The 72,089-nt window shown below is 40.2% G+C and overlaps 1 protein-coding gene across 1 annotated transcript; it reads left to right on the top strand.

The window, feature by feature from the left end:
* The first annotated feature begins 48,530 nt into the window (after positions 1-48,530).
* LOC118484230 (extensin-like) lies at positions 48,531-49,739 on the top strand. Its single transcript, XM_035980231.1, has one exon. The coding sequence runs from the start codon at positions 48,531-48,533 to the stop codon at positions 49,737-49,739; it is 1,209 nt and encodes a 402-aa protein (XP_035836124.1).
* The last annotated feature ends 22,350 nt before the right edge of the window (positions 49,740-72,089 follow it).

Below are 72,089 nucleotides of genomic sequence, written 5' to 3' on the forward strand. Positions count from 1 at the left end.
GAAAAAGACACTATTTTTGGATTTTTATATTTTTCTGAAAACAAATAAATACAAAAGCAATAAACACTCTATTTTTGTGAGAATCACTGGTAAGAAGATCATATCAGCACAATCAAACTGTTTCACACAATTAGATAATTCTTTATTTAATGTTCAGTGAAAAGATGTTCAAGACGATTACCAGTATGTTTGTCCACTTAAACAAAATGCATGAACATTTCAAGTACCATTACCGTATGATATGTTAAGGTAATTTTATTATACTGAAATATTAGCGTGTCCCACAACAGGATATACCCCCACGATCAAGGTATGCACAAAGATTCATCGTAGTAGGTGAGTATACTGAAGTCATACTATAAGATATTCTTACTGTGTCTGCATATAATATGTTTTATCATGTTTTGATTGCTTAACAATGAACACCCAAATAAAGAATAATCAAATCCTGGAAATATAAACAGCACACTCTATCATGCAAGTATCTTCCCTACCACATATTTCACAAGTCCAATCCTGAGTTCTGAAATCTTAACTGGGAATAGGTTGAGAAAAGAACAGAATAGATCTTTAGCAGAGATGATATAATATACAAATCAAATGAGATTTTCTCAGTTTGATATAGGTTTATTGGGTTTCTTTTGGGCACTTGAGGGCCTCTTTCGGGTGTAATAGATCTATAGCGCGACAACGTACAGCTAGGTCAGCATGTATCTGGATGCAGCAGAAGCTGTCGTTGCCTAGCACCTCCAGGTCAGCATATATCTGGATGCAGCAGAGGAGGTACACGACTTTTTTCAGAGAAGATTTCAGGATCGGATCAAAATTGTGTGTATCAGGAAATATACAGACATTCAAATAGAAATGAGCTAATTCCAAGTGACTTTCTTTCCTGAGGTCATGTACAATTTTAGTTCTAACAGACAGACAGTCAAGATATCCCTAGATGAAATAAGAGTATAAAGACCCAAAACTTCAGATTTTGGCAATCTATCAACGCAAGAATTAAGGTCATTAAACCATACACCACTAATGTGTTCCCCACTCATATTCAGTTCATTTAAGTTTATATCACATTGGTAAGTTGATTATTTCATGCTTTTTGCCTACTGGTACATCATATGATGAAGCTGCTATCACACTTAAGCAATTTTGGTTCAATTTTAGTGTGACAGTCTAACTTGCTGATGTACTATCATTTCTTCTTTTCACACAGTGATAACTCATTTTTGTTTTTTCAATTTTTTTATGTTTTTGATTTTTCAATTTTTTTTTATTTTTGATTTTTAAGAAAAACAGTAAACTATTTACAAAAATTCTTATGAAAAACCAGTTATTCAGGATTCCTCATCCCGTTGAGTTCAACTAAGTGTTCAAAGCGAGCCCTGTCAAATGCTTTAGTATAAAGATCTGCCAGGTTATCTTCTGTGTCGACTAAGCACTTTGAACTTCAATTTAAATCATTTAATATACATATCAACAATCTCACATCCCCCGTCCTGTGCCTAGAGCAGCCACTATCAACCTAAGTTGATAATCCTCCTTAGCAGCTCCTGCACACACTAACTTAAGAAATTAGTTAGATTGAGGGACCCAAGCCTTAATGGTCTTGGGTCATCCAAATTCACCAACTACCGGAACATCCATCCAATATCCATTACTCCTAACTGGAGTCTTGGATCTCAGACCTGTTGGAATTTGATTTTGATTTCCACTAGGCCTTTGGTCCTGAGGGTTCCTATATACATTTGGACAATTTGACCTTTGAAAATTTTGATTTTGATTCCAAGAAGCATTATAGTTATAATTTCTAAAGCCATTGTTATAAAAATATCGACCACCATTATTTTGGTATCGATTTTGATATTGACCTTGACTTCTGAAATTATTTGTGTTTTGATTGTTCATTCTTGGTGAACTGCTTCTAGGTCTCTCAAATCTGCCTGGTGGAGATCTAGGCTGAAATCTAGGTTGATTTCTTTGAAAACGAGGAACTTGTGGAATTCCTTTTTCAGCCTTATCCTCACCAACAGCAACTGTCTCTGGTTGCATAGGGGCAGATTTCTTTGGAGAGTTGGACTCTCTCTCCTGCTTATCACCATTCTTCTCTGGTGACTTCTCTCTCTTCCTCTCATTCACCTGTGCTTCATTCGTTTTGTTAGGACAGCAACTAGCTACATGTCCCTTAGTGTGACATTTGAAGCACGATCTCTTTTTCGAAAACTTCTTATTGGAAGTCTTTGAACTAGATTCAGATTTCTTTGTCTGACAACTTGATTTCACATTATTGCTTGACCCAACGTGATTCCCGTCTATAGCTTCGTCAACTTTTTGCTTACCTTTCTTCAAAGGACAACAACTCGCCACGTGCCCTTTGTTGTGACATTTAAAACAGGATATTTTCTCTTTGTTTGATCCCTTTTTAAATGTGTTGGTCTTTGTGTCTTCAGTATCCTCATCCATTTTATGAGGTGTACTGTTAGACCCAACAGATTCTTTCAAAGAAACTGGACTACTTGGCAAGTCCACAGCTATCGGATCCACTACATGTGCAGTGGTTACAAAATCAGTTAGCTCATCTTCATTTGGCAAAAATGAGTAGTCTTCATTTTCAGAAGATGAAGCTTTAGTAAACCCCACCCCTGTTTTATCATTACTCTTTTTTAAGCCTTTTTGAATTTGAGTTCTGACTAACGAAGAATTTCCAAAATTATGTAACTTCCCCTGAAGTTCTACAATTTTGGCTTGTGCATCAGCCAATTCTGTGCACTTTTTTGAAAGCTCGTTAGTCTTTTCTTTCACAGTTTCACGAGCCAAATCAATGACCTGTAACAGTTCATTGACTTTGCTTGTTAAACTGCTAATTTCCTGTTCATTTGATTTGAGTTTTTCTAAACAGTCTGACTCTCTTTTAATCACAAGAACATTTAACTCTTTTCGGTTTTCCAAATCAGCTAACAGAATGTTGTTTTGCTCCGATAGTCTGTCAACTTCGCCCTGTAGTTCAGTGCAATTATGACACGTATGACTTACAGGTTCTGGTGTTACCTTCACTTCTGTTGTAAGCTCATTCACACCATTCATGCACTTTGAAACTTCTGCAGCCTTATTCTCAACCTTCTGTTCAAGAGCTTTCTTCTTCTCTTCTGTCACAGCAACTGCATCTTCATCTTCATCTAACGCACGATCTCCTACACTCTGTCTTGATGAATTCTGATAACGTTTTCGTAAAGCTTCCCACAGATCATAAGAAGTCCCATAGTGCTTGATGGTATGTTTAATTCCCTCAGGCAGGGACATCTTTATCACTGCTAAAGCTTTCTTCTCAGCATCAACCATCAGTTTTTCAGATTCATCCATCTTGTCATAAGAAATCACTTTTGTCCTTCCTTCAACACGACGTGTAGGAGCAATGTATCCATCTATAATACAATACCACATTCTGGTATCTTCGCTCTTCACAGCCAATTCAAACTCCTCCTTCCAGACAGCATATTCGTTTACATTTGTAAGCTTTGGCCACTTCTCGACATTGTCCACTTTAATCATCTTTAAACACGTTTAACAGTAACCGTACTGATAAAACCGTACAAAAGTCGTCCGAAAACAGTGGTTACCAAATTATACCGTTAGAATCGTCTCGAAAAGACGAATCCAATGATATATAATGTCAAAAACTGAATTCGGGATTCTCCAGAGTCTTTTTTTTTTGTCCTAAAAATCACACGAATTCAACGGTCCAAACGGTTCTGTTAAACGAGCTACGGATCGATTTCTATTCTCAAAACACTGAAATTTTTTCGACGCTAGCCAACAAAAGTTCCACCCCTTAAATCGTCTCCTAATTTCGCTGGATTTAGCTTAATTTCGCTTGTGACAACTCAAATTTCCAAGATTTCTAATTCGCATTTATTGCACGTTCAAGTGTTGTGTAGCTGTTTAATTGCACAATTGGTTACTGTAGAATTGTTTACGTTTTGGTATAATGAAGTGTATTGTGTGATTGTGCATGACTATGTGTTAATTATGATAAACTTGTCAAATGTGTAAACTTGGTGGTGAAATTGTGTAATTAATTGGAATGGTGCACTATTGTAAAATATAATACTTGAGGATGTAGAGGATAATTAGTGAAATTCTAGTAACACTTAACCCTAATCCCCTCCCTAATCATTCACTAATCACTTTCACCAAAACCAAAGCACGTACTCTCATTTCTTGGGCTCTAGCAATCATCACCATCATCATCACCAAGATAATCATCACGAGTTTGATCACTCTACTCATCTAGAATCATTCAAGGTAATTGTTAATAATTGCTTGTTGATTATTTGATTGATATCGGTTCATGATTTTTGCAATACTTGTAAACCCTAGTTCTTCACATGCTAATCCTGTAATTGATGATTTGATTTGGATTGTGGTGATAATGTTGTTGATATGTCCTACAATCGTTCATCTGATGATTTAGATTCATGGTATGTTAATTGTTGAATTGATTCTGCTATGAATGAATAAGGTAGGGTTTGATCAAGAACGTAACTGTTGAAATCGTTTCAATGTAATTGAATCTTCATGATTTATGTTAAGTCCGAGGTTTATAATGATGCCTGATGACCGAGTTTATTTGTTTGAGTATTTGTCTGAGTTTAATTGGATCCTCTAGTCCGAATATAAGAAGCATGGTTGGTCCGAGTATAAATTGTGTATTGGTCCGAATATAAATCACATATGGTCCGAATATAATACCCTTAAGCCCGAGTTTAATTGTGTTTGTCAATTGGTCCGAACTTAAAGTCTTTCACCTTGGTCCGAGTTTAATTGATTGACATTGTCCGAGTTTAATATGCCTTCAATGGGTCCGAGTTTAATGTGATCACTCAAATGGTCCGAGTATAATTTTTAGATGAAGGTCCGAGTTTAATCCTCAATGTTGGTCCGAACTTAATTGATTGATAATTGGTCCGAACTTAATTGATTGATAATTGGTCCGAACTTAATTGAGTTGTAATTGGACCGAACTTAATTGATTTGTAATTGGTCCGAACTTAACTGATTGATAATTGGTCCGAACTTAATTGAATTGTTTTTGGGCCGAGTTTATTGAGTTTGATTTGGTCTGAGGTTAATATGATCAACCATGCCCGAATTTATGTGCTGATTATTTGTCTGAGGTTGTATGAGTGCTGAACAGGGGAGACCCCCCCCCCCATACTTGCCTGAGTTATTGTGAGATGCATGATCCTGTATATGTTCATATAAATTACGTGAATTGTATGAATGGGTTAACTGTTACGTGATACATGATCGATACATGATATTGGCTGTCAAGCACTATACGACATTAGATTACATGCGTATCATTGCGAACATGAACTGATTTGTTATACGTGCATACAATAGGACTTGATTAATTACTTGTGAGTGCATAACCTAGCATACCGAGCAAACCAAGGTGAGTTCACACTCCTACTAAGGCATGGGATTCCCGGGTCGTGGGAATGGGTTAAAGGTTTCAATTGACTTATAACGTACAAACGTTTTTCCTAGACTATCACCTATCATGGTCCTCGGATGTCAGGACGGTTCCGTAGGTTGGGATAACACCTACGTGGTTCCGTAGGTTGGATAACACCTACGTGGTCATATGCCATTACTGCCTCGGATGTCAGGCACGCACGTAAAACCTACGTGTACGCATTACTTACTTCTATCCTCGGTACAAAGGATACGTACGTGAAACCCACGTACACCCCATACGCGCTACTGTTCTCGGACGAAGAACAGGGATGATACGAATAGTCTAGTGGTCACATAACATGGGAAGCCCCCACCTGTATAACTTGCTATTGGCCCTGTAGAGCCACCCGTTACTTACTATTACGCATTTACTTACTGTGAACTCGCTCAACTAGTTTGTTGATCATTCTGTTACATGCCTTGCAGATCGTTAGGTACTTGGAGCTTGCACTGGAGAAGCGGGTCGTTGTGGGCAAGGATCGTGGTTTCTACGTTGAACTATTATGACATTTAAAACTATTAACTATTGTTGGTTTATTTACTATGCTTCCGCTACACTTTAAAACTATGGTTATGTTTTGAACACCTATCGTATTGAATGGATGGTTTACATTTATTTTACTTAATATTAATTACATGTTCAATATGATTGGTGGCTTGATCCTGGTCAGTCACGCTCCCAAGCGGTGATACTCCGCGTGTGGATTTTGGGGGTGTGAAAGATTGGTATCAGAGCCATTGGTTATAGAGAACTTGGTTTTAATATGGAAAAACGTTTTTATTAAAACCAGACTATAACCAGAACAGTGCTCTCAACGATCCACAACGACGCTTCGCTCCACGTGCAAGACTCAACTTCCTAGGTAATAAGGTTTATGTTTATTGCCTACATGCTAGAATTTGCATAGAACTTTGCTCGTAGTATGCTTACATTACCTTGCTCACAACTTGTCATTGCATGAGAATACTTATGTGCTTACACTCTTCTGTCATCGCACTATTCGCGAACCTTTCTCACTTATGTTGCCTTTGATGTGAAGATCAATGGCCGCACGAATTAACATGACTCAAGCCCAGCTAGAGGCTCTCGTTGCTGCGGCAGTTGCAGCCGCCCAAGCAGGTAGTATACCCTGCAGTATAGACACTAGGATCTTTAGATCCTACATTAATTCTCGTACTTAACTTTGCCCTATTCGTACACAATAGGTCAACCCGCTCAGCAACAACCTGGGTGCACCTTCAAGAATTTCATGGATTGTCGTCCTAGCTCGTTCAGTGGCACGGAGGGAGCAGTTGGACTCCTCCACTGGTTTGAAAAGCTCGAGTCGGTTTTCGAAATGTGTGAATGCCCTGAGGCTCGCAGGGTGAAGTTCGCCACTGGCACACTTGAAGGGATTGCGCTCACTTGGTGGAACGCACAAGTGCAGATCTTAGGGTTGGCAGCTGCTAACGCCACACCCTGGAATGATTTCAAAGAACCGATCAAGAGGGAATACTGCACTAGAGAAGACATTCACAAGTTGGAGGACGAGTTGTATAACTTGAAAATGGTTGGTTCGGAAATCGAAGCTTACACCAAGAGATCAAATGAGTTGGCTGTGTTATGTCCAACTATGGTGGACCCTCCATACAAGCGAATTGAGTTGTATCTCAAAGGTTTGGCACCAGAAATACAGAGCCACGTTACCTCGGCTAACCTCAACAACATCCAGGAAATCCAGCGTCTCGCTCATCGCATCACCGATCAGGCAGTGGATCAGAATAAACTGCCTAAGCGTATCAGTGCTACTGCTACCGCTACTGCTTCTACTACACTTGCTACTCCCAGTGAAAGTAAGAGAAAATGGGATGGGGATTCTAGCAAGGGATCAGCTTCAGTGCAGTCGCAAGCTCAACAGCGAAAGACAGACAGTTACCAGAGTCCAAGTCAGCACTCCTCAGGCAGCCACAGACAGGGAGGGTATCGAGGAAATCTCCCAAAGTGTAACACCTGCAACAAGCATCACAACGGCCAGTGTAACAAGGGCCGTTGTCAAAGATGCCTCAAGATGGGTCACGAGGCCAAAGACTGTAGAAGCCCTCGTCCTGCGAATCAGGATCAGCAGCAGCCACCGGCACAGCAGAATCGGCAACAGGGCAACAAGGGGTGCTATAATTGTGGTGCTGAAGGTCACATCAAGAGACACTGCCCTCAGCTAAACAGGAACCAGAACAACAACAACAATCAGGGCAACGGGAACAATAACAACAATAACGGGGGAAACAACAACAACAATGGCAACGAAGCTCGGGGTCGTGCTTTTGTGCTAGGTCGGGGTGACGCAGTGAATGATCCCAATGTGGTTATGGGTAAGTTTCTTCTCGACGATATTTATGTTACTGTCTTATTTGATTCGGGTGCTGATACAAGCTATATGTCATTGAAAATGAGTAAATTATTAAAACGTACACCAACACCCCTAGACACCAAACACGTCGTAGAACTAGCCAATGGTAAAAGTGTAGAAGCCGCACAGGTAGTCAAGGGTTGTAGTATTGTTCTAGCGGGTCAGACTTTCTCGATTGATCTCATACCCATAGTTTTGGGTAGTTTCGACGTCGTCATCGGTATGGATTGGTTATCCCAACATCATGCGGAGATCTTATGCAAAGAAAAAGTTATTCGTATTCCTCGCTCCAGTCAAGAACCTCTCGAAGTACAAGGTGACAAGAGTGGTGCTGTGGTTGGCATCATCTCTTTCTTAAAGGCGCAGAAATGTTTACGAAAGGGACATACTGCCATTCTGGCACTTGTCACTGACGCATCAGCAAAGGTAAAGAAGCTGGAGGATATACCAGTTGTGCGTGATTTTCCTCAAGTGTTTCCTGAAGATTTACCTGGTTTACCTCCTCATCGTCAAGTCGAGTTTCAGATTGAGTTAGCTCCTGGAGCAGCACCAATAGCCCGCGCACCGTATCGTTTAGCTCCAACCGAACTGGAAGAACTGTCGAAGCAGCTACAAGAGCTCTTGGAAAAGGGCTTTATTCGTCCAAGCTCTTCGCCTTGGGGAGCTCCAGTGTTATTTGTGAAGAAGAAAGACGGTACGTTCAGAATGTGCATCGATTACCGTGAACTCAATAAGGTGACGGTGAAGAACCGTTATCCTCTTCCGCGCATAGATGACTTATTCGACCAGTTGCAAGGGTCGTGTTATTACTCCAAGATAGACTTGAGGTCAGGTTATCATCAGCTGAGAGTCCGGGATGAGGACGTCTCCAAAACCGCTTTCAGAACTCGCTACGGTCATTACGAGTTTCTGGTCATGCCATTCGGGCTTACGAACGCGCCTGCAGTCTTCATGGATCTTATGAACAGGGTGTGTAAACCCTATCTAGACAAGTTCGTTATCGTATTCATCGACGACATTTTGATTTACTCAAAGAGTCAGGAGGAACACGAGCAGCACTTACGTCTTATCTTGGAACTTCTTCGAAAGGAGCAACTGTACGCAAAGTTTTCAAAATGCGACTTCTGGCTTCATGAAGTCCACTTCTTAGGCCATGTGGTGAATAAGGATGGGATTCATGTCGATCCATCCAAGGTAGATTCGATCAGGAATTGGCCAGCACCGCGAACACCAACAGAAATACGCCAATTCTTGGGTTTGGCGGGTTACTACAGGCGATTTATCAAAGACTTCTCCAAGATCGCGCAGCCACTTACTATGCTAACACAGAAAGGTGTCGTTTACAGATGGGGTAATACGCAAGAGACTGCTTTTCAGTACTTAAAGGATAGGCTTTGCAGCGCACCTATTCTCTCATTGCCAGAGGGCACAGATGACTTCGTGGTTTACTGTGACGCATCGATACAGGGGCTTGGTTGTGTATTGATGCAGCGGGATAAAGTTATTGCCTACGCTTCGCGGCAACTCAAGGTTCATGAACGAAACTACACGACGCACGATTTAGAGCTGGGAGCTGTTGTTTTCGCGCTTAAGATATGGCGACACTACCTGTACGGTACCAGGTGCACGATTTACACCGATCACAGGAGTCTCGAGCATATCCTTAAGCAGAAGGATTTGAACATGCGTCAACGACGATGGGTCGAGTTACTTAACGACTACGAATGCGCTATCAAGTATCATCCAGGCAGAGCCAATGTTGTGGCTGATGCCCTCAGTCGAAAGGACACTTTACCTTGGCGCGTGCGAGCGCTACAGCTTACGATTCAGTCTAGCCTTCCTGCACAGATACGAGCTGCTCAGTTAGAAGCACTGAAACCCGAAAACGTCAAAGCTGAAGCCTTACGCGGCTCAAGGCAACGCATGGAACAAAAGGAAGACGGCGCCTACTATGTAACGGGGCGTATTTGGGTCCCACTTTATGGCGGTTTACGCGAACTTGTAATGGATGAAGCTCACAAGTCTCGCTATTCGGTACATCCAGGATCGGATAAAATGTACCACGACATCAGCACTACTTATTGGTGGCCTAGTATGAAGGCTCACATCGCTACGTACGTTGGAAAATGCTTAACCTGTGCGAGAGTCAAGGTTGAATATCAGAAACCATCAGGCCTACTTCAGCAGCCTAAGATACCGCAATGGAAATGGGAAGAAATTTCCATGGATTTTGTTACAGGTCTACCTAGATCTCAGCGTGGGAACGATACAATATGGGTCATAGTTGATCGACTCACCAAGTCTGCACACTTCCTGCCGATCAAGGAAACGGACAAGTTCTCCACTCTCGCAGACGTCTATCTTAAAGAAGTTGTTTCGAGGCACGGAGTGCCCACCTCTATTATTTCGGATCGCGATGCACGATTCACGTCAGAGCTATGGCAAGCAATGCATAAATCCTTTGGCTCACGTTTAGACATGAGCACAGCATATCATCCTCAGACGGATGGGCAGTCTGAGCGAACGATTCAAACACTTGAAGACATGCTTAGGGCATGCGTTATCGATTTCGGCAACGGCTGGGAAAAACACCTCCCTTTAGTGGAGTTTTCATACAACAACAGTTACCACACCAGCATTCAAGCCGCTCCATTTGAGGCATTGTACGGACGTAAATGCCGGTCACCTCTCTGTTGGGCAGAGGTGGGGGATAGCCAGATTACGGGTCCAGAGATTGTAGTGGACGCCACAGAAAAGATTGCGCAGATACGACAACGCATGGCGGCAGCACGCGACCGTCAGAAAGCCTACGCGGACAAGCGTAGAAAGCCATTGGAATTTGAGGTCGGGGACCGGGTTTTATTGAAAGTTTCACCCTGGAAGGGTGTGGTTCGATTTGGTAAACGAGGCAAACTCAATCCACGGTATGTCGGACCGTTCGAAATCATTGAGAAAATTGGCAAAGTAGCCTACAGATTAAACCTACCAGCCGAACTCGGTGCAGTTCACAATGTATTTCACGTGTCGAATCTGAAGAAATGCCTATCAGATGAGACCCTTATAGTTCCTTTTAAGGAACTCACTATCGACGAGCGGTTGCAGTTCGTCGAGGAACCAGTTGAGATCACGGACCGGGATGTTAAGGTCCTCAAACACAAGAGAATCCCTCTTGTTCGAGTTCGTTGGAACTCCCAGCGTGGCCCAGAGTATACCTGGGAACGTGAAGATCAGATGAAAGAAAAGTACCCCCAGTTATTCGAAACCAATGCAACCACTACTGAGGCTGAAGCTACTACTACTGAATTTCGGGACAAAATTCCAAATCAACGGGGGGATGATGTGACACCCCAGGAAAACCAGTGAACGATGTAACTTACCTAGCTTCCTCAGTGAGTGCGTACCAAATTTCGGGACGAAATTTCTTTTAAGTTGGGGATAATGTGACAACTCAAATTTCCAAGATTTCTAATTCGCATTTATTGCACGTTCAAGTGTTGTGTAGCTGTTTAATTGCACAATTGGTTACTGTAGAATTGTTTACGTTTTGGTATAATGAAGTGTATTGTGTGATTGTGCATGACTATGTGTTAATTATGATAAACTTGTCAAATGTGTAAACTTGGTGGTGAAATTGTGTAATTAATTGGAATGGTGCACTATTGTAAAATATAATACTTGAGGATGTAGAGGACAATTAGTGAAATTCTAGTAACACTTAACCCTAATCCCCTCCCTAATCATTCACTAATCACTTTCACCAAAACCAAAGCACGTACTCTCATTTCTTGGGCTCTAGCAATCATCACCATCATCATCACCAAGATAATCATCACGAGTTTGATCACTCTACTCATCTAGAATCATTCAAGGTAATTGTTAATAATTGCTTGTTGATTATTTGATTGATATCGGTTCATGATTTTTGCAATACTTGTAAACCCTAGTTCTTCACATGCTAATCCTGTAATTGATGATTTGATTTGGATTGTGGTGATAATGTTGTTGATATGTCCTACAATCGTTCATCTGATGATTTAGATTCATGGTATGTTAATTGTTGAATTGATTCTGCTATGAATGAATAAGGTAGGGTTTGATCAAGAACGTAACTGTTGAAATCGTTTCAATGTAATTGAATCTTCATGATTTATGTTAAGTCCGAGGTTTATAATGATGCATGATGACCGAGTTTATTTGTTTGAGTATTTGTCTGAGTTTAATTGGATCCTCTAGTCCGAATATAAGAAGCATGGTTGGTCCGAGTATAAATTGTGTATTGGTCCGAATATAAATCACATATGGTCCGAATATAATACCCTTAAGCCCGAGTTTAATTGTGTTTGTCAATTGGTCCGAACTTAAAGTCTTTCACCTTGGTCCGAGTTTAATTGATTGACATTGTCCGAGTTTAATATGCCTTCAATGGGTCCGAGTTTAATGTGATCACTCAAATGGTCCGAGTATAATTTTTAGATGAAGGTCCGAGTTTAATCCTCAATGTTGGTCCGAACTTAATTGATTGATAATTGGTCCGAACTTAATTGATTGATAATTGGTCCGAACTTAATTGAGTTGTAATTGGACCGAACTTAATTGATTTGTAATTGGTCCGAACTTAACTGATTGATAATTGGTCCGAACTTAATTGAATTGTTTTTGGGCCGAGTTTATTGAGTTTGATTTGGTCTGAGGTTAATATGATCAACCATGCCCGAATTTATGTGCTGATTATTTGTCTGAGGTTGTATGAGTGCTGAACAGGGGAGACCCCCCCCCATACTTGCCTGAGTTATTGTGAGATGCATGATCCTGTATATGTTCATATAAATTACGTGAATTGTATGAATGGGTTAACTGTTACGTGATACATGATCGATACATGATATTGGCTGTCAAGCACTATACGACATTAGATTACATGCGTATCATTGCGAATATGAACTGATTTGTTATACGTGCATACAATAGGACTTGATTAATTACTTGTGAGTGCATAACCTAGCATACCGAGCAAACCAAGGTGAGTTCACACTCCTACTAAGGCATGGGATTCCCGGGTCGTGGGAATGGGTTAAAGGTTTCAATTGACTTATAACGTACAAACGTTTTTCCTAGACTATCACCTATCATGGTCCTCGGATGTCAGGACAGTTCCGTAGGTTGGGATAACACCTACGTGGTTCCGTAGGTTGGATAACACCTACGTGGTCATATGCCATTACTGCCTCGGATGTCAGGCACGCACGTAAAACCTACGTGTACGCATTACTTACTTCTATCCTCGGTACAAAGGATACGTACGTGAAACCCACGTACACCCCATACGCGCTACTGTTCTCGGACGAAGAACAGGGATGATACGAATAGTCTAGTGGTCACATAACATGGGAAGCCCCCACCTGTATAACTTGCTATTGGCCCTGTAGAGCCACCCGTTACTTACTATTACGCATTTACTTACTGTGAACTCGCTCAACTAGTTTGTTGATCATTCTGTTACATGCCTTGCAGATCGTTAGGTACTTGGAGCTTGCACTGGAGAAGCGGGTCGTTGTGGGCAAGGATCGTGGTTTCTACGTTGAACTATTATGACATTTAAAACTATTAACTATTGTTGGTTTATTTACTATGCTTCCGCTACACTTTAAAACTATGGTTATGTTTTGAACACCTATCGTATTGAATGGATGGTTTACATTTATTTTACTTAATATTAATTACATGTTCAATATGATTGGTGGCTTGATCCTGGTCAGTCACGCTCCCAAGCGGTGATACTCCGCGTGTGGATTTTGGGGGTGTGAAATCGCTGGCCACTGTTTAAATTCGCTAATCAGTTTAAATTTGCTGGTTAATTCGCTGAACTGGCTAATTTCGCTGGTTTAATTTCGCTCGTCAAAATCGCCGCTTAATTTTGCTGAAACCGTGATAATTTCGCTGTGGAAAATTATTACGATTACCAAAGTCGCCTTTGGATTTTAAATTCACTTATCAGTTAATTTCGCTGGGACAGATCAACGCAATAGTTAAATTCGCCAGAGTATTTCGCTGGTCAGTTAAATTCGCCAGAGTATTTCGCTGGTCAGTTAAATTCTCTGGTTTCTCAGCAAATTTAACTATCTTGTTCACCAAGCAGCTAATTTCGCCAATCAGTTAATTTCGCAGATCTGCAAATTTTGGAAGGTTAATCTTTTCGAAATTCTGATTATTCTCCAACACAATTCTGCAAAATCAAACAAGCAAATCAGTCAACTTTTGATGAAAATTTTTATGAAATTTATGGAGAACACGAAGAACAGTCTTCGAATCTTCAAGAAATTCAGCCAAAATTCTTCAAAACTATCAACCAAAAACAATCCTGCAAACCCTAAAACCTGCAAAACAGCAATCAAACAAACCAGAATATCAAAACAGCCAACAAATTTTCGAAAATTTTATCAAACCAAACAAAAATTTCGAAAATTGTATAAACCCTAATTTTCAGGTTTCACCAAATTCGAAAATCCTTCTGCCAAGCACAATTCTGAACCGAGCAATCAAGAGCCTAACGCTCTGATACCAATTGTAGGTCCCCTTGATGTTATGGATCTTCACAGAATTGTCTTTCCAATCAAGAGTGCGGAATCCTCTTGATCAGAATCAGCAGAAAACGTGTAGGAAACAGAAACAGCAAATCTATCAAACCGGGTTTTCTATTGATTATCAATCTTCACGAATTACAATCAATCTAAAACCCTAACCAACAAATTTCGTCCAAACCCTAAAGCTCTCACGAAATTCTCTCTAACAACTGTTTTGGCTGATTTTCTGATTAACTGATCAACCTAAACCCTAAAGCCTAACCTTGTTTATATAACACAAGGTTTACTATTTGGGCTAGGGTTTGCAACATGGGCAAAGCCCAATTCGTTCCCCCTTGACCCAAATGGGTTTAGTTTAGCCCAAACTCTATAATCTCACTAATACAAAGCTAAACCCGCTAACCGTTTATCGTATAACTAATTACAAGATATCCAAAGACCAAATCTAAGCTGTTGTCACAAACATGCACCAACAATAGGAAATTAAATAAGTAAGTAGAATAAGTTTGTATAAAAATATATTGTTTGAAAAACAATATTTTGATAAAAAGGCTTATAGTATATATAAAAATATACTTTGATATAAGAAAGTCGAATAAATAATATATGAAAATATATTTCAGTTCAAAAACCGTTAACCCAAGTGTACTAAATAATGCCACGATATGTAATGCGATGAAAAAACACTTATATATAAGAAGTACCAGCGGCGTATCTACCATGTTTTCATCACATTACACCCGCCCTGTTATCTAAACACTAACGAAAAACCAGTCATTAAGTAAAGAGTATATTAACCATACTTTAGTTGGTAAAATAAATAAGTTTTCAGTAGTATATCAAAAGTATACTTTGGATTTATAAATAACATATTAAACTATGTTTTGGTTTGAAAATAACATATTAAAACTATGCTTTGGATTATGAAGATAACATATCAAACTATGTTTTAATGATTAGCAAAATATATGTTGGTTTTTGTACAATATCCCATATGAGAGCATATCAAACTATACTTTTGTGAGTATAACTTAATATACAAAAATAATGTGATTTAAGAATTCATTCAGACCTAGTGTATCAAAATACACCTTTGAGACTATAGAAATACCACAAAGGCAATCCTATTTGGATGGAGCAACAAATTGGTTTCAGATATTCCATGACAACAGGAATGGGGTGTCAAATCCTAGAGCGCTATATCATACTACCAACCGGTCTGGTGAACAAAAATAAGTATTATTCCAACAATTAATTTCATAATCTTTGAAAAATCAGTGTTTAAACCATAGATAGTCATTTAGTTTGTCAAAAGTTAAGTACTAGTATGTATAATGAATTATACTTTTGAAAACGAGAACATAACAAATAGGTACACATGCTTCACCCCAAAACATTGAAAATAGTAAAAGAGGGGACTATGTACTCACTTGAGAGTGCTTAAGAGTCTTGAACAACTACCAAGCAAAGCTAGAGGAGCACGGAATCAAACGGCACCTAATATTGATAACTACATAAATAAACCGGACCTAAATCAGGAGATCGGGTAGTATGAGGTCTCGTAAACCAAATGAGTGTGGGAACTCATATGATATGATTTAACAAGGCCTACATACTAAGATGAAACCTATCCTAAGTGCTTACGACCCATCACGACCCGTTTAGGTAGCTTACGCTACTTTAACGCGTCGTTTGCGTAAAACGCGTTCGGACCGCCTAACTAGTCATATCACAAGTATTATATGCCCTAAACATGTTTAATTATGTTGCATAATTATTTAAATGACAAAAGTTTGGGTTACATATGCTTAAATATCAATTATGCATAAAAAGGGTATTTTGGTAATTTACCTAAGGCATATAAACTACCTATCATACAACTACTTAAACGAAGTGATCATAAGGTATAACCTTGGAAGGTTATTCCCTATACAACTATGGTCACTAAACATGTTTGGTCGGATCCTAATGATCGACCAAACGGGCCGGGTTTGAAAGTATAAGCGATTGTTTAGATCGCTTACTTTACGACCCTACATAAGCACTAATCTAAAAAGTGACGAGCTAAACAAGCTAGAACAAATTTAGTTAAGTTAGAAAACAGGTTTGGTATTAAAACAAACAGTTTTAATACCCTAGAGTAGTTTGGTTACAAAATACGCAAGAAAACGCATTTTGGCCGAAACTACGACTCGTCACTGAGCCTAGATAACGTGGTAATCAGTAGGTATAGTCACTAGGGACTATAACCATCGTGATTACGCTCACGTTATGAAGTTCAAACGAACTTCGCATTGACCATAAACTGGTCAATGCAGAAAGTCAAACGAAGTTTGACTTTAACGATAAAAACGAATGAAAAACGCGAAAGAATACTTACAGAAGGTCCCCGCAAGATTTGAACCCGATTCTCTCTCAGGTATGAAGCATATACTTCCACTTAGAGAGCTTGAATCAGATTCAAATGTGAGGAATGAATGAAAACATGGTGGGTATTTATAGTTAGGATCGTTCATCGTAAAACGAGCTTCGATCTCATCCGTACACATGTGCCCATGGTTTTGTGAAACCATGGGAGCCCATAATTTCATTAAAACCATGTTCAAATGAGGGGAACAGCTGAAAAAAAGCTGGAATTTAGATTTTTCATTTTGGTCCCTTCTTAAGATAACTATGGCAGAATGTTCAATTTTGGTCCCTGAACTTCAGAATCTTGCATTTCGGCTCATTTTTGACACGTTTAAGCCCCGTTAACCTCATTTCAAGGCTCTAAAATGAAGTTAAAGTATAGGGAACTTGAAATGTGCTCAAAAATATCCCAGATGTCGGCTCGTTTGGTCGTACGGTTGCGTTGTTCGGTAAATTACGACGGAAGTCGTAACGAACGCAAAAAACGATCCAAATTAAGCGACGAATGGAATTTTTTCTTGCCAATCACTAAAATAAAGTATTTTAAAGATTACATAATTTTTTGGATGTCCGGATGTATGGAGAACGTAAGATATGCGCGAAAATGCAAACTTATGCACTTTTTGACGCTTTTAGTCCCTGAATGACCAAAAGTTTATTTTTGCACACCAAACACCTCAAATCCTATCTCTAAGCTATGTAAAGGATATTTAGGACATATTTAACTTATGATCAAGTTCCGGAAGGTTCGTTACTATAAAAATCGGTATAGTTTCGCAGTTTGACACAATTAGTCCCTGCGATCGAATAAACTTGATTTCAACACACCAAACCATCCAAAACTTATTTCTAAGTTATGTAAAGGTTATTTAAGGTATTTTAAGCCTATTTCACTATTCCGGAGTGTTTGTTGCGTTAAACTGGTTATATTTACGCATCAGTGCGCGTATAACCTTCCAGAAAGCGATTTAGAGCTTGAAATCGGACAAGAATTTATATGTGCAAACGATACACATATTTTTACAAATCCCAAAATATGAAATACAATATTTCATTGGTTGGGCATTTGTTTGATGGTGGAAGTGACACAGGTGTTACAAATAACACATTGCAGATATTTGCTAATATTCCCATAATCGGGAAACACTCTCCTTGCTGCTTGTTTGACGGTTATGACAATTCCCACATGTGACATTTCCCACGTGTGCAGTGGCGGAACTTGAATGAAAACTTAGAAAAAAAAACAATGGGAACCGAGGCATCCCGGCCCAATAAAGCTCTCCCCTTGCACTTGTGCAAGCATGCTTTGTATGGATGCTTCATGCATGGCACACTTACTTGCCATATTATTGAAAATATTGTAATATTCTGAGATGATATCTATCTTTTGGTGGATTAAAGCAATGAAGGATTTGAGCTAGGCTTTGTGCAAGATTATTAGTTTGAATCCCGAGCCCACTTGGCTTTTTGTTCCACCGTGTGTTACCTCAAAGAAATTTGCTCTTGTGGTGTCACAATGACTGTCAAGCGGTATGGTTTCCTGGGGAACACCCAAGCCAATCTGAACCCAGGGTGGGTCCGGTTAAGACAACATAGTCTAGCCGGAGTGAGGAAATGGGGCTCTTCAAATTGATGAGTGCGGTGGTCAAAACACAAAAAATCGCCGTTTCAAAAAAATCTCTGGCCAGCTTTAACAGTTTTAAATTTCAAGTTGCCATTTTACATTTAGCTAGGGCAACCGTCATGTGCTCAGCAGCTTCATGTCAATCAACTCTAAGAAGTCAATTTGTAGTAGTTGAGGTATCATTATCTCCTCCTTGTAACATGTATTTATACATATTCCTAGCAAGATTTTATACATCACGTAATCAGCTACAATATACGATTAGATATAATATAAATGTATTAGGGTAAATTAATTAGCATAAAATGACACAATGACAAATATGGGTGTGATTTGTTTAGTCAATTTTATCAACAGTTAAAACACTGCATGAATATTTTAAGGGGTTTATATCCCCGTTCTCAACGGTTAAAACATTGCATGAACATTTTAAGGGGTTTATATTTAGGGAAAATTGCGAAAATGTTGATTGACCAAGAGGGTTTTCAATTTTATCACTCTCCTGCGTCCTTGGAAGGACCACTGAGCATGGGATAAGTCGACGTATCATGTTGAAGAGTCCATGTATCATGCTCCTTCGGAAGAGTCCACCGACGTTTTGGAAGAGTCACTGATGCTTTGGAAGAGTCCACCAACGCTTCGGAAGAGTCCACCGACGCTTCGGAAGAGTCCCCCGACGCTTCGGAAGAGTCACCGACTCTTCCCATCACTGACGCTTCGGAGGAGTCCACCGACGCTTCGGAAGAGTCACTGACTCTTCGGAAGAGTCCCCCGACGCTACGGAAGAGTCCACCGACGCTTCAGAAGAGTCAGGAAGAGTCACTGACTCTTCCCATAAACATGTGGGACACGTGTTAGCTTCTAGGGACATGGACACATCAACATAACATGCAGACTCTTCCGAAGCTCATTGGTCCTTCCAAGGATGCAGGAGAGTGACAAAATTGAAAACCCTCTTGCTCAACCAACAATTTTGTAATTTTCCCTTATATTTATATCCCCCATTCTTAACGCTAAAGTCTCCCATGCAAGATGTATTGGCTTTTGTGACCCCTTCACTACAATCACGTGGAGGGCTGGAGGCCCACCATTAATGTAACACCTCGTGTTTCCAAAACTCAAAGTCAAAGTCAAAGTCAAACTTTGACTTCTTTGACCGTAAATAGTCTATTTTATGTTTTAGTTGTATTATGTGTAGTAAATTTGTTAATCAAGAATCGAACTAAGTGAATGTTTTATCGATACGAACCGATTTACGAATGCGAATAGTAAGAAGTAACACTGCGATAAAGGTAATCTATTAATAATCAAGCTAATCGAATCAGCAATCGAACTCGAATCTCGAATTACGCGAATAATAGTTGTGAATTATACGTGTGTGTGTGCCTTACGTGTTACTTGTGCATGCTTACTTTATGCTTTGTGTGGTGATCAATTGAACCGAATCGAATCGAAACTCGAAACTCAATCGAAATCAAGTTGTGAATGGTAGAGAAAAGATTATGCAAGATGTAGATGATTGTATATTAGATATAGTAGTTAGGACTGGAAGTAATTTGATTAGGAAACTCTAATATCGTCAATCGGAACCGAAAAATCAGAAAACGTCGCGCCGAACACTTGAAAAGGGCCACTGATCGAACAGGAGTCTTCTGATCGAACAGCCCGGCCGATCGAACATGCTGTTCGATCGAGCAGAGTGTCCGATCAGGAAGCCTGGCCGATCGGCCAGCACTTTCCTCTTTTGGAGCCTATAAATAGGGCTGTCATTGTCATTCTTTCCACTTTTGGGAACCCTCTGACCGACCAGCTCGTGCTCCTCACCTTTTCTCAGATTTCTTCCAATTCCAGTAAGTTTTCATCCTAAATCTTGTACTTTCTTGATCAATACACACTCCTACACTTTTCTATCTTTCAAATCTTGATTTCTAACCGTGAAATCATCAAGATCTAGGCATTCTAGGATGATGTCATCATGGTGTTCTTCAAGAACTTCATGTTTTGGCCTCATTCCACCAAGAATCACCTAGATCTAACCGATTTCCACATAAATAAACTAAGATTTAACTTAGATTCAAACATTACACGGTGTGAAAGATTGAAAGATGGATTTTTCCAACTTTCTTTCAACTCTTTTACACTCAATGTCTTCAAACTGGTGGAAAACGAAGCTTGCGCCGACCTATCAATCATTCAAAGGTTATGGGGTTCATGTAACACCTCGAAATTTTGTGTCCAATAATGTGTTAACACGTGTCATTAGTTTACACATGGCATTGGTATTAAATAAAGGACTAATGTTGACAAACCTTGAAGGTATATAAATTCGAGGGTTATAAATGTCAAACAAGGGTAAATTACTGTATAGTAACCCTAAATGATGCTCGTACCTTCAAACGAATAAATCATGGATTGTACGGAAGCGAAACGTGAAAGAAAGTGAGGGATTGCAAGCTACAGGGGTTAACTGTGTCAACATGTTTAATTATACCTCCGAGTGACCCTTTAACGCTCCCGAGGCTTTGTAACAGTATTATACGCTCACTAGAATATACTGTATAAATTCCGCGAAGTTCAGTTTTAGAACGAGAAAGTTATGATCGAATTCGTATGAGAAGGGTTAAAAGCGCCAACAATGAAAGTTAAGGCTTTCCGATTAATTAATGAACTAACCGGGGGCTTAACGATACGGGTAAATAGCGCGAGGTCCTTAATTGTAATTAAGCGAGGGCCATATCGCAAAGTTACCCCTTCGAACCCGAAAGGTCAGGTAATTAATTACCAAGATTTTATAATCATTACTAAAAGATTTAAAAAGATCCATTTTTAACCCCTTACGGACCGTAAAGGATATGCCTTACGGACCGTAAGGAGGGGAATGATTGCTGATGATTCCGACTCTGGCTTACGGACCGCAAGGCCGAAGCCATATGGTCCGTAAGCGACGCCCAGCGACAGATTTTTGGCTGTTGGCTGTTTTTAGCGGCAAAACAATGAATGATGGGTTCTTCAGAGGTATGAACGCCCCCTACTCGACCCATAACTCTCTAGGACACATGCCATTCATCCATGATCAATTGTAGAGTGATGTGTGATGATCTTAGAAGCCTTTCTTTACTATAAATAAGCACCTTGTGTGCATAAGTTCACCACAACTCAAATCACACTTCTCTGATCATTCTAAGAGCTCTCAAGTGTTCCTCTTTGTTCTCTAAGCAAGTCTCAACTTCTGTAAGTCGTTTAGATCCCTTATAGTTCAATTTTACTTAGTAGTATAGCTAAAAACCAAACCGTCGTAACTACGTTTGACTTCAAAATAAATCCGTAATGGCTCAGTCTTGTGACGGATCAAAAGTAGCTATGAGTTGGTATTTATTTGGGTAATAAACCTCTAAAAGGGTTCCCTCTGATCACTACTCTAACTAGCTCAAATGTCGAGTCAAACGAATGCTTAAAAAGTCAACATAAAGCTATTTTTGCGATTCTTGCATAATCTGTAAAATAAATGACATGCAACCTGTTTAGACACTCATAAAACATGATATTAAGTATATAAACTTGTTTGCACTCGTTTGAATCGACCATTTGCTATATCGACCGGTTCGGAGCCGAATGTCGCAAAAGTTTGACTTTTGCTTTGACTTCAGTTCTGACCCGTTTTAGTGAGGTATAGATATGCCTTAGGACTCTCTTAGGACCAGGTTACATGATGGTATAACCCTCTGTGACCGGTTCATTGTTCTCCGAGTCTTTTACGCATTTCCGTTAATCGCCTAAAAGTTGACGTAACGGCCTTTTTAAAATAAAACGAGTATTTCGGACTCGTGAACGGGCCATAACCTTGCTTACTAAATTATAAGAATGTCCTTAAAGTTTCACGTCAATCCGAGGTCTAGAATGAGAGTTATGCTAAAAAGCGCAATTAAAGTAAACTTTTGTAATAAACGGCGCAACTAGCATAACGCCTATCTAAACCAAGATTTCGTCACCAAAACTTTTACCCACAGTTGTAAAATAATATTTTTGGAATTTTAAAGATTTTTAATAATTTTTACCTTGCTCATAACCTACGGTTATGGCTACGGTTCGGTAAATACCGAATATGCCCTTTTTGGCCAAAACTTGAGTTCTACAAGGTCTTTTGACCCGATTCCAGTTGCTACTGATTTTAAACAATAAATAAAGTATTTTAGACTTTATAAACTGTGCGGGAAACTCAGATTCCCTGTAGAACTCGAAAAGCTCTTTAAAAGTCTTTAAAATGACCGAAAAACCCCTACGGGACGTATAACAAACTTAATCTTGTTACGGGCATCACGGAAGGTATCCTACTGATACCACAACCTCTTTAAGGCATATTGACCTAGGAAACAAGCGTAGGACTCTCATGGTCAACCGTTTCGCCTATTGCGCGCTCGGTTCGGCTTATGGAACTAGTTTTCATAAATTTGCCGATACGGGTCAAACCATATTATTTTGACCCCAAAATCCAGAGTGTGAACATTAAACCCATATAAAACAAGTCTCTGAACTTGTTGGGTCGGAATCACACTCCATTCTCGGTTTTCGCCTTTTCGCGCGATTAAACCGTATTTATAATTCGGAACCAACCTGTCTAGGCTACGGCTAATATAAAGACCCGTTAGGATTCTAATAGGTTAATTAAAACCTTCGTTCCAGAATAGGAGCCCCAGTAAAAGCTATCTGCGACATAATCCATTAAGGAATATACATGCAAAGGTAAATACTTTTAACTTATTTCCCCTATACGGGCTTGGGATACGGTATATTAATACCGCTTGATTGAGCATCATATCTTCCATCGCTTAGGTGGTTAATTGAATAATGTGATCGGCTCATTTAAACAGTTTTGTTTCTTAAAAGCCTTTGGGGGGTTAATGACCGTTTTCCCGGATATCCTTGGCATCATTTTACGAAATGGCCACGACCTCGACATCCCGGTGTAGGCGTACACCCGGTATATTATGTCGACATTATTATTAAAAGACGTAGCCGTTGGTTTTTATACTACGGTTTTACGCAATGTGGTGTGTCTATTAATCTTTAACCCGGACAGGATCCCGGGCTACTGAACGCATAAAAGAACATGTAATACGTTCACAAGATTATTATAATTTTCCCAAGTTATAAAAGAGTTTGTGCCTTGTGCATTCAAATCAATTTTAATAAACATTTTCAAATGTGTCAGTTGAACGTATTTAGCAGTGTAAACTGACGTATTTTCCCCAAAAGATTAAGTGCAGGTACTATACGTAAATCGGCTGGTAATAGCTCCCTAGCATCCCGAATAGTCTCGCAAGCTCGATGTTGTATCTGACTGAACAATACTTTATATTTATTTTGATCCCCTGTGGATACATTCGACTTCTGTAATACACTTGATATTACAACCAGAGGTTGAATTATATATATACATTTCTTTAAGCTTCCGCTGTGCATTCATATAATTGTGTGGTTTGACTATATTGTTGCCAACTACGTCACGGTAATCCCCCACCGGGCCCACCGGTGAGCTTCCCGAGTGGAAATCGGGGTGTGACAGGTTGGTATCAGAGCCAACATTGAGTGAATTAAACACTAGTCTTTTGTGTTTAATCTCAATGACACAAAATTTGCACATACTTGAGTCTAGACTTAACATAGGAATACTCCCGAATTCTAATCTGAAATTTATTGCTTCCAATTATTTTTATATATTGGATACGTCGCCAAGCGAAGAAGCCGTAATAGGAGTTCCCCACACCCAGGGCCCTGAGATGCTGAGCTTCGTACCGCGGCTAAAATGAAACGAACATCCGAGGAGAAAGCATTCAGAAATAAAATGAAGAAGAAACTCCTTTTACAGAAGATCGTTTCCTTATTAGTCCTTATAAGGGCATAATTATCTTTCAGTCCTTACGAGGCCAACGTTATTCCTTTCAAGTCCCGCTTAGGGCAACTTTATACTTTTACTTTTATAAAATGGAATGATTAAGTTTAGACTTTCATTCTAAATAAGAAATATTAAATAAACGGAAAATAACATTTTCCTTTTTGCAAAATCTACCATTATAATAAAGTGGAAAAATCTAAAAAGGACAAGACCTAGCCACGTGTCATTTTAAGATCGGGCCAAGATGGTAGTTCCATAATTAGATTCAGATCCATATTTAACACCTCAATTCAGAAATTGCTCTGCGATAAATATTAAAAAGAATCTTAAGTGTGAAACCTAGCCAGGTGTCTTTTTAGACCCGGCCAAGATGGTAAGACCTAATTAAAAGATTCAGAATCCCTGTTAACCTCTGTAAGCATGTTAACAATCATGGCAGATGTGATTCGTTAAAATCACACGCGTCATTCTTATACAATAATCCTTCTAAGGATTTCAAAAACCCAACTAAATGATTTATAAAATCATGGGTTAAATCATCAATAAAGGTGATTAAATTATTAAACATCCAATAGTGGTGTAGCGCCTACGGGCCAACCTTATTAAACATCCATTAGAGATGTAGTGCCTACGGGCCAAACTTGTTAAACATCCATTTGCAATGTAATGCCTACGGGCCAAACTTAATAAACATCCATTAGTGGTGTATTGCCTACGGGCCATACTAATTGTCATATAAGACAAAAAGCAGTGGTAGTCTATGACTCCCTGTTAGAAAAAGGTAATGAACTAGGTTCAAACCACGAATGCTTTGATTCTCTGAAATCATAGCATAAAATTTATATATGTCCTTGTGACTAAACCTGTTGTGCTAATATATTTTAAAGGCCTTGATTCTCTGAAATCATGGCTTATGATTTATAAATGTCCATGTGACCAGGCCATTTGGTGCCACAAATAAAACTGTTAATGTTTTATAATTAGGATAAATTATAATAGAAATCCTAAATAAATATGATTAATAAATTAACCAGTTATGGTCTTTGTTTGCCATGGTTAATAAATTTCCCTAAAGGGCAATTCCATAATAAACATTCCTTAGAAGGGACGTGCCTAGGGGCTATAATTGATGTCCTCTGAGACTAAAGACAATGGTAGCCTATAGCTCCCTGTTAGGAAAAGGTAATGAACTTTGATTCAAACCTTACTGCCGCGATTCTTTGGGATCATGGCTTATAAATTAAACTTATCTACGCGACTAGGCCATTTGTGCTAGTATTAACTTTTAAATTAGGATTTATGATAAAAATCGTAAATAAAATAAATATCCTTCCTTCTCTGCCAGTATGCAGTTTAAAAAGAATCTTAAAGGTGAAACCTAGCCTACGCAGGCCAAGATGGTGAAACCTTCTCAAGGGATTCAGATCCTTGTTAACACCTAAGGACGTGTTAGCACTCTTGACAAATGTGATTCGGGAAGATCACGACAGTCATCCTTATATTGGATTCTTCCAATTCCCTTATCTAGCCTAGTGATGTAGAAATCATGGCTTATATCATCCTATGAGATGATCATATTATAAACATCCGTTAGTGATGAAATGCCTGTAAGCTAAACTTATTGCCCAATAAGACAACGACAGTGGTGGTCTTTTGATCTCCGTCTAAAATGTTGGACTAAGTCCAAACATAATAGTCTATAAGATCAATGCGATCATGACTAATATCATCTAATGCGATGATCATATTATTTAAACGCCCTTTAGTGATGTTTCGCCTACGGGCTATAATAAATTGTCTATATGAGACATTGACATTGTGGTCTTTATGATTCCTTGTCTAAAGGTGGTGAGCTATGCTCAAGCCAAATAGTCAATACGATTAATGCAATCCTGACTTGTATCATCTAAAATGATGAATCCATTATAAACATCCTTTAGGGATGTTTCACCTACGGGCCATATTATATTGTCCATTTGTGACACAAACATTATGATCTCTATGATCCCCTGTTTAAGGTAGTGAGCTGTGCTCAAGCCTAATAATCTATATGATCAATGCGATCCTGACTAATATCATCAATATGATGATCATAAATTCGTGATATTGACATCCCTAGTGATGAAATCCCTACGGGCGATACTTTACTCCATTGTCGATAAAACAAAATAGCGGTGATCCTTATGATCCCCTATTCAAAATGGTGGGATGATACCTAAATCTAATAGTCCATGCGACCGATGTGATCATGACTAATATCGGTAGATACGATAATTATAGCTAGACATCCACGAGTGATGATTAATTGGTTTGCCTTTCTATCAAGAGAATCGCCCGTCAAGACGATGACAGTTGTAGTCTATGACTCCCTATCCAAAGGTGAAGAACTATGTTTAAACCTTAAGACTCTTGATCTAATGAGGTTGCAACCTATGAATTGATGTCCTTGTGACAAATCCACAAGTTATATTTCAAATCAACCATAACAAGCCCCGTGCTATAAAGAGTTGTTCGTGACAAGATACTAAATGTTAACATCTCTGGTGACAGGCCTTAGTGCCATGTCCTATGATGTCCTGGAGACGAGGCCATTTGTGTCGCATCTAGATATTATTAAGACAAGGCCTTCGTGCCATATGAGTACTTATGTCCTTCAAAACTGGGCTTATTGCCATATCCTTCTACGTCCCTCGCGACAGGCTTCTGTGCCATTTACGTATATATATATATATATATATATATATATATATATATATATATATATATATATATATATATATATATATATATTACCAAGGTCATGAAAGGATAGCCTTTGAGCTATTTATGATCGTCCTTGTGGCAAAGACAGTTGTGATGTTATGGTCCCCTGTCAAGCAGGTATTGGACACGCTCCAAACCTTGAATGCCATTAATAGTCCTTTGTGACCTAAGCCAAAGTAATAGATATGCATTCAAACAACATTCACTAAGAATGTTCAGAACAGAATAACCCATACGGTTCATGAATGCCGTGGCTAATCTAAGTCAGATCATCAGAATAATGACTAATAATTGCTAAATCTTGGTGATTGGTACCAAGTTTCGAGTATGGAAAACTCGGATGAGGTAGACGACAGTCGCAATACTATTAATGCGAAGGAAGTTAATAAAACTACAAACATAAACCTCAATATTAATGGAGTTAATCTCCTGGCTGTGGTTGACGCAGCAGTGGAAAGGACCATAGAAAGTTCATGAAACTATCCGTGGGCCGAATGCTCCTCGCTCTGAATTCCATTCAAAACTATAATCAATTGCTCGTGAGAAGAGTTTGGTTCACACTCCGTGTATGAAGGACGAACCAAGGGAGGAAGATAACTCCCATAAATCTAAGAAAGAGAGCGAATACAGGCTTAATAAGAAGCAATGAAGGTTCGGTAAGAACCTGTATGTAAGAATTGCTAGCAAAGACATTAGGGGCAGTGTCGAATAGAACCAAAACCCAGGCAGTGTGACATCTGCTAAGGAACGGGTCATCATTTCCCCGGAATGTAGGGACCTGGAGAATACGTTCTATCACGACTGTGATAAGTAAGACCGTATTAGAGATATATACCATAAAGCTGCCCAAGAAGGTGCAGCTAAGCCTGGAAGGGGCTAAAGGAAGAAATGCCTGAACTCACCTAATGAACGCCAAAAAGGCAGTTTACGATGTCATCAAGTATGTTCATCATCCTTTTGCCAATGATAATTTCCGCTAAGTGTCCTGATTTAATACAGGCAATCATAAATCTTCATAAACCATAAGCTTAGCAAACTTTTATATTAGCCGCAAGGTATAATTTACCAAGGGAACCTTAGTAACCAAGTCTTTTCGTATCGGCAAGAAATCCTTCCGAAAAACCTAAAAGTGCTCTTCCTTCGCATAGAGTACAACATATGTTATTTTAAATTATTTTTCTTCCTTCATTGTTTTTCTATCGCCTGCGAACGCCAAACTATGTTTGATGAAAGTGCCATATAAGGATTGGCGTATTCTAGTGTGTCCCATAGATTACTTCCATGCCTGATCAGTATGGAGGTTTAATACATGGAACCCCTGAGATATCCCAATGGTTATATTGTACTAGAGTCGACTACTAGTATTCAAAGAAGATACCCAAAATGGAATTGTCCAAGTAAATTTTCCCGCATTGGGAATTCGTGGGCTTATATGTGTCACTTGTTTGGCACAAACAATAATGAATGAACTGGAGCATGAGATATGGAATATCTCTGTAGTCTTCCTGTATCTTGATTATCTTCTCATAAGTTTTTCCCTGCTTACCTCCTGGGAGGCAGGTAGAATTAATATTAACATCCCGCTGTGGCTAGAGTATTGTGAAAGCTCCATATTGCTTATAGAACAATCGAAACCTTGATTTAGTAAATTTTAAGATATAGGCTCATATAGCCTGACTCAATATTCTAAAGGTTTTATGTTATTAAATAAGAAAGACGGTTCATATTGCTTATATATTAATGACCGCAACCCTAATTAAGCAACAACTAAGAATTGCCATAAGATGCCCAGGATCTAAAGGCAAATTATTGGTGTATAAGCTTGAAAAAGTCTGTAGCCGCCTATGTAGCCAAATGCTTGACTTGTGCGCAAGTCAAAGCTGAGCATCAAAAGCCGTCTGGCATGCTACAACAGCCTAAACTTCCTGAATGGAAGTGGGAATGTGTAACAATGGATTTTATTACCAAGTTACCCAAAACGAGGAAAGAAAATGACACGATATGGGTTATAGTTGATAGACTGACTAAATCAGCTCATTTCCTACCCATCAAGGAGACGTATAGCTCCGATATATTAGCCCAACTTCATGTTGATAAGATTGTAGCCTTACACGGCATACCTGTGTCTATTATCTCCGACAGAGATACTCGATACACGTCACATTTCTGGAAGAGCTTCCAGCAATCTTTGGGCACGCGTCTGAACTTTAGTACGGCTTACCATCCTCAGACAGACGGTCAGAGTGAGCGTACCATTCAAACACTAGAAGACATGCTACGCGCGTGTGCGATCGATTTAGGTGGTAACTGGGATAAGAACCTACCCCTAATCTAATTCTCCTACAACAATAGCTACCATACCAGCATAAAGGCTGCGCCTTTCGAGGCATTATACGGTAGGAAGTGTAGATCGCCTGGTTGTTGGGCGGAAGTGGGAGAGGTCCAATTATCAGGACCGGAGATAGTCTTCGAAACAACGGACAAGATTGTCCAGATTCGAGAGCGTCTCAAAGCTGCCCGTGATAGGCAGAAAAGCTACGCTGATCGAAGCGTAAGGATTTTCACTTCGAAGTAGGTGAAAAAGTATTGCTTAAAATATCCCCTTGAAAAGGGGTGATGCGTTTCGGCAAGAAGGGCAAACTGAGTCCGAGATACATAGGACCTTTTGAGGTCATTGAACGTGTCGGATCAGTTGCCTATAAGTTGAACTTGCCAGAAGAGCTCAATGGAATTCACAATGTGTTCCACATCTGCAATCTAAAGAAGTGCTTCGCCGATGAATCATTGGTGATCCCACACACAGATGTGCATATAGATGAGAGCTTAAAGTTTGTAGAGAAGCCTTTGTCGATTGAAGATCGACAGGTGAAAAAGCTTCGAAGAAAGACGTGCCAATTGTAAAGGTCAAATGGGATGCTCATAGAGGTCCCGAATATACGTGGGAAGTCGAAGCCACAATGAAAGAAAAATACCCTTATTTATTTGAGTAAATCTCGGGTCGAGATTTATTTTAAGGGGGTGAGGATGTAACACCTCGAAATTTTGTGTCCAATAATGTGTTAACACGTGTCATTAGTTTACACATGGCATTGGTATTAAATAAAGGACTAATGTTGACAAACCTTGAAGGTATATAAATTCGAGGGTTATAAATGTCAAACAAGGGTAAATTACTGTATAGTAACCCAAAATGATGCTCGTACCTTCAAACGAATAAATCATGGATCGTACGGAAGCGAAACGCGAAAGAAAGTGAGGGATTGCAAGCTACAGGGGTTAACTGTGTCAACATGTTTAATTATACCTCTGAGTGACCCTTTAACGCTCCCGAGGCTTTGTAACAGTATTATACGCTCACTAGAATATACTGTATAAATTCCGCGAAGTTCCGTTTTAAAACGAGAAAGTTATGATCGAATTCGTATGAGAAGGGTTAAAAGCGCCAACAATGAAAGTTAAGGCTTTCCGATTAATTAATGAACTAACCGGGGGCTTAACGATACGGGTAAATAGCGCGAGGTCCTTAATTGTAATTAAGCGAGGGCCATATCGCAAAGTTACCCCTTCGAACCCGAAAGGTCAGGTAATTAATTACCAAGATTTTATAATCATTACTAAAAGATTTAAAAAGATCCATTTTTAACCCCTTACGGACCGTAAAGGATATGCCTTACGGACCGTAAGGAGGTGAATGATTGCTGATGATTCCGCCTCTGGCTTACGGACCGCAAGGCCGAAGCCATACGGTCCGTAAGCGACGCCCAGCGACAGATTTTTGGCTGTTGGCTGTTTTAAGCGGCAAAACAATGAATGATGGGTTCTTCAGAGGTATGAACGCCCCCTACTCGACCCATAACTCTCTAGGACACATGCCATTCATCCATGATCAATTGTAGAGTGATGTGTGATGATCTTAGAAGCCTTTCTTTACTATAAATAAGCACCTTGTATGCATAAGTTCACCACAACTCAAATCACACTTCTCTGATCATTCTAAGAGCTCTCAAGTGTTCCTCTTTGTTCTCTAAGCAAGTCTCAACTTCTGTAAGTCGTTTAGATCCCTTATAGTTCAATTTTACTTAGTAGTATAGCTAAAAACCAAACCGTCGTAACTACGGTTTGACTTCAAAATAAATCCGTAATGGCTCAGTCTTGTGACGGATCAAAAGTAGCTATGAGTTGGTATTTATTTGGGTAATAAACCTCTAAAAGGGTTCCATCTGATCACCACTCTAACTAGCTCAAATGTCGAGTCAAACGAATGCTTAAAAAGTCAACAGAAAGCTATTTTTGCGATTCTTGCATAATCTGTAAAATAAATGATATGCAACCTGTTTAGACACTCATAAAACATGATATTAAGTATATAAACTTGTTTGCGCTCGTTTGAATCGACCATTTGCTATATCGACCCGGTTCGGAGCCGAATGTCGCAAAAGTTTGACTTTTGCTTTGACTTCAGTTCTGACCCGTTTTAGTGAGGTATATATATGCCTTAGGACTCTCTTAGGACCAGGTTACATGATGGTATAACCCTCTGTGACCGGTTCATTGTTGTCCGAGTCTTTTACGCATTTCCGTTAATCGCCTAAAAGTTGACGTAACGGCCTTTTTAAAATAAAACGAGTATTTCGGACGCGTGAACGGACCATAACCTTGCTTAACAAATTATAAGCATGTCCTTAAAGTTTCACGTCAATCCGAGGTCTAGAATGAGAGTTATGCTAAAAAGCGCAATTAAAGTAAACTTTTGTAATAAACGGCGCAATTAGCATAACGCCTATCTAAACCAAGATTTCGTCACCAAAACTTTTACCCACTGTTGTAAAATAATATTTTTGGAATTGTAAAGATTTTTAATAATTTTTACCTTGCTCATAACCTACGGTTATGGCTACGGTTCGGTAAATACCGAATATGCCCTTTTTGGCCAAAACTTGAGTTCTACAAGGTCTTTTGACCCGATTCCAATTGCTACTGATTTTAAACAATAAATAAAGTATTTTAGACTTTATAAACTGTGCGGGAAACTGAGATTCCCTGTAGAACTTGAAAAGCTCTTTAAAAGTCTTTAAAATGACCGAAAAAACCCTACGGGACGTATAACAAACTTAATCTCGTTACGGGCATCACGGAAGGTATCCTACTGATACCACAACCTCTTTAAGGCATATTGACCTAGGAAACAAGCGTAGGACTCTCATGGTTAACCGTTTCGCCTATTGCGCGCTCGGTTCGGCTTATGGAACTAGTTTTCATAAATTTGCCGATACGGGTCAAACCATATTATTTTGACCCCAAAATCCAGAGTGTGAACATTAAACCCATATAAAACAAGTCTCTGAACTTTTTGGGTCGGCATCACACTCCATTCTCAGTTTTCGCCTTTTCGCGCGATTAAACCGTATTTATAATTCGGAACCAACCGGTCTAGGCTACGGCTAATATAAAGACCCGTTAGGATTCTGATAGGTTAATTAAAACCTTCGTTCCAGAATAGGAGCCCCAGTAAAAGCTATCTGCGACATAATCCATTAAGGAATATACTTGCAAAGGTAAATACTTTTAACTTATTTCCCCTATACGGGCTTGGGATACGGTATATTAATACCGCTTGATTGAGCATCATATCTTCCGTCGCTTAGGTGGTTAATTGAATAATGTGATCGGCTCATTTAAACAGTTTTGTTTCTTAAAAGCCTTTGGGGGGTTAATGACCGTTGTCCCGGATATCCTTGGCATCATTTTACGAAATGGCCACGACCTCGACATCCCGGTGTAGGCGTACACCCGGTATATTATGTCGACATTATTATTAAAAGACGTAGCCGTTGGTTTTTATACTACGGTTTTACGCAATGTGGTGTGTCTATTAATCTTTAACCCGGACAGGATCCCGGGCTACTGAACGCATAAAAGAACATGTAATACGTTCACAAGATTATTATAATTTTCCCAAGTTATAAAAGAGTTTGTGCCTTGTGCATTCAAATCAATTTTAATAAACATTTTCAAATGTGTCAGTTGAACGTATTTACCAGTGTAAACTGATGTATTTTCCCCAAATGATTAAGTGCAGGTACTATACGTAAATCGGCTGGTAATAGCTCCCTAGCATCCCGAATAGTCTCGCAAGCTCGATGCTGTATCTGACTGAACAATACTTTATATTTATTTTAATCCCCTGTGGATACATTCGACTTCTGTAATACACTTGATATTACAACCAGAGGTTGAAGTATATATATACATTTCTTTAAGCTTCCGCTGTGCATTCATATAATTGTGTGGTTTGACTATATTGTTGCCAACTACGTCACGGTAATCCCCCACCGGGCCCACCGGTGAGCTTCCCGAGTGGAAATAGGGGTGTGACAGGTTGGTATCAGAGCCAACATTGAGTGAATTAAACACTAGTCTTTTGTGTTTAATCTCAATGACACAAAATTTGCACATACTTGAGTCTAGACTTAACATAGGAATACTCCCGAATTCTAATCTGAAATTTATTGCTTCCAATTATTTTTATATATTGGATACGTCGCCAAGCGAAGAAGCCGTAATAGGAGTTCCCCACACCCAGGGCCCTGAGATGCTGAGCTTCGTACCGCGGCTAAAATGAAACGAACATCCGAGGAGAAAGCATTCAGAAATAAAATGAAGAAGAAACTCCTTTTACAGAAGATCGTTTCCTTATTAGTCCTTATAAGGGCATAATTATCTTTCAGTCCTTACGAGGCCAACGTTATTCCTTTCAAGTCCCGCTTAGGGCAACTTTATACTTTTACTTTTATAAAATGGAATGATTAAGTTTAGACTTTCATTCTAAATAAGAAATATTAAATAAACGGAAAATAACATTTTCCTTTTTGCAAAATCTACCATTATAATAAAGTGGAAAAATCTAAAAAGGACAAGACCTAGCCACGTGTCATTTTAAGATCGGGCCAAGATGGTAGTTCCATAATTAGATTCAGATCCATATTTAACACCTCAATTCAGAAATTGCTCTGCGATAAATATTAAAAAGAATCTTAAGTGTGAAACCTAGCCAGGTGTCTTTTTAGACCCGGCCAAGATGGTAAGACCTAATTAAAAGATTCAGAATCCCTGTTAACCTCTGTAAGCATGTTAACAATCATGGCAGATGTGATTCGTTAAAATCACACGCGTCATTCTTATACAATAATCCTTCTAAGGATTTCAAAAACCCAACTAAATGATTTATAAAATCATGGGTTAAATCATCAATAAAGGTGATCAAATTAATAAACATCCAATAGTGGTGTAGCGCCTACGGGCCAACCTTATTAAACATCCATTAGAGATGTAGTGCCTACGGGCCAAACTTGTTAAACATCCATTTGCAATGTAGTGCCTACGGGCCAAACTTAATAAACATCCATTAGTGGTGTATTGCCTACGGGCCATACTAATTGTCATATAAGACAAAAAGCAGTGGTAGTCTATGACTCCCTGTTAGAAAAAGGTAATGAACTAGGTTCAAACCACGAATGCTTTGATTCTCTGAAATCATAGCATAAAATTTATATATGTCCTTGTGACTAAGCCTGTTGTGCTAATATATTTTAAAGGCCTTGATTCTCTGAAATCATGGCTTATGATTTATAAATGTCCATGTGACCAGGCCATTTGGTGCCACAAATAAAACTGTTAATGTTTTATAATTAGGATAAATTATAATAGAAATCCTAAATAAATATGATTAATAAATTAACCAGTTATGGTCTTTGTTTGCCATGGTTAATAAATTTCCCTAAAGGGCAATTCCATAATAAACATTCCTTAGAAGGGACGTGCCTACGGGCTATAATTGATGTCCTCTGAGACTAAAGACAATGGTAGCCTATAGCTCCCTGTTAGGAAAAGGTAATGAACTTTGATTCAAACCTTACTGCCGCGATTCTTTGGGATCATGGCTTATAAATTAAACTTTTCTACGCGACTAGGCCATTTGTGCTAGTATTAACTTTTAAATTAGGATTTATGATAAAAATCCTAAATAAAATAAATATCCTTTCTTCTCTGCCAGTATGCAGTTTAAAAAGAATCTTAAAGGTGAAACCTAACCTACGCAGGCCAAGATGGTGAAACCTTCTCAAGGGATTCAGATCCTTGTTAACACCTAAGGACGTGTTAGCACTCTTGACAAATGTGATTCGGGAAGATCACGACAGTCATCCTTATATTGGATTCTTCCAATTCCCTTATCTAGCCTAGTGATGTAGAAATCATGGCTTATATCATCCTATGAGATGATCATATTATAAACATCCGTTAGTGATGAAATGCCTGTAAGCTAAACTTATTGCCCAATAAGACAACGACAGTGGTGGTCTTTTGATCTCCGTCTAAAATGTTGGACTAAGTCCAAACATAATAGTCTATAAGATCAATGCGATCATGACTAATATCATCTAATGCGATGATCATATAATTTAAACGCCCTTTAGTGAAGTTTCGCCCACGGGCTATAATAAATTGTCTATATGAGACATTGACATTGTGGTCTTTATGATTCCTTGTCTAAAGGTGGTGAGCTATGCTCAAGCCAAATAGTCAATACGATTAATGCAATCCTGACTTGTATCATCTAAAATGATGAATCCATTATAAACATCCTTTAGGGATGTTTAACCTACGGGCCATATTATATTGTCCATTTGTGACACAAACATTATGATCTCTATGATCCCCTGTTTAAGGTAGTGAGCTGCGCTCAAGCCTAATAATCTATATGATCAATGCGATCCTGACTAATATCATCAATATGATGATCATAAATTCGTGATATTGACATCCCTAGTGATGAAATCCCTACGGGCGATACTTTACTCCATTGTTGATAAAACAAAATAGCGGTGATCCTTATGATCCCCTATTCAAAATGGTGGGATGATACCTAAATCTAATAGTCCATGCGATCAATGTGATCATGATTAATATCAGTAGATACGATAATTATAGATAGACATCCACGAGTGATGATTAATTGGTTTGCCTTTCTATCAAGAGAATCGCCTGTCAAGACGATGACAGTTGTAGTCTATGACTCCCTGTCCAAAGGTGAAGAACTATGTTCAAACCTTAAGACTCTTGATCTAATGAGGTTGCAACCTATGAATTGATGTCCTTGTGACAAATCCACAAGTTATATTTCAAATCAACCATAACAAGCCCCGTGCTATAAAGAGTTGTTCGTGACAAGATACTAAATGTTAACATCTCTGGTGACAGGCCTTAGTGCCATGTCCTATGATGTCCTGGAGACGAGGCCATTTGTGTCGCATCTAGATATCATTAAGACAAGGCCTTCGCGCCATATGAGTACTTATGTCCTTCAAAACTGGGCTTATTGCCATATCCTTCTACGTCCCTCGCGACAGGCTTCTGTGCCATTTACGTATATATATATATATATATATATATATATATATATATATATATATATATATATATATATATATATATATATATATATATATATATATATATAACCAAGGTCATGAAAGGATAGCCTTTGAGCTATTTATGATCGTCCTTGTGGCAAAGACAGTTGTGATGTTATGGTCCCCTGTCAAGCAGGTATTGGACACGCTCCAAACCTTGAATGCCATTAATAGTCCTTTGTGACCTATGTGACAACTCGAGTTTCCAAGATTTCCATCTTCGTATTAATTGCACGTTAATTGTTTGTTTGTTTGTTGACTGTAACACCTCGAATTTTTGATGTCCAATGATGTGTTAACACGTGTCATTTGATTACACGTGGCATCCATAATAAATAAAGGACTAATTTTGACAAACCTTGAAAGTATATAAATTCGAGGGTTATAAATGTCAACAAGGGTAAATATACTATATAATAACCCTAGATAATGCTTGAACCTTCAAACGAATAAATCGTAGATCGTACGTAAGCGAAAAGCGAAAGAAAGTGAGAGATTACAAACTACAGGGGTTAACTGTGTCAACATGTTTAAATTATACCTCTGAGTGACCCTTTAACGTTCCCAAGGCTTTGTAACGGTGTTATACCCTCACTAGAATATAATATATAAATTTCGCGAAGTTTCGTTATGAAACGAGAAAGTTACGATCGAATTCGTAAGCGAAGGGTTAAAAGCGTCAACAATATAAATCTAAGTCTTCTGAATAATAATTAAATTTAACCGAGGACTTAACGGTGCGGGTAAACGAGACGAGGTCCCTAATCGTAATTAATCGAGGGCCTTATCGCAAAGTTACCCCTTCAAACCCGAAAGGTCAGGCGAATCATTACGAAAGATTTCGTTATTAATGGCCAGATTCTGTCATCATTACAAAAGGATTTGAGAATCCTGAAATTTTAACCTCTCGCGGCCCGCGAGAAGGTTAAGGTTAAGTTGAGGCGGGCCGCGAGCCTCCTCATTAACTCGCCTGGTTTCTTAATCCCAGGCGGCCCGCGTAAAAGTGCATGGAAATGTCCATGCGGGCCGCGTGAGACGCCCAGATGCAGAAAGTTGGTATTTTCTTGACTTTTGGAGCCTTTGAACGATCAAACACCAATGAATGAGGCATGGGCACCCTACTCTTGACCCATAGCTTCAGGGGACACCTACCCATCACCCCTGACCTGTTGTAGGTGTTTGTAATGATCATAAATCCTTGACATTGGCTATAAATAGCAAGGTTATGAGCATATGTTCACCACACCTCAAACAACACCTCTCTGATCATTCTAAGAGCTCCCAAGTGTAGGATCGGACTTCGACCTAAATGAGTCGTTCGGAAGAGCTCAAATCTGTTTCAGAGGCGGAAACAAAGAAACAGACGTATACACAGCTTGTATTATACTTTAATCCTCTTCTATATTGATATAACAACGTTTACAGTACAAGGAAATACCGGCAGCACTTCGGTAGCAAATCTGAACAACGTTACAAATGAATTTGACACTAGCCTATTTATAATGGATGTGAACCGCTCCAAGGACAGTCCCTAAAAGCGGTTCAGTCCCTAAAGCCATAAAGGCGGTCCACATGTTGACATAAAAGCGGTTCAGCTGTGACATTAAAGCGGTCCAGGTTCAGATGTAAAGGCTGTCCCCATTATGTTGTAAAAGCGATCCAGCTCTCCATCTAATACTTCCTCATTGGACCATATGTTGGTCCAATCAACATAAAGATGGAATTAAGACTTTTGCACTTTATGTATATATTTTGTCGTTAGTAGTTGTTGATTGATGATGTCACATGATGTCATCATTAAGCATGATGACATCATGCTTGACCAGAACCGCATCGCAACCCGAACTCGACATTAGACGTAGTCGACAGATGAGTGCACCAACAGACTCCCCCTCAGATGTTGACGAGTCTGAAGTGTCGAGTCTTCAACGACTTCAGTCTTTATCAGTCTTTTGGAATTCTCTCTCTCTATCTTCAGACTCCCCCTCTCGATTTGCTGGCATTCCTTTGATCTTCAGCAACATCTTCAGGATCGACGTCTGGCTTTTCTGCAAAAACTCTACCTCAGAGTAAATTTCTTTCACATATATTTATCAAACATATGAATTTACATCAATCCAGATTCTCAATCAAAACAGACACAGATATTTTGATGAACCACTTGACAGGGTTAGATTATGAAATCAATTAATTTCACACACACACTCCCCCTCAAGTATTGCTCATCATGTTTAGCACTCGGAATTTTGAAAATCAGCTATCCAACATCAGTTGTCGAAAATCTTTTTGAATTTTCAAAATTTATGCTAAAACACACTAAAAATCTTTTTGTATTTTGAAATAAAGAAACTAAAATGCAGAAATAAACTATTTACAAACAATATTTTTTTGTGAGCTCGTGCAAAAGGATCATATCAGTTTTGAGACAAATCACCAACACCGTTAAGCTTTAAACATTCTCAGTTCTAAACAATTTACCTAGATTGTCAGTATGTTTGTCCACTTAAATCTTCAACACAAATTTCAATCGATTCGAGATACGATATTAATGTTTTAGAGACTTAAACTTAATTGTGTATCACTCCACTTGAATATACTCCCGTATCCAGATCCCAAATATTCAGTCTTACAGGTGAGTATACCACAGCTGATATCTGTAAAGGGGTTATGTGCGAGGGCCGTGAGAGCTCAGGTCGATACTTCCGTATACGCAGAGAGATGACGGCTTCGACTTTTGGTGGGTCCCCTTTAGAGGATCTTTTTGCATTTCAACAGCAGCGACTATCAATTTTATTGTTTCATCAGCATGCTGAGGGCGGCGCTTTTTCAAGCATTTGCAGAAAGTATTATCCGGGGACTAGGTCAGTACTTCCATACAGCAGAAGTCCCGGGATAATACCCCAGATATCACTGAGTATAAAGACCTAGTATCTCAGAATACGGGATCTTTCAAACAAGATTTCGGGGGTTACCCATATATCCAAGAATAGTTACCCACGAATTAAGCAAGTTTGATTTAGGTTTATATCTCGTTTCAATTTACTAAATGTGCGAAAATCTACTGACACATCCGCAGTAAGATCGTTTATCACATTTTGACTTTCCAATTCTTTAGCGTGTTGTGATAGTCCGCTGATGTACTATCATTTCCTCTTTTATGCAACAAAAACTCATTTTTGATTTTATCATGTTTTTAACTTTTTTCAAAAACTATACAGAACGTGACAACTGATATCGAATCTCCTCAATTCGCCATTCACTAGGCATAAACAATCAGAACTCCCCCTATCAACAAACTATTTTCCCATTTAGATTTCAAAACACTTAAGTTTGTTTTAATCAAAATGGTTTTTCCGGAAAATAAGTTTGATTGATTTTACCAATTGTAGATTATCACTTGTAGAATTAACAACAAATGAACGGGGTGTGGTTCATCATCTTGTATGTCGACCAATGTAGGAAAATACAAGTACAACTTAATGTCCTTGATTTACCATTTTCAGTTCAGAAACCTCCGTACCAATTGTAAGAAATACATAAACAAACCTCTTTACCGTTTGAATGACATTACCGAATAAGATTTAAGAAAGATGCCGATTCATGCTCCACGCTTACCAACCTGGGAGCTCCGGCAAGTCCTGAGACTTACTGTTCGAAATATGTACCATCCCAGTCACAAACCAGGGATGGTTCAACTTTTTCCTTCTTTGTCTTCTTCTCATAGAATTCTTTAACCCCTTTGACTTTTCGATCAATCATTTTGCCAAAGATATGTTTTACCCTGGGGTTAAAGACCTTTTCAACATCAAATTCCTGTTCATCATGGAAAAATTGGTTAGAAATCTCAACTTTACCAATTTTCTTTTTATAATTCTTAGCCCGAAGTGATGGAAATTCATCATCATTAACCATCGGAACTGAGTTCTCATTTTTTACATCAGCTTCACGTTTTAAATCAACTTGTGGCTCAACTGACCTTGTGGAATCAGTTTCATCGCCTGAAGATAGCTCCTCTGATTTCGATCTATCAGAATCATCGCTAGAGCTTTCACCACCATTCTTCACAACCCATTTCTGGTTGCTAGATTTGGCTCTCTTTTTGTAAAACTTGGTCGAACTTTCACCAGTTTCAAAAATAGAATCTTTAAACAATTTTGTTCTATCCAGTGGTGATTCGAACTCATACACCTTTTCTGAAATTGTACGAAAAACACCCTGTTTTGATTGTATCGCCTGAGTACAATCTTTGGCGATATGACCAACGTTGTTGCACTTGAAACAGGTTCTTGAGTCTTTCTTTTGTTCAGCTTGTTTCTTCTTCCAAAACTCACTGTTCTTTTCCCTCCAGAAACTTGTCTTTTCTTCTTCATCAGTTGAAGTACCTGCAACAAACGACATTTTGGACTTAAAATCACGAACATATTTTTCATTTTTCTGTTTTTCAGTCGGAGTAAAACCTAATCCTTTCTTTTTAAAATTACCGCTATGGTTTGATCTCTTTTGGAAACCAGAACCAGAACTATACTTCTTTTTCTTGTTTAATCTCTGTTGTACTCTAGAGGTGTAAAGTCTTGGTTTTTCATTAAAACATAAACCTTTGATTTCAGAAATATTGATTTCCGAGAGTATAAAAACCTTTTTAATCAGTTCAGTTTTAACACCTCTTATAGGAAATTCCTCATCAGAATATAATTTGTCCGAATTATTCAAAGTATAAGCAACTTTAAACAATCCATCATCCAAATTAGATTTTGATAACAGGAATTTTCTATCATAAACCAATTTTCCCTGTTTTTCTGTTTGACTCGGAGCTTTTGACTCAGATTTTGATTCTGACGCGGACTCCGACTTTGACTCTTCACTGTCATCACTATCTAACACATGATCTACGACTTTCTTCATCAATTGAGACTGTTGATCAGTGTCAGATGATGTAAACACAACATCAATACTTTCGGGAAGATTGACCGACGACTCTGACTCCCACTGTAAATTTGTAGCCTTTTTGACTCTTTCATCGTTAGGATGTCTAGGCAAATATCCGTTTTCCAGTGGAGGTGGACATCTGTTATAACTAACACCTTTCTTCTTACCAGATGAAGTCTTTTCAGTATCCTTCTTCCTGTCACTCTTCTTCTTGTCAGCATTCTTTTCTCCAACACTCACTTCAGCTGCCTTTTCTTGAGTTGACTCATCTTCTTCCCAGACCTTCATGCTTTCAACAGTCGGATAGATCCTGTCAATCACATAGGAAGTACATGAGTAACTTTTCAATAAACGATTCACTCGTTCTGTTTCGATTCGTTGCAGCTCAAGTTTTTGTTCTAACGCAGCACACTTTTCAATATAGTTGTTTACAACTTTTTGTTTTGTCATGAATGCTCCCTGAAGAGTCCTCATCGCAACTGCTTGTTCTTCACTCGTTTGATCGTACTGATTCATTGTCTTGTTCAGCACATCATAAGACTCCTTCAGTCTGTTTAAGTTGTTAATCAACGTGCTGTTCTGCTTTTTCACAATCTCACAGTTTTCACACTTCACCTGAGTTTCTTTCGCATCAACTTTTTCATCAATCTTGAATTTTTGCACTTCTGTCATCTTTTTCTTTCTCACCACTTGCACTTCTTCATCATCACTACTCACCGGCACTTCTTCATCATCACTACTCAGCAACGACCCTTCTTCATCATCACTACTAACCGGCGTTTTGATCTTCTTCTTTTTCTTCTCCTTCTTGACCCTATCATCTTCACTCTCACTCTCAGCAACCAACTTCATATCAGCTCTGTATTTTCTTGCCCAATATTCTGTATCATCATCACTATCATCTTCAATCTTTGCAGCAAAAGCAGTATAAGCTGTAGTTTGATCAGGATCATAATCATCCCAAGTGAACTTTGCCCAGCTAAAACCTTCTGCAAGCTTTTCATCTTCTTGATCAATCAAATAAGCTCTTTTTCCGGTATCTTCAATCACATCTCTTCCATGTGCAGTCTGAGCTTGATGCTTTTGTTGTTGAGATGATTGACCAACTTGGTGATAGATGGCTTTGCGATAGTAATCATTGTTGTTGTTGAACGGATTTTGAGCTCCACTTGCTTCTCGGTTTGTGCACTCCCTCTTGAAGTGTCCTTTTTCCCTGCACCGAAAACAAGTGACTTTAGATTTATCAAAACCTAAAGTAGAAACGTTCGCATCACGAAGATCATCTCTCCCCGTGATTTGTTTGAACTTCTCAGCTCTCCGTAAAACACTAGCCAGACACCATTTTATGTCCATTAGCTCCATCTCTTCAGCATCTATCTGGTCGTAGTCTTCTTTGGTTAGCATTGGATTTCCGATACGACCTGCAACAAAACAAGTATAAGATTCCAAAACCATTCCTAATAAAGACATTTGGTTTTTGGCAATATCCTCAGAATAATCTTGATCATTCTCAAGATTCAGTACAATGTTACACTGTAACTTTTTCCCATTTTTAGTTGCTGAGATGTTTGGATCAAAAGATGAAAATGGAGTAAAGCTGGTTTTGCTGCTTGATCCAGACGATGGGCTTTCAGATACACTCTTGGCACTCATCCCTGTCACAATCTTTGGAGATGAATTCGATGATTTTTCATTAACTCCAGCTTTGTAATATAACCCGACATCTTGTTCACCATCGAAGTCTCTCATTCTGATCACTTTACGCTGCTCCATTTCATAAGCTTCTATCTTTTCAATGAATTTGCTGAGTGTCAAACTGTTAAAACCCTTTTTGTTTCTAAGCATCAATAAGTATGTCCCCCAACTCTCATATGGCAAGGCATCAGCAAGTTTTTCGATCAACTCCTCATTGCTCTTCTGAATACTTAATCTTTTCATACTAGCAAGCAAATTGCAATATCGTTCAATGAGCTCTTTTGTGCTTTCATTCTTTCTTTGATGGAACAGATCAAACTCTTTCTTTAGAAGTGACTTTTTGCTTTTAATCATTTCATCACTTCCTTTAAATTTTGAACTTAATGCTTTCCAGATTGAGTAAGATGTTCCACTGTGCTGTAGCAGAACCATGATATCTTCTTTCACTGCCTGTTGAAGAAGACTTAGCATCATTTTCTCATTTTTGTACTTCTTCCTCTCATCTGCTCTAAGATCTTTGATTGGAACTGGCTCTTCATCATCATTCATTGGTCTGATATACTTTGTCTCGACACATTCCCAAGCATCAAGATAATTAGCTTGCACCCAATTCTCAAACCGACCTTCCCAATGTTGAAATTCCTCAATGCTCATTAACTTGGGAGGTTTTTGCATCGTTCCGGTTTCGTTTTCAAGCATTGTGGTTTGAATAGCAGTGATTGGTGTACTTGGTGTAGCGAACGCGTTATAAAAATCAGAATCCATTCTTCAAGAATCAGATGATATTTCGGGAAATACCGTAATGCTTCGGGAAAATACCTGAAAGACAAACAAACAACACAATCAGTTTACGGTATTATCAATTAATAGAAGCGAACTGGTACTCGAACTGATGATCAATTCTGTGCAGATTTGAAAGTTGACAAGCTGAGTGAACTAAACGTTGACCAACTGTGCGAACTGAAATGACCCGAATCGAATTCAAACGACTTGACCCTTTGAAACCTTTTGAACTTCAGACTGTGCAAACTGACAGAAACCACAACTCAAATTACGAGACCTGAGTACATAACCTGTAGATTCGGTTTACACTTGAACTAAAACCACACTTGACATGATCAATTTAACATATATGAAATCAATGTATTACAACTGACTTTAATAGGGTCAAATGACGACAACAAATAATTTGGCTTATGGGCGGCAAACTGTTTAGACAATGACAACTATTGGGCCTTCATTAAATGGGCGGTGGCCTTGGTATTAATAGAAGAGGATAGGGCCGAAAAATATGAGCTAATTAAATGGGATTGGACAGTTAGGCGGTGCAAGTTTGACTGGTTATATGGGCTCTACAATTCACAAAGGTAGTGGGGCGGTGATGATTTTTAATTGGATGATGTTTAGTTACAAACAATTGTGGAACGGTGCATTTTATGATGGAGCAGTATATATGATTTTATGATTGGTTAATGGGGGTGGTGGCATAATTGTTGGGCGGCAACATTTAAAGCATAGTAACAGGTGGACAACATGCAAACAAAGAACTAAATGATTCTTAAAGTGTAGTGGGACGGTGCACAAAGAATAAGATGCACTACAATAGTGGGGATTAGACCGACTACAATAGTGGGGCGGTGCAAAGAGTATTTGACTAACACAAAAGGCGACCCATGATTTTTGTCATAAAAGCTATGTCACATGTTAAGTCTGTCAGATAAGTGAACCACGTGAATAATTCCTATGAGCGATCCAGGTAAGGTCAAATGAGCGGTTCACACTTTATACTTTTGAGCGGTTCAAGAACGAATTTTCGAGCGGTTCCAGATATATGGCACCCGCTTTTAAGGCATGAATTATGGGCGGTTCACGAAGTGATGTCAGCAAACATGGACCGCTTTTAGAGCGAAAATTCAATTTTAATCACTTTTAAGCCGAATTAAGGTCTGAAAACTTCCAGGTTTTGTTAAATCATGATTCCGCACATATTGTGAAAATTTGGAACGATTTTGACCGTAAAAAGTTGTGTTTTTCGAAAAAGAAAGGTGTAGAAGCAGAAAAATGATGAGAAATGAGCTGTATATGCGAGATCTCCTCCTCCTTGGCTCTGATACCAATTGTAGGATCGGACTTCGACCTAAATGAGTCGTTCGGAAGAGCTCAAATCTGTTTCAGAGGCGGAAACAAAGAAACAGACGTATACACAGCTTGTATTATACTTTAATCCTCTTCTATATTGATATAACAACGTTTACAGTACAAGGAAATACCGGCAGCACTTCGGTAGCAAATCTGAACAACGTTACAAATGAATTTGACACTAGCCTATTTATAATGGATGTGAACCGCTCCAAGGACAGTCCCTAAAAGCGGTTCAGTCCCTAAAGCCATAAAGGCGGTCCACATGTTGACATAAAAGCGGTTCAGCTGTGACATTAAAGCGGTCCAGGTTCAGATGTAAAGGCTGTCCCCATTATGTTGTAAAAGCGATCCAGCTCTCCATCTAATACTTCCTCATTGGACCATATGTTGGTCCAATCAACATAAAGATGGAATTAAGACTTTTGCACTTTATGTATATATTTTGTCGTTAGTAGTTGTTGATTGATGATGTCACATGATGTCATCATTAAGCATGATGACATCATGCTTGACCAGAACCGCATCGCAACCCGAACTCGACATTAGACGTAGTCGACAGATGACTGCACCAACACCAAGCATCCATCTCTGCTCTATAAGCAAGAAACAACTTCTGTAAGTCGTTCACAATCAATATGGTCTTGCATTTCCATAGTTGTAGCTTATAAACACAACCGTCGTAACTAACGGTTGTCATTACAATAACTTGCAAATGGTTCAGTCTTATGACGAATCAAAAGTAGTTTTGAGTTGGTATTTATGTGGGTAATAAACCTCTAAAAGGGTTCCCCCTGATCACCACTCTAACTATGTCAAATATCGAGTCAAACGCGCACTTAAAAAGTCAACAGAAAGCTATTTTGGCGATTTATGCATAATCTGTAATGTATATGCTATGGAACCTGTTTTGATAATCATAAAACATGATAATGAGTATATAAACTTGTTTGCGCTCGTTTGAATCGACCATTTGCTATATTGAACCGGTTCGGAGCCGAATGTCGCAAAAGTTTGACTTTTGCTTTGACTTCAGTTCTGACCCGTTTTAGTGAGGTATAGATATGCCTTAGGACTCTCTTAGGACCAGGTCACATGTTGGTATAAACCTCTGTGATCGGTTCATGAGTTATCCGAGTCTTTTGCGCATTTCCGTCATTCGCCTAAAAGTTGACCGTAACGGCCTTTTGAAAATAAAACGAGTATTTCGGACACGTGAACGGACCAGAACCTTGCTTAGTAAATTATAAGCATGTCCGTAAAGTTTCACGTCAATCCGAGGTCTAGAATGGGAGATATGCTAGTTAGCGCAAATTAAATAAACTTTTGTAATAAACGGCGCAATTAGCATAACGCCCATCTAAGCCAAGATTTCGTCACCAAATCTTTTACCCACTATTATAAATTAATATTTTGGGAATTTTAAAGATTTTTAATAATTTTTACCTTGCTCATAACCTGCAGTTATGGCTACGGTTCGGTTAATACCGAATATGCCCTTTTCGGCCAAAACATGAGTTCTACAAGGTCTTTTGACCCGATTCCAGTTGCTACTGGTTTTAAATAATAAACAAAGTATTTTAAGCTTTATAAGCTGTTCGGGAAACTCAGATTTCCTGTAGAACTCGAAAAGCCTTTTTAAAAGTCTTTAAAATAACCGATAAACCCCTACGGGGCGATATTTTAACTTAAACTTGTTACGAGCATCACGGGAGGTATCCTACTGATACCACAACCTATTTAAGGCATATTGACTTAGGAAATAAGCGTAGGACTCTCATGGTTAACCGTTTCGCCTATTGCGCGCACGGTTCGGCTTATGAAACTAGTTTTCATAATTTAGCCGATACGGGTCAAATAATATTGTTTGAACCCCAAAATCCAGAGTGTGAACATTGAACCCATATAAATCAAGTCTCTGAACTTGTTTGGGCAGAATCACATTCCATTCTCGGTTTTCGCCTTTCGCGCGATTAAACCATATTTATATTCCGGAACCAACCGGTCTAGGCTACGGCCAATATAAAGACCCGTTAGGATTCCAAGAGGTTAATTAAAACCTTCGTTCCAGATTAGGAGCCCCGGTAAAAGCTATCGGCGATTTAATCGAATTAAGGATATATACTTGCAAAGGTAAATACTTTTGACTTATTTCCCCTATATGGGCTTGGGTTACGGTATATTAATACCGCTTGATTGAGCATTATATAATTCCATCGCTTAGGTGGTTAATTGATTAAATATGATCGGCTCATTTAAACAGTTTTGTTTCTTAAAAGCCTTTGGGGGGTTATTGACCGTTGTCCCGGATATCCTTGGCATCATTTTACGAAATGGCCACGACCATCGACATCCCGGTGTAGGCGTACACCCGGTATATATTGTCGACATATAAATATTAAAAGACGTAGCCGTTGGTTTTTATACTACGGTTTTACGCAATTTGGTGCGTCAATTAATCTTTAACCCGGCACGACCCGGGCTACTGAACGCATAAAAGAACATGTAAAACGTTCACAAGATTATTATGATTTTCCCAAGTTATAAAAGAGTTTGTGCCTTGTGCATTCAAATCAATTTTAACAAACATTTTCAAATGTGTCAGTTGAACGTATTTACCAGTGTAAACTGACGTATTTTCCCCAAAAAGATTAAATGCAGGTACTAGACGCAATGGGCCGGTATTAGCTTCCTTAGCATCATAGATAGTCTCGCAAACTTGATGCAAATATCTGAATGAACAATATTTTCTATTTTCGATCCACTGTGGATATTCAACTTCTGTAATACATTGATATTTTCACCAGAGGTTGAATATGTATTTATCTTTAAAGCTTCCGCTGTGCATTATATAATTGTGTGGTTTGACTATATTGTTGCCAACATCGTCACGGTAATCCCCCACCGGGCCCACCGGTAAGACACGTGGAAATCGGGGTGTGACAGGTTGGTATCAGAGCCAACAATTGAGTGAATTAAACACTATCCTTATGTGTTTAATCTCAATGACACAATTTGCACAAACTTGAGTCTAGACAATAACTTAAGACAAATTCGGATTAATGCTCCTTTTTGTCTTTTTCTTTTCTTTATATGATTTTTAATAAGTTTTGAAGCAGGAAAATGCCACCTGTTATATTTCGCGGACGAGGAAGGGGAAGACGAGGCCGAGGAGAGATCGTTACCCGTAACGATCACGAAGCAGGACCGTCAGGTACAAGACCTCCTTCTATGACAAGGAGCGAAGAACCCCAGCGACGAAGAGACCTGTACGAGCCGGCAAGGCACTCAACCTCGCACAGTTCAACACCATCCTACCGACACTCGTTCGGGCCAGACTCCGAGAACGACCCGAACAACCCTCAGCCGTCCTACATACCGCTTCAACGCTCGGTGTCTCACCGTGCTTTTGGGGATCCTACCCCGTACTTCCGAGGTCAGTTCAATCCGGCTGACTATATACAGGAACCTTCTGGATTCGTTCCGCTTGGTCCTCAAGACCACTTTTCTGAAGACCCCATGGATGAAGACGAGGATCCTACTGAACCAGCGCGTGGTACGCCCACGCATCCGATCGAAATCTCCGATGGATCTTCCTACCATGGTCCACAATACCAAGGCCCTGACAGCTTTATGGCCTTGTTCGATCAGCATGAGTGGTACTACACACCATCTCAGCATGAGTCGTCGCAGCAGCAGCAGCAACATCCGCGAGATCCTTCTGAGGATCCGCACTTCGAGGCAGTGACGCCACCGCCTCCCCCAGCTACTCAGCCAATAATGCCCGATCCGCCAAGGCGAAGAAGATCAGGCGCAAGAATGTCTACCCGTGGAGGGGATTACCACTTTAGCACCCCTCGACATTCAAGTGGTAGCCATTATCCATCCTTACCGGAGGAAGGGCCTTCAAGCCCAGCCCAAGAGGCGAACTCAGCACCAGTTGCACATAATTCGCCGCAATTTGGGGACGATCGCCCGTTACCTCCGTACGCAACGAACTATAATCCGTATGAGCCATCACCACAAGCGCACTACAACTACAATTATGAGCGCGACCCCTATGTGGTAGCGGCCAGGTATGACACCCGCTATCCAGACAGAGCTCACGGACCTCCAAGAGCGCCAGATTACTCAGCTCATGGGTATCCAGCGCCACCAAGACCTCCAGTTCCTCAACCACAACCACGTTTCTCTCCTCCTGAGCAGGAGGAGATACTCCAACGATTAGATCGCATGGAGAGAGAGTTTGAGGAAGAGAAGAAGAGCCACCGAGGCTTCCTTAAGGGCTTGGCAAACCTATTGAAGGGCAAGAAGAAGAAGCGAGACCACTAGCCCTAATGGTTGTACTAGTGTGATTTCTCTTTATAAATAAGTCCCTGCGTGGACACATTATCGTATTTCAGTCCTCACATGGACTTATCGTATTTTAGTCCTACTTGGACCTATGTCATGAACTAGTCCCTTTGTGGACCTATCTGTTATTTTAACCTTATTAAAGGTATGTATTGTTTAAAAGACCCGTTTAGGGCAACGTGTTATAATAGTTGAAATCTATGGAATGTACTTTATAAGTTTGTTTTCATATGTATGAAATAAATCAAAACCATTCCTTTTACATTAATCTGCCTAAATAAAGAATCTTAAAGGGGTGAAACCTAGCCTGGTGTCTTTTAAGATCCGGTCATGATGGTACGACCTAATTAAAAGATTCAGATTCACTGTTAACCTCTGCAAGCATGTTGACATCCATGGCAGATGTGATTCGTTAAAGTCACAACACGTCATTCTTTTACAATAATCCTTTTAAGGATTTCAAAACCCAACTAAATGATTTTTGTAAATCGTGGGCTAGATCATGATAAAGGTGATCAGAATATTAAGACATCCATTAGTGATGTAGTGCCTACGGGCCAATCTTATTAAAACATCCATTAGTGATGTAATGCCTACGGGCCAATCTTATTAAAACATCCATTAGTGGTGTAATGCCTACGGGCCAATATTATTGAAACATCCATTAGTGGTGTAGTGCCTATGGGCCATAATAATAGTCTTATAAAGACAAAAGACAGTGGTGGTCTATGACTCCCTGCTAGAAAAGGAGGTAACGGAACTACGGTTCGAACCTCTATGTCGTTGATTTTGTAATCTTGGCTACTATTATAAAACATCCTCATAATTAGGCTTTATGCCGCCAATATTATTGTTATAGCTATAGTAGGATATATTCGAATCTTAACACTTAATGTGTGATAAGTTAACCAGATATGGTCTCTGTTACCATGGTTAACGAATTGTCATAAAAGACAATTCCATAATAAAATTCTAAATAAAATTCTTGTTGTCTTCTGTGACAGATTTCAGTCACAATGGCGGATCCTGACGGAACGAACAGCCACACAAATGAAGACAATTACGATGATGCTCAGGTGCACCTAACCGGCGCACAATTAAAAGCTCTAATTGACGAAGCGGTCCAGGCAGCTCTGGATCGTCAATATTCTGAGACCAACAGCAGGTCTGTGACAAAACCACTCTCTCAACCAAAGTCACAACCCAAACCACCTTCTCAACCCAAGAAAGATGACGACAGACACTCGTCAGCTGAAAACAGTGTTCATCGCGAGCGCGAGTACACTGATGCATCTGGTGCAAAGGGTTGCACCTACAAATACTTTGTATCATGCAAACCCCGTGAGTTTACAGGGGAGAAAGGTGCGGTTGACTGTATCACCTGGCTGGACGAGATGGACACGATTGTGGACATCAGCGGGTGCGCTGAGAGGGACGTGGTAAAGTTTGTGTCCCAGTCATTCAAGGGCGAGGCCCTAGCGTGGTGGAGGGCTTTAGTGCAGGCTTCAGGTAAGTCTGCTTTGTACAAAATGTCATGGGGGGAGTTTATTGCCCTCATAAAAGAAAACTACTGCCCTCAACATGAAGTTGAGAAGATAGAGGCTGATTTTGTCTCACTAGTGATGACAAACCTGGATTGCCAGGCATATCTGACAAGCTTCAACACCATGTCACGCCTGGTGCCATATCTTGTGACACCAGAACCTCGAAGGATTGCCCGTTTCATTGGGGGCTTAGATCTGCGATCAAGGCCAGTGTGAAGGCCTCTAGGCCGACGACCTTCAGGTCAGTCACTGACCTCTCCTTGTCTCTTACGCTAGATGTTGTCCGTCTGAGGGCACAAAGGAGCAAGGAGGCCGAGAAGCGGAAACGTGAGGATGATACCTCACGAAAGTCTGGGAAAAAGCACCGTGGAAACGGTGAAGGCAAAAGAGGGTCGGAGGCAAAGAAGGAGGGGCAAGCTGATGGAAGACCTCACTGCAAGGTCTGCAAGAAACCTCACTCCGGGAAGTGTAGGTTTGCGTCTGGTTCACAGTCGCAAAGACTCCATCCTGTGGGCTATGCAAGTCCAAAGATCATAAGACCGTGGAGTGCAAAAAGATAAAGGATGCAACCTGCTATGGTTGTAACGAAAAGGGGCACATAAAGAGCAACTGCCCTAAGTATGCCAAGAAGGCGGAAGAGACTAAGAAGTCAAATGCGAGAGTTTTTCGCATGGATGCAAAGGAAGCGGTCCAGAACGACAACGTGCTTACAGGTACTTTTCTCGTAAATAATATATTTGCAAGAGTACTATTCGATTCTGGAGCCGATAAATCTTTTGTAGACCAGAAATTTTGCCAATTGATAAATATGGCGATCAAAACCTTGGATATAAAATACGAAGTAGAACTGGCAGATGGCACGATAGAAGCCGTCTCCACTATTTTAGAGGGATGCGAGATATCCATTAGGAACCACTCTTTTCCTCTATCTCTACTTCCCTTCAAATTGGCAGGTTTTGACATTGTGCTAGGCATGGACTGGTTATCCCATAACCAGGCCCAAATCATATGCGGCAAGAGGCAGATAGTTCTAAAGACTCCGAGTGGTGAATCGCTTACCATTCGAGGAGATACGCAGTACGGGTTGCCCGAAGACGTATCTATGCTCAAAGCTTCAAGGTGTTTGAACAGAGGCTGTGTAATTTACATGGCTCAGGTGATAATAGAAGAGCCTAAGCCGAAGATAGACGCTCTTCCTGTCATTTCTGAATATCCAGAGGTTTTTCCCGAAGAACTACCTGGTTTGCCACCAGATAGGCAAGTGGAGTTCAGAATAGACATTATTCCTGGAGCAGCTCCGATAGCTAGAGTGCCTTACAGATTAGCTCCAACGGAAATGAAAGAACTAAGGACCCAGTTGGATGAACTGCTGGCGAAAGGTTTTATCAGACCTAGTTCATCTCCCTGGGGAGCACCGGTCCTTTTTGTAAAGAAGAAGGACGGGTCGATGCGGCTGTGCATCGATTATCGAGAGCTAAACAAAGTTACTATAAAGAATAGGTATCCTTTACCAAGGATAGATGATCTATTCGACCAGCTGCAAGGAGCCAGCTACTTCTCAAAAATCGACTTGAGGTCGGGCTATCATCAGCTCAGAGTCAGAGATGAAGATGTACACAAGACTGCATTTAGAACTCGCTATGGTCATTACGAGTTCCTAGTGATGCCTTTTGGGCTCACAAATGCACCGGCTGCGTTCATGGATCTCATGAATCGCGTTTGCAAGCCGTACTTGGACAAATTTGTCATCGTCTTCATCGACGATATCCTGATCTATTCTAAAAGCCAAGCTGACCACGAGAAGCATCTCCGTTGCATTCTCGAGTTACTACAACGTGAGAAACTCTACGCCAAATTCTCGAAATGTGAATTCTGGCTAAGAGAGGTTCAGTTTTTAGGACACGTTGTGAGTGAGCGTGGTATTCAAGTGGATCCCGCTAAGGTAGAGGCGGTCATGAACTGGCAGGAGCCAAAGACGCCTACCGAGATTCGTAGTTTCCTGGGATTGGCAGGATACTACCGAAGGTTTATTGAGAACTTTTCGAGGATTGCTGCGCCCTTGACTTCTTTGACCAAGAAGAAAGAAAAGTTTATATGGGGCCCAAGGCAGCAGGAGTCCTTCGAAATCCTGAAGCAGAAGCTAAGCAACGCTCCTGTGTTAACATTACCAGAAGGTACTGATGAGTTCGTGGTTTACTGCGACGCATCACACACAGGCATGGGGTGTGTGCTTATGCAGAAGGGCAAGGTGATTGCCTATGCTTCAAGGCAACTAAGGGTGCATGAAAAGAATTACACCACCCATGATTTGGAGTTGGGTGCCGTTGTATTTGCACTAAAATTATGGAGGCATTACCTTTACGGTATTAAATTTGTGATTTATTCAGATCACAAAAGCCTTCAGCACTTGTTCAACCAGAAGGAGTTGAACATGAGACAACGCCGTTGGATGGAAACCCTGAATGATTATGACTGCGAGATCAGGTACCATCCCGGCAAGGCGAATGTAGTCGCCGATGCCTTGAGCAGAAAGGAAAGGGTAAAACCCATACGAATCAACGCCAAGAGCATTGAGGTCAAGAATAACTTAATTGAAAAGATATTAGCTGCGCAGCGAGAGGCTGTGTTGGAAGCTAATTATCCAAATGAAAAGCTAGGAGTAACTGAGGAGCAGTTGACTCTTAGCAAGGATGGAATCTTGAGGCTGAATGGACGTATATGGGTTCCGATTTATGGAGGACTACGAGATGTTGTTCTCAAGGAAGCCCATAGTTCCAAATACTCGGTCCATCCTGGTGCTGATAAAATGTATCAAGATTTAAGGGCAAATTATTGGTGGATAGGCATGAAAAAGTCTGTAGCCGCCCACGTAGCAAAGTGCTTGACTTGTGCTCAAGTCAAAGCCGAGCACCAAAAGCCATCTGGCTTGCTACAACAGCCTGAACTTCCCGAGTGGAAGTGGGAATGTGTAACTATGGACTTTATAACCAAGTTACCAAGAACCAGGAAAGGGAATGATACGATATGGGTCATAGTCGATAGGCTGACTAAATCAGCACATTTCTTACCCATCAAGGAGACATATAGCTCCGACATGCTAGCCCAACTTTATGTTGATAAGATTGTAGCCTTACATGGCATACCTGTGACTATTATCTCCGATAGAGATACCAGGTACACATCTCATTTCTGGAAGAGTTTCTAGCAATCTTTGGGCACGCGCTTAAACTTTAGTACGGCTTACCATCCACAGACGGACGGTCAAAGTGAGCGTACTATCCAAACATTAGAAGACATGCTTCGTGCATGTGCAATTGATTTAGGTGGTAGCTGGGATAAGAACCTGCCCCTAATCGAATTCTCCTACAATAATAGCTACCATACCAGCATAAAGGCTGCGCCTTTCGAGGCATTATACGGTAGAAAATGTAGATCGCCTGTTTGTTGGGCGGAAGTAGGAGAGGTCCAGTTATAAGGACCAGAGATAGTTTTCCAGACAACGGACAAGATTGTCCAGATACGGGAACGTCTCAAGGCTGCCCGTGATAGGCAGAAAAGCTACGCCGATCCAAAACGAAAGGATCTTCACTTCGAAGTAGGTGAAAAGGTGTTGCTTAAAGTGTCACCCTGGAAGGGGGTGATGCGTTTCGGCAAGAAAGGTAAACTGAGTCCGAGGTACATAGGACCTTTTGAGGTCATTGAACGAGTCGGATCAGTTGCCTATAAATTAAATTTGCCTGAAGGGCTCAATGGAATTCATAATGTGTTCCACATCTGCAATCTCAAAAAGTGCTTCGCCGATGAATCATTGGTGATTCCACACATAGATGTGCATATAGATGAGAGCTTAAAGTTTATAGAAAGACCTTTGTCGATCGAGGATCGACAGGTAAAGAAGCTTCGCAGAAAACACGTACCGATCGTAAAAGTCAAATGGGATGCTCGTAGAGGTCCTGAATATACGTGGGAAGTCGAAGCTACAATGAAAGAAAAGTACCCCTATTTATTTGAGTAAATCTCGGGTCGAGATTTATTTTAAGGGGGTGAGGATGTAACACCTCGAATTTTTGATGTCCAATGATGTGTTAACACGTGTCATTTGATTACACGTGGCATCCATAATAAATAAAGGACTAATTTTGACAAACCTTGAAAGTATATAAATTCGAGGGTTATAAATGTCAACAAGGGTAAATATACTGTATAATAACCCTAGATAATGCTTGAACCTTCAAACGAATAAATCGTAGATCGTACGTAAGCGAAAAGCGAAAGAAAGTGAGAGATTACAAACTACAGGGGTTAACTGTGTCAACATGTTTAAATTATACCTCTGAGTGACCCTTTAACGTTCCCAAGGCTTTGTAACGGTGTTATACCCTCACTAGAATATAATATATAAATTCCGCGAAGTTTCGTTATGAAACGAGAAAGTTACGATCGAATTCGTAAGCGAAGGGTTAAAAGCGTCAATAATATAAATCTAAGTCTTCTGAATAATAATTAAATTTAACCGAGGATTTAACGGTGCGGGTAAACGAGACGAGGTCCCTAATCGTAATTAATCGAGGGCCTTATCGCAAAGTTACCCCTTCAAACCCGAAAGGTCAGGTGAATCATTACGAAAGATTTCGTTATTAATGGCCAGATTCTGTCATCATTACAAAAGGATTTGAGAATCCTGAAATTTTAACCTCTCGTGGCCCGCGAGAAGGTTAAGGTTAAGTTGAGGCGGGCCGCGAGCCTCCTCATTAACTCGCCTGGTTTCTTAATCCCAGGCGGCCCGCGTAAAAGTGCATGGAAATGTCCATGCGGGCCGCGTGAGACGCCCAGATGCAGAAAGTTGGTATTTTCTTGACTTTTGGAGCCTTTGAACGATCAAACACCAATGAATGAGGCATGGGCACCCTACTCTTGACCCATAGCTTCAGGGGACACCTACCCATCACCCCTGACCTGTTGTAGGTGTTTGTAATGATCATAAATCCTTGACATTGGCTATAAATAGCAAGGTTATGAGCATATGTTCACCACACCTCAAACAACACCTCTCTGATCATTCTAAGAGCTCCCAAGCATCCATCTCTGCTCTATAAGCAAGAAACAACTTCTGTAAGTCGTTCACAATCAATATGGTCTTGCATTTCCATAGTTGTAGCTTATAAACACAACCGTCGTAACTAACGGTTGTCATTACAATAACTTGCAAATGGTTCAGTCTTATGACGAATCAAAAGTAGTTTTGAGTTGGTATTTATGTGGGTAATAAACCTCTAAAAGGGTTCCCCCTGATCACCACTCTAACTATGTCAAATATCGAGTCAAACGCGCACTTAAAAAGTCAACAGAAAGCTATTTTGGCGATTTATGCATAATCTGTAATGTATATGCTATGGAACCTGTTTTGATAATCATAAAACATGATAATGAGTATATAAACTTGTTTGCGCTCGTTTGAATCGACCATTTGCTATATTGAACCGGTTCGGAGCCGAATGTCGCAAAAGTTTGACTTTTGCTTTGACTTCAGTTCTGACCCGTTTTAGTGAGGTATAGATATGCCTTAGGACTCTCTTAGGACCAGGTCACATGTTGGTATAAACCTCTGTGATCGGTTCATGAGTTATCCGAGTCTTTTGCGCATTTCCGTCATTCGCCTAAAAGTTGACCGTAACGGCCTTTTGAAAATAAAACGAGTATTTCGGACACGTGAACGGACCAGAACCTTGCTTAGTAAATTATAAGCATGTCCGTAAAGTTTCACGTCAATCCGAGGTCTAGAATGGGAGATATGCTAGTTAGCGCAAATTAAATAAACTTTTGTAATAAACGGCGCAATTAGCATAACGCCCATCTAAGCCAAGATTTCGTCACCAAATCTTTTACCCACTGTTATAAATTAATATTTTGGGAATTTTAATGATTTTTAATAATTTTTACCTTGCTCATAACCTGCAGTTATGGCTACGGTTCGGTTAATACCGAATATGCCCTTTTCGGCCAAAACATGAGTTCTACAAGGTCTTTTGACCCGATTCCAGTTGCTACTGGTTTTAAATAATAAACAAAGTATTTTAAGCTTTATAAGCTGTTCGGGAAACTCAGATTTCCTGTAGAACTCGAAAAGCCTTTTTAAAAGTCTTTAAAATAACCGATAAACCCCTACGGGGCGATATTTTAACTTAAACTCGTTACGAGCATCACGGGAGGTATCCTACTGATACCACAACCTATTTAAGGCATATTGACTTAGGAAATAAGCGTAGGACTCTCATGGTTAACCGTTTCGCCTATTGCGCGCACGGTTCGGCTTATGAAACTAGTTTTCATAATTTAGCCGATACGGGTCAAATAATATTGTTTGAACCCCAAAATCCAGAGTGTGAACATTGAACCCATATAAAACAAGTCTCTGAACTTGTTTGGGCAGAATCACATTCCATTCTCGGTTTTCGCCTTTCGCGCGATTAAACCATATTTATATTCCGGAACCAACCGGTCTAGGCTACGGCCAATATAAAGACCCGTTAGGATTCCAAGAGGTTAATTAAAACCTTCGTTCCAGATTAGGAGCCCCGGTAAAAGCTATCGGCGATTTAATCGAATTAAGGATATATACTTGCAAAGGTAAATACTTTTGACTTATTTCCCCTATATGGGCTTGGGTTACGGTATATTAATACCGCTTGATTGAGCATTATATAATTCCATCGCTTAGGTGGTTAATTGATTAAATATGATCGGCTCATTTAAACAGTTTTGTTTCTTAAAAGCCTTTGGGGGGTTATTGACCGTTGTCCCGGATATCCTTGGCATCATTTTACGAAATGGCCACGACCATCGACATCCCGGTGTAGGCGTACACCCGGTATATATTGTCGACATATAAATATTAAAAGACGTAGCCGTTGGTTTTTATACTACGGTTTTACGCAATGTGGTGCGTCAATTAATCTTTAACCCGGCACGACCCGGGCTACTGAACGCATAAAAGAACATGTAAAACGTTCACAAGATTATTATGATTTTCCCAAGTTATAAAAGAGTTTGTGCCTTGTGCATTCAAATCAATTTTAATAAACATTTTCAAATGTGTCAGTTGAACGTATTTACCAGTGTAAACTGACGTATTTTCCCCAAAAAGATTAAATGCAGGTACTAGACGCAATGGGCCGGTATTAGCTTCCTTAGCATCATAGATAGTCTCGCAAACTTGATGCAAATATCTGAATGAACAATATTTTCTATTTTCGATCCACTGTGGATATTCAACTTCTGTAATACATTGATATTTTCACCAGAGGTTGAAATATGTATTTATCTTTAAAGCTTCCGCTGTGCATTATATAATTGTGTGGTTTGACTATATTGTTGCCAACATCGTCACGGTAATCCCCCACCGGGCCCACCGGTAAGACACGTGGAAATCGGGGTGTGACAGTGACACGACTTGTTGTTTCACGATTGTTCACATTTGTAATATGTTAACTGGTATTGTGATTTACATGATTAATAGGGCGTGCATAAGTGTGTATGTAGTATAAGTTTAGTACTAGTAACATGCTTAATATCAACCAGATGGAACCTTTGGCCGAAATCACCTTAGCCGAAAACACCCTCACTCATGAAATGGGCTTCGGCCCAGTAGCTATTTGTTATACATTTTGTCCACAACCCTTGCGTGAATGTTTTTAATTGGCAAACCCTAACTATCGTTCTCAAGTCGACGGCAGCATTCCTTCTATTCGAAAGTCAGATCTTTATTGTTTGATTCCTCTGAGTTCGGTTAGTATAACCTTTTCATGATTTGGTAATTATTTCTTATGTTATATTTAATGGTCTTGTTAATATACGATCCTGATTGATGAACTGTATTTATGCGATAAAGTTATATGCTTGAGTAGATCTTCATCAGTATGTTATAGCTATATGTTTTCATGTGAAAGTATGAATTCTATTATGAATGTATGGCATGTGATCTACAATAAACTTGATGTAATAGTTGAGTAGAGGTCCAATAGAATGATTACATGAGTGTGTTGATGATAATGCTAAACATTATGATGTTGGATTGATAATTGGCACATTAATGATTATATATGGCTGATTGGCACAACCGAATTCAATGTCTTGCATGTGGTAACTTAAGAATTGTCAGCAAGTGCATGTGATCACTTTATCTTTTTTTCGGCTAGTATATTAGGGTTACTAGGATTGAATGATTAAATTAAAGATTCATGACAGATATAAGTGTTGTGATGTTGCTGTTATGTTGATTGGGGTGAGGTAATGTGATTGGTGGGGTGGGCGATCAACCAAAGCCATTGGTTGTGGCTTCGGCCCAATGGTGCTAGAGAAATAAGTGTGAAATTTGTGAGGTCCGACCTTTGTAATTAGGTGGCAAGATCCGAGTTTTAAAATTAACAAAGGTCCGAGCTTTACTTGCCTTGTGATGCCCGAAGTTTATAAGTGTGAGGGTTATCCGAACTTCTGAATAAACATTATGTGGTCCGAGTTTTGTGAGCTGACCTAAGGTCCGATCTTTATAACAATGTAAACAGTCCGAGCATTCATAATATGATGAATAGAGGCCGAGTTTGTTGATGAAACACCCTGTGGTCCGAGTTTTCTAGCTTACATGCTTGTCCGAGGTTGTGGGGGGTGATATTTAGTCCGACTTTTTATAGAGTTGTGAAGAGAGTCCGAGTTTTTTTAAGCATAATGCTTTGTCCGACTTTGTTATATGTAGCCTGGTCCGAACTTTGTGACCCTTTTCTCTTGTTAACTTTGTTAAAGCAATGTTTGATGTAACAATAGTTGTTCTAGTCAAATAGAATTGAAAGAATGTGGCTTGTTAAAGCTGGTAATCTTGAATAAAATAGGGGGCGGCCCATGTGATGATCTCATCGAACAATATCATTGATATTTTAATAATGATTGTTAGTAGGAATGAAATTTCGTTACATATGTTAACTTAACCTTGTTAAGTGTGCTAACGCTACTATGCATATCAGTTCTAATAATTCTGATCAACGTTGTTAACACAGTTAAGTTTACCCAGACTGTTAATGAATAACTAAGTCAAAACAAACTGTGAAAGCTCTTGATGTAAAGCTTGAGTTGCATGAATATGATTAGCTGATTATGTGATTCATGATGTTAACTGTCAAACATTTTGTGACATAGATTACCTGCGTATCATTACGAACATGAACTGATTTATTACACGTGCATACAATAGGACTTGACTGATTACTTGAGAACACATAGCATAGCATACCGAGCAAACCAAGGTGAGTTCACACAGCCAAGGCATGGGGTTCCCAGGGTGGGAATGGGATTGGATTACTTTATTGTACATACTAAGTTGATAGAACCTAACGGTAAGAATACGAGTAGACTAGTAACACTTATTGAACTGATCTTCGCACACCTGCCAAGGGTTGGCCGCGATATTATGACTGACTTCGCACACCTGCCTTTGGAAGGCCGCGAACTGGAATTTACTAATCTTCGCACACCTGCCTGGTAGGCCGCGATACAGATAAACCTAGTCTAGAATACTTGGGACTAACATCCCCTAATATCTTCGCATACCTGCCTGGGAGGCCGCGATGGAAACTAACACGATACATGACATAACGAACGAACATACTACTACTCACACTATACTATTACTGAACTGTTAACTGTGAACTCGCTCAACTAGTTGTTGATCCTCTGTTACATGCCTTGCAGGTCGTTAGATACTTATGGAGCTTGCACAGGGAGGAGCGGGTCGTTGTGGACAAGGATCAGTGACTGATTGTTAAACATGATGACATTTCAAACTATTAACTATGTTGGGTTATTTACATGCTTCCGCTATTGATACTATGTTTGGTTTTAGAACATCAATCGTATTGATTTGGGTTTTACGAATTATCTTATTTATATTATGCTATGTTCAATATGATTGATGGCTTGATCCTGGTCAGTCACGCTCCCAAGCGGTGATACTCCGCTGGTGGATTTTGGGGGTGTGACAGATTGGTATCAGAGCCATTGGTTATAGAGAACTTGGTTTTAATATGGGAAAACGTTTTTATTAAAACCAGACTATAACCAGAACAGTGCTCTCTACGATCCACAACGACGCTTCGCTCCACGTGCAAGACTCGACATCCTAGTTAATAAGGTTTATGATTATTGCCTACATGCTAGAATTGCATAGAACTTTGCTCGTAGTATGCTTACATTACTTTGCTCACTATTTGTTACTGCTTGAGAACACCTATATGCCTACACTTTTCTGTCATCGCACTACTCGTGAACCATTCATACTTACGCTACCTTTACTGTTCGATCATGTCTGGATGTGTTAACATGACTCAAGTCCAGTTGACGGCTCTCATTAACGAACAAGTTGTTGCGGCACTTGCAGCCGCACAAGCAGGAGGTATAACCTGCTATTCCAGACCTATCCTAGGATGTTAGATCCTACTCTCGTGACCCAACTCTCGCGCTTAACCTTGACCTATCTTTCTCGCGCAACGGGTCGGAACGCACAGCAACCTGTCTGCACATTCAAGAACTTCATGGACTGTCGTCCAAGCACATTCAGTGGCACAGAAGGAGCAGTGGGACTACTCCATTGGTTTGGGAAGCTCGAGTTAGTATTCGGGATGTGTGAATGCCCTGAGACTCGCAGTGTCAAGTACGCCACTGGTACTTTGGAAGGAATCGCGCTAACCTGGTGGAACGCGCAAGTACAGATACTAGGGTTGACAGCTGCTAACGCCACCCCCTAGAACGAATTCAAAGAACGCATTAAAAGGGAATACTGCACGCGTGATGACATCCACAAGTTGGAAGTGGAGCTTTACCATTTGAAAATGACGGGGTCAGGAAATTGATGCTTATACGAAACGGCCGAACGAACTGGCCATCCTGTGTCCAAGCATGGTGGACCCTCCAAGCAAGGGTATCGAATTTTACCTCAAGGGCCTAGCCTCAGAGATTCAGAGCCATGCTACATCGGCTAACCTCGACAATATCCAAGACATTCAGTGTCTTGCTCATCGCCTCACGGATCAGGCAGTGGAGCAGTACAGGCTGCCTAGTTGTATCAGCGCTATTACTACCGCTACCACTTCTGTTACTTCCGCTACTCCTAGTGACAACAAGCAGGAAAGGGATGGGTATTCCAGCAAGGGTTCAGCTACCGTTCGGTCTCAAGCACAGCAGCAGCGCAAGAATAGTGATCACCAGAGCCGAGTCAGCCAACTTCTGGTGGTCAGGGGCAGGGTGGAAATCGGGGAATTCACCCAATGTGTAACTAATGCAACAGACACCACGGTGGTTAGTGCAACGAGGGACGTTGCCAGAGGTGTCTCAAGATGGGCCATGAAGCTAAGGATTCAGGAGTCCACGGCCTGCAAATCGGAATCGCCAGGAGCAACAGCAAGCAGAAATCCTATGCAAAGAAAAGATTGTTCGCATTCCTCGTTCTGGTCAAGAACCTCTCGAAGTTCAAAGCGACAAAAGTGGTGCTGTGGTTGGCATCACCTCTTTCTTGAAGGCTCAGAAATGTTTGCGGAAGGGCCACACCGCAATTTTGGCTCTCGTTACTGACGCATCAGCGAAAGAAAAGAAGTTGGAAGATCATCCAGTTGTACGCGACTTTCCTCACGTGTTTCCTAAAGATTTACCTGGTCTACCGCCTCATCGTCAGGACGAATTTCAAATCGAGCCCGCTCCAGGAGCAGCACCCATAGCTCGAGCACCGTATCGCTTAGCTCCATCAGAATCGGAAGAACTATCGACGCAACTACAAGAAATCTTAGATAAGGGATTTATCCGACCTATCTCTTCGCCTTGGGGAGCTACAAGAACTATTGGATACCAACTATCGGTGAAAAAGAAGGGTGGCACCTTCAGGATGTGAAATTGATTACCGTGAACTGAACAAGGTCAAAGTGAAGAACCGTTATCCTCTTCCACGCATTGACGACTTATTCGACCAGTTGCAAGGGTCGTGTTACTACTCCAAGGTTGATCTAAGGTCTGGTTACCATCAGCTGAGAGTCCGGGATGAGGACGTCTCTAAAACTGCATTCAGAACTCGCTGCGGCCATCACGAGTTTCTTGTCATACCATTCGGGCTTACGAACGCGCCTGCAGTTTTCATGGATCTTATGAACAGGATGTGCAAGCCCTACCTAGACAAGTTCGTCATAGTATTCATCGACGACATTCTGATTTACTCCAAGAGTCAGGAGGAGCACGAGTGTAACACCTCGAAAAATTTCGTCCAATAATGTCTTGACACGTGTCATAAGGTTCCGGTATGTGAAAATGAACTTTAGAGGGACTAAAAGTGACAAACAGTGAAAACTATGGAACGTAAGGGTCCAAAGTGTCAACAATGGATAAATAGGCTCTATGATAACCCTACATAATGTTTATAACCTTAAACGGATGGTTCATGGATCATACGACGCGGAAATTGCACAAAAGTGAAGTATTGCAAACTATAGGGGCCAAAAGTGTCAACATGTTTAATTTATACCTCTGAGTGAACTTTTGGCAGACCCGAAGCTTTGTAAAGCTAAAATATACTCACTAGAATATGTGGTAAAAATTTCATGAAGTTTCGTTAACGTATGAGAAAGTTATGGCCAAAACCGTAACTATAGGGGCTAAAAGTGTCAACATGTTGAATTTATACCTCTGAGTGATCTTTTGGCAGACCCGAAGCTTTGTAAAGCTAAAATATACTCACTAGAAAATGTGGTTAAAATTTCGTGAAGTTTCGTCAACGTATGAGAAAGTTATGGCCAAAACCGTACTTGAGGGACTAAAAGCGTCAACGTCGAATTTCAGGGCTTTTCGGTTGAGCGCAAAATTATCCGAGGACATTTTCATGTTGGTAAAAGTCCTAAGGTTCTTAGAAACCAAGTTTGGGGGTTTACGGGTCAAGATATGAAGCCGAAACATCGCGCGCAAGTTCAGGGACTAAAGCTGCCAAACTGGAATCAAGTTTGGCTGATCAGGGGTCAGGCGACCCGCCTGGTCTGACCCAAGCGGGCCGCATGGGGCTGCCAGCGACAGAAATAGCGAACTGGGTTGATTTGGGTCCGAATTTAAGTGGTAAACAACTGGTTCTCGCCTCCTTTTGCTCCAATCAAATGCCATGCATGGCTAGGCAAACAGTAACCCTGAATTTCCAGCTTTAAATCAGTTGTTTCATCAAATCCTTGGGCATTTACAATTGTGAACAAGAACTCTCAAGACTTGCAAAAGTTCTCAAGACTCCCTGGAGCTAATCTGATCATCAAGGCCGATCCTAGTGTTCACTAAGCACCTATAGGACCTTTGTAAGCTTCCAATTCGTTCTCAAATCCGTTCTTGCTTTGATTATTGCTAAAAGTCAAACTGTTTGTTCATAAGCTTTGACTTTCTGATTAAACGGATTTCTTTCAGTCATTTCTCGAATTTAAACCTGATATATGTTGGTATTTATGTGGGAAACAAACCCTCTAAAGGGTACTATCTGAATCCCACTATATGCATGCTAATTGTCGAGTCAAACATGTTTCTAAAAAGTCAACAGAAGTGATTTTTGCAAAAATAAGCTTGAATGTTAATATATTAGACATGCAATCTGATTGATCATCATAAATAACTTGTAATACATATAAGAATGTGTTTTATCATCATCAACTCGACAATCTATAGTATAGACACGAATCGGAACCGAAAGTCTTGTAAAACGATTATTTCGTAGACTATCGATTCGGATTCGTACATGCATGTTCGAGATCTGTATTGGAAAGTATTTTTGACCATTTTTATTTTGGTAACACTTTCTGGAATTTTTGTTGATTAAGTCTATGCTTAGCCGATTCGAATGCATGTTTCCGATTTATGCATAAAGTTGACTATTTTGCCCTTTTTGATATAAAACGTGATTTTTGGAAAAGTGAACGAGTAGAAATCTTTATTTCTAATATATAAACTTGCACCGAAAATTTCGGATCAGTTGGTGGTCCAGATTGTGAGTTATGGCCATTAGCGTAAAACTATGTTCTTAATTTACATAAACGGCCCTTTTCGCATATGACCTATTTCTGGCCACGTTTTGGTATAAAACTTTTTACCAACTGATGTATTATAATATTCTGGGAATTTTGATGATTTTTAATTAATTTTTGGCTGAACGGATCCTAGATCGCCTAGTTATTTCGGGTTATGTCGGTTTTGACCGTTTAAGCCATAAAATGAGTTTTACACATCCTTTTGACCCGAAACCTTTTTCTACTGATTTTAAATGTTAAATAAATTATTTTGAGCCTTCTGGAAATATAAAAATCTCAGCTTTCATATATAAACCCAGAAACGGCTCTAAATCGCATATTTAGCGTTTTAAGCGCATAGTAAGCGTTATACTTGTTTTAAACATGTAAGACTTATACCTACTGATGTAATTAGCATATTTTCATATAATAACAGTAAGTATAAGTATATGATCTCAGATTTCCAGTTTTGGCATTTTTAGCCCTTGTGAATTTACTAAAATACCCCTACGGTACATAGTTTGATTTTAAATGATAAATTTGATATATGGGTCATACCCTACTGATATAATATGTTATATTAAGTATATTTACTGTATGAACCAGACCCGAAACTCAGATTTCTAATTTTACTCTTTTATTATCTTTTAAATGACCAAAATGCCCTTCTAAGGCATAAATTGAGTTTAAAATTATTCCGGGCAATATAGAACATAACTTACTGATATTATATCATATTTAAAGCATATTATATCAGGGAACTTGCATTTGAATCATTTGACTACCCGTATCGCCCTTTTTGCGTTCGGTTCGGTTTACGTAACTAGTTTGCGTAAATTGACCGAAACGGGTCAAACGATATCATTTTTATTTCAAAATCCAGAATGTATTTAGTATACCCATATTATACAAGTATTCAAACTTGTCGGGTCTAAATCACATTCCATCCGGTCTTTCGCTTAATCGTGCGTAAACCGTATCATTCTTAAAACTAACCGGTCAAAGCTTAGGCTTAAATAAAAGACCCGTTAGGAATCTAATAGGTTAATTATAAACCTTTGTTCCAGATTAGGAGGCCCAGTAAAAGCTACCACACTTACCGTTTGTGTTACATACTTGCTCAGGTAAATACATTTTGACTTATTTTCCCTATACGGGCTTGGGGTACGGTATTTAAAATACCGCTTGATCGGGCGCACAAGTCCTGCTCCTTATGGGTGTACAGTCTTGAATAGCTTGGGCGACTTCGTTTAAACAGTCTTGTCTTACTTTAGGCTTTGGGGGGTTATTGACCGTGTCCCGGATATCCTTGGCATTATCTTACGAGATGGCCACGACCAGAGCACGGGGTGTAGGCGTACACTCGGCGTGTATAACTCTTTAATGTGGTGTGTCATTTAATTCTTAGCCCGGACAGCAGATCCCGGGCCACCAAAGATACGAGTGCATGTAAATCGTTCACAAGTTTATATTATATAATTATCCCAAGTTAATAAAAATATTTATGCCTTGTGCATTTAAATAAATTTTCAATCATTTTCAAAATGAGTCAGTCGATTTGTATTTACCAGTGTAAACTGACGTATTTTTCCCAAAAGGTTAAGTGCAGGTACTATACGAAAATAGGCTGGCTGTTTCCTAAGAGCGTCCACTATAGTCTCGCAAGCTCGGACGACAAATATCTGTTGAACAATATTTTATCTTATTTGTATTTGATCCGCCTGTGGATCCGTTTCAACTACTGTGATATTTATTATTGCAATTTATTTAAAAGTTGAAATGTATCTATTCTGCTTCCGCTGTGCATTATTATATTGTGTTGATTGTCTATGACGATGCCAACTACGTCACTGTACCCCACACCGGGCCCACCGGTGACACGTGGAAATCGGGGTGTGACAGGTTGGTATCAGAGCCAACGCTGAGTGAATTAAACACTATCCTAATGTGTTTAATCTCAGTTACACAATTGCACATTCCTCGATTTTCGAGTCTAGACAAAGAACTTAGGAAATGTTCAACATTTCGTTTATTTTATTTTATTTCTAATTATTATCATTGTCTTATGTATTCTGTTGTGCAACTTGTTTGAATTTTGACAGGATCATTATGCCGCCACGGATGAGAGATCGAGGAGGATTCGCTACATCTCACGACCATGAGGCAGGACCCTCACACAGACGAGCTCCGTCAGCTACGCACCACACTGCAGCCAATGATCTTTGGGGATCATTCGCTGAGCCGGCTAGACACTCGGTGTCTATGAGCACTTCGCCATCACTACCCCAATCATTTGGGCCCCACTCGGAGAATGGGCCCCATGGTTCTCATGGATCTTACATACCGCTCCATCAGTCACCTCACCAGTACCCAGCACCAGTTTACCAGGGTCTGTATAACCCTGATGCTTTTGTGGATGAGCCAGTGGGTCATAACCCACTAGGACCGGAGGACCACTTTCCTGGTGATCACGAGATGGAAGTTGATGAAGACACGGACCCTTCACTGCCACCGTCAGGTACGCCCAACCATCCCATCGAGATATCGGATGGGTCGCCATTTAGGGGATCACCCTACAATGGTGTGGACAGCTTTCAGGAGAGATTTAAGCAGTACGATTGGTATTACACCCCCAGCCGCCACAACTCACCGATGCTCCAGTCTCGCCATGGTTCGCCGGTGCACTCGCAGCACCACTCTCAGCAGCAGCAGCTTCAGCAGCAGCCGCCTCTACAGCAGGACCTATCTGAGGCCCTATGGCGTGACGTGATCACTCCGTCACCACCGCCGCCACCAGTTTTACCTCCTCCGCCTCAGAGGCCAAGGAGGAATGCGCGCATGTCTACGCGCGGAGGGATTCGCATAGGCACCCCTCCACATGTTGGTAGCAGCCGCTACACGCCTCTTCCCGAGGAGTCCGAGACGGGGGAGTCTCAGCATCCCGTATCGGAGGTCACTTCAGTACCGATCCCGCCTCTGCCGCCGCAGAACTATGGAGAGCCGATTCCGGCTTATGCCAGCGCAGCTCAGTTTAACCCGTTCGAGCAGGTTTTCCCTCAGGGTTATGATTACACAGGAGACCCTTATTGGCAAGCTGTGAACTACAGCTCACTCCCACCTAGTGGTCCATTTGGAGACACTTGGACTGCTGGGCAGTCTACTTTTGGTTACCCTCCGGGTTACCAGCAGCCACAGCCGCCGCAGCCGCAGCAGTACCAGCCACCGCCGCCGGCGCCTATGATGTCGCCGCCGCAGGTTCAAGAAATCCTGCATGGGATTAACAGCATGCGACATGAGTTGCAACACGAGATGCGAGCTGATCGCCGACGCAACAGTGGTATGTTCAAGAAGGTGTTTGACTTACTCAAGGGTAAGAGTAAGAAGGATCATTGAATCCTTTGATTGTTATCTCACTACTCCTGTCCCTGCGTGGACATCTATTCCTGTATTCTACCCCTGCGTGGGTATGTTGTTCTGTTAACCCCTGCGTGGGTTTGTTTTACTTTATTTGTTGTTGTTGTTAGTTGTCTAGCCCCTGCGCGGGCATGTTATTCATGTTATTTGAATTAAAGTCCCGTTTAGGGCAAAGATGTACTAGTACTTTATTTAAAATTTGAAATGGTTAATTGGAATTTCTCATTTTATTTATATGCATGAATTTAATATTAAAATAATGGAAAATATCAATTTTTTTATTTGATTTGCCATTTTATAAGAATCTTAGTAAGGTATAACCAAGCTTGAATGCCTTATTAACAGGCCTGGCCATGATGGTAAAACCTGGTTGAAAGGATTCAACTCCCTGTTAACATCTGAAAACATGTTAACATTCCTGGCTAAGCGTGACCGGTAGAATCACACAAGCCACCCTTTTTAATAAATTATCTACAGATTATATCTGTATACAAGTCTATTAATGACTTGATACCTACGGGTTATGACTATGTCATATAGTGACAGTTGTGGTTTATGACTCTCTGTCTAGAAAAAGGATTATTTGTTTAATTATACAATTTATAATCCTATAAAAACCTAAATTTTATAATTTAGTGATTGTCCATGTGACTAGGCCTATGGTGCCAATATATATATTTTCATTCCTTGATTGCTAATAAGAGCCTGAATGAAATTTATTAAATTAACTGCTAAGGTTCTTGATACCATGGTTAATAAATCGTTTAGAACGATGATACTGTTAGGTTCTAAATAGACCTTGTCCTTTATTGTAACTTAAAGCTACAATGGCCAAATCGGAGGAGACCAACAGTCATTTTGGGGAACACTCAGATAATGCAAAGATTCACGTTACCGGTGCAGAGTTGCAAGCACTGATAGATAACGCTGTTGCCAAAGCTATGGATAGGCAGTTCAGGGAATCTAGTGGTACTCGGAGTAGGACCCGAACAGAACCGCACGCAAAGCCCAAGACTCATTCTGAGGCTCATAGTAAGCCACCTTCTAAAAAGAGTGAGCCGAAGAAAGCTGAGGATGATAATCACTCCTCCAACCACAACAGCATCCCAAAGCAAGAAGTTAAGATGAACCATGATACGCACAGCAGGTCCTGTACGTACAAATACTTCGTATCTTGCAAGCCCAGAGATTTCACTGGGGAAAAGGGAGCCGTCGATTGTATGACGTGGATTGATGAGATGGATACTGTGGTCGATATCAGCGGGTGTGCTGATAGGGATGTGGTGAAGTACGCGTCCCAGTCGTTCAAGGGTGACGCGTTAGCATGGTGGAAGTCGCTTCTACAAGCTACTGGAAAGACCGCTCTGTATAGCATGACATGGGATCAGTTTGTTGCACTGGTCAAGGAGAATTTCTGTCCGCAGCATGAGGTCGAGAGAATTGAATCGGATTTTGTGTCTCTAGTTATGAAGAATCTCGATTGTCAAGCGTATCTTACTACGTTCAACACCTTATCCCGGTTAGTGCCTTATTTGGTGACCCCGGAGCCGCGTAGGATCGCTCGATTTATTGGGGGTCTGGCACCGGAGATAAAGGCAAGTGTCAAGGCTTCAAGGCCTACTACATTTAGATCAGTAGCTGACCTATCCCTCTCCCTCACTCAAGATGTCGTCAGACTTAGAGCTATGAAGAGCTCGGAAGAGAACAAAAGGAAACGTGAGGATGACACCTCACGAAGATCTGAGAAACGACACAAGGGAAACAACGACCATAGAAAAGGGTCGGGGTTCAAGAAAGGGGATCAGCCGGGTGAGAAACCCAAATGCAAGGTTTGTAAGAGGCATCATTTTGGGAGATGCAGGCAGGAGTCTAAGTCCCAGTCTTTCGAGAAACGTTGTGGGATTTGCAAGTCCACAGATCATAAAGCTGTGGATTGCAAGAAAATGAAGGATGCAACTTGTTTCGGTTGCAACGAGAAAGGGCATATCCGGCCAAATTGCCCAAAGAATGCGAGGAAGGCAGATGAAGGAAAGAAGACTAATGCGAGAGTCTTCAGAATGGACGCTTAGGAAGCAGTCCTTGACGACAACGTCATTACCGGTACGTTTCTTGTAAATGATGCTTTTGCTAGAGTCTTGTTTGATTCAGGAGCTGATAAGTCGTTTGTAGATGATAAGTTTTGTAAACTGCTAAACCTTCCTGTTAAAACCTTAAGTGTAAAATATGAGGTGGAATTAGCCGATGGAACCATAGAAACCGCCTCGACTGTTCTAGATGGATGTGTTATATCCATTAGGAATCATTCTTTTCCGTTATCCTTGCTTCCCTTTAAGCTAGCTGGATTCGACATAGTGATAGGCATGGATTGGTTGTCGAGTAACCAAGCCCAGATTCTGTGCAATAGAAAGCAGGTGATAGTGAAGACTCCGTCTGGTGAGTCACTTACTATTCAAGGAGATACCCAGCATGGATTGCCTGAGCAAGTGTCCATGCTCAAGGCATCCAAGTGCATGCAGAAAGGATGTGTCATTTATATGGCACAAGTTACCATTGATGAGCCGAAGCCGAAGATTGAAGATATTCCTGTTATTTCGGAATATCCTGAGGTTTTCCCTGAAGAGCTACCTGGTTTGCCACCAGATAGGCAAGTAGAGTTTCGGATAGATATCATACCAGGCGCTGCACCTGTAGCAAGAGCACCATACAGATTGGCACCAACGGAGATGAAGGAGTTGAGGACGCAGTTGGATGATCTATTAGCTAAAGGTTTTATTAGACCTAGCTCATCTCCTTGGGGAGCGCCAATCTTGTTCGTTAAAAAGAAGGATGGGTCGATGCGTCTGTGCATCGATTATCGTGAGCTTAACAAGGTCACTATCAAGAATAGATATCCGTTACCCAGGATCGACGATCTGTTCGATCAGTTGCAAGGAGCAAGCTATTTCTCCAAGATTGACCTAAGGTCAGGATATCATCAGTTGAAGGTCAAGGAGGAAGACGTACACAAGACAGCGTTTAGAACTCGTTATGGACATTACGAGTTCCTAGTGATGCCGTTTGGGCTCACTAATGCACCAGCCGCGTTCATGGATCTCATGAATCGCGTCTGCAAACCTTATTTAGATAAGTTCGTCATCGTCTTCATTGATGACATTCTTATCTACTCGAAGAGCCAAGCTGATCATGAGAAACACCTTCGTTGTATTCTCAAACTTCTGCATCAAGAGAAGCTTTATGCCAAATTTTCGAAGTGTGAATTTTGGCTTCGAGAAGTCCAATTCCTTGGACATGTTGTAAGCGAGCGTGGTATCCAA

This window comes from Helianthus annuus, chromosome 11 (genome assembly GCF_002127325.2).
Source record: "Helianthus annuus cultivar XRQ/B chromosome 11, HanXRQr2.0-SUNRISE, whole genome shotgun sequence".
Lineage (NCBI taxonomy): Eukaryota > Viridiplantae > Streptophyta > Magnoliopsida > Asterales > Asteraceae > Helianthus > Helianthus annuus.

Coding starts and splice junctions, on each gene's coding strand:
- LOC118484230 (XM_035980231.1), top strand. CDS start 48,531: ATGCCACCTGTTATATTTCGCGGACGAGGAAGGGGAAGACGAGGCCGA.